Source organism: Acomys russatus, chromosome 28 (genome assembly GCF_903995435.1).
Source record: "Acomys russatus chromosome 28, mAcoRus1.1, whole genome shotgun sequence".
NCBI classification, from domain to species: Eukaryota; Metazoa; Chordata; class Mammalia; order Rodentia; family Muridae; genus Acomys; species Acomys russatus.
Window position 1 is genome coordinate 37,534,870 of NC_067164.1, and position 72,089 is coordinate 37,606,958.

Below are 72,089 nucleotides of genomic sequence, written 5' to 3' on the forward strand. Positions count from 1 at the left end.
GATATAATTTCTCATTACTCAACCTTCCTGAGCATCTATGTACTTAGTTATATTTATAATAAGCACCATGGAAGAATTTCCAGGGAGCAATGAAGATTAAATAAGATCTGGAATAAAACATGCTCAATCAAAAGATGACATAGTGTAAGTGCTTTATAAAAGCGCTTGTATCATACAATAAATTCTCATCAGATTTCTAGGTTATGACTACTCTTTTATAAATTCTAAGACCAAATACAGATGAACACAGACAACATAGAACATTGGCTAGAACATATACTTTCAGAATAACTAGAAAATAGAGACTATTATGAACTTCAAATTATTTTTAATTAGAAAAATAAAAACATTATATAAGTAGAAATATCAGTTATTTCTTTAAAATATTTCATGAAACCTTATTATGGTTTTATGCTAGTATCAAAGAAAATTCACTGTAAAGTTATCGAGATAGTTTTTAGTCTTATAAATCAAAAGAGTGTAAAATATTTTTATTATTTAGAACCAAGACCTTAATATGTATTCTTCAACAAATGGCTTTCTACTCTGAACTGTAGAATATTTAGAAATCGCAGCGCAGGCTTGTGAATTCCAGGTGCTCTGAAGAATCCAGGAAAATTGTGGTATTTCGTGCCACTCTGGGCTATGCAGCAGACTGTTGCCTCAAAATGAACTTAACAGCCAAGAAAACCAAAAAACAAACAAACAAACAAACAAACAAAAAACCCAAATACTAGAACTGTAAATCATTGGCTGCATACACATTTTTAAAAGAAGCCATGCTACAGTATCATTCAGATTAATAGTAAGCCAACACCAATGTGCTCATCTGCATAGGAAGCTGAGAGACGCAAACAGGGTAGAGAGTACAATAAACTTCATTTTGTCTTTATGTCACTACTATATTTTTTCATGTTAACATGTACCCTCATTTGCTTCTATAAAGCACTACTTTATTAATCAAATCCTTGAAGGCTTGTTTAACTTGCTGATTTCTCAGTGTGTAAATAAAAGGGTTCAACATGGGAGCAATTGAAGTATTGAGAACAGCCACCCCTTTGGTCAGTGATGCCCTTTCATTTGCAGAAGGTTTGACATACATGAAAATGCAGCTTCCGTAAGAGATGGAGATGACAATCATGTGGGAGGAGCAGGTGGAGAAGGCCTTTTTCCTCTGACTGGCAGATGGAGACCTCAGAATGGTGCTGATGATGCAGGTGTAAGAGACGATCACTAGTGCCAGTGTGAACAGCAGAGTGAAGGAGGCAAAGTAAAGGCCAAATGCCTCTAAGAGCCATGTGTCTGAGCAGGACAGCTGTAAAATGGGGAAGTAGTCACAGCAGAAGTGATCAATGACATTCGAAGCACAGAAATCTAACTTGAGGACGAACATGAGTGGTGGGAAAATGGTCAGAAATCCTGCCAGCCATGAGATGAAGACGAGAAGGGTGCAAACTCTCTGGTTCATGATGATGGTGTAGTGCAGTGGCTTGCAGATGGCAACATAGCGATCATAAGACATAGCGGTTAGAAGAAAGAACTCAGACACACCCAAGGAGATGAAGAAAAACAGCTGAGCCAAACAGTTGTTATAGGAAATGGTCTTGACTTTAGTAATTATTGACTCCAAGAATCTGGGGATGGAAACACTGGTGAACATAATTTCTAGGAAGGAGAAATTCTGGAGGAAAAAGTACATAGGAGTCTTTAACTGAGAGTCTAACGAGGTGAGGACGATGATGCTTAGGTTTCCACACACACTTAGTATGTAAGCAACGAACAAAAAGATGAAAATGACAACCTGAAGTTCTGGATCGTCTGATATGCCCAAGAGCACAAACTCAGTAATCACAGAGTGGTTTCTCATGCTGATTTGCTGTTAACAGAATGTATTGATTAAAAAGAATATCAATGTATAAACTTAATTCAGAAGAGTGGAAAGGCCAAGTATTAGTATTACTATGTGCAATGAGCTGATAAGAATCTTTCTATAAGATTTTTTACCAAGTCTCTTCATTCCTTCTAAAAATATATATAACTATATGTATTTATATAATTATATAAAATTGTATATAATGTAAATGTATAATGATATGTTTTATATCTTAAATTAAAAACATACATTTTTGATTTTTGCTTAAAATAACTTTAAACAATTTTACATGAAATGGCTATATTTAATCAGAACTTCTCTGTACCTTCAAGCCACAGCCTTTTGCAATATGTCTTAACTGTATGAGTAATTTTTATATTAAGACAGTGTTTTTTGATTTCCTATATTTTGTAAAATTGTGCTGAATATATAATGCCCATTTAAAATCTAATGCCATTTCAAGCTTCTATAATTTAATGGTAGAAAATAATCACATGGCTGAGTCTACCGAGCACCTTTCCTGTTCTAATTACTTTTATCTTTAATGTGTATCAGTTTAAAATGACCATGGGGAAACGTGTTTGGCACAGTGTAAATGTAGGACAGGATGAACATTGCTTGGAAGAAAAGTTTTGGCTAAATAAAGTACAGCGTCTGTTCTTATCAGTATGAATTAAAACGTAAGCCAGAGATAGTAATTACAATATACAGATCAGTGACACATCTATGACAGTGGGATGCCTTAATGTTTTTAAATATTTTTTTGTACTATGAATACTTTGACCTTTCCCCTTAAAACTTTTCTGAGTGCAGAGGGAACTTTTAAGGCACTTTCTAAATCTCATAGTATATAGCATTGCTTTCATCCCAAGGATCTGAATGTATGAAATGTCTCTAGGATTTACCTTCCCTAAGCCACAAAGCGCCACACTGTCCTCCCTGACTTCAGTCCTTTCTGCTCCTACACTTAGCAAACAACATAGTGCCTGTGATTTATGCTCTCAACAGTATTCAGTTTACTATTTTCTTTATAGGGCAACACATCTGGTGGTTGGTACTAAAGCTAATGATTGGCATTATTTATCTCTTACTATTTTATATTTCTGGCTCTCAGCATTGACATTAATAGACCATAAAACATACAGACTAAAAGGCAGAGACTATTGACTATTGTTGCAGTTTGAACAATGATTGAAATATGCTGAAATGTAAAAATCAGTAAGTAATAAAGTGATATTTGAAAATTCTTGTACTCTTTCCAATGAAATAAGCCTTTAGATGTCAGAAAATATACATTTATTCACAAGTATGGAGCATATGTTTGGTATGTATGATGACACTATCAAACATAAAAATTTCTCAGTTAGTCTTTATTTACTTAAAAACAAGTTGAAATATAAGCATAATATTGTTTAGAACAAATGTTTGTCATCCAGCTCACCATTGTCTCCACTACACACAATGTGACCTGTAGAAAAAGTGCAGGTTGGATTGCTTGTGAGATTGCTGGCAGTCTCATAAATAAAGCAGATTTCTCTTCAATACCTTTTATTGCTGCACGGAGACAGAAACATACCTATGTCTCAAATTCCAAAGCTATGGTTGTCATAAGAATCCTTCAGGCAAATTTATCAGGGAAAGTGCTTTTGGAAGCTGGGAAGTGAAACATTTCAAAGTGTTCTGGTTAAGTTAGCATCTGTATTGAAGAAAGATAACATAATGTGACCTTTTTTTCTGGCCAGCGCAAGAATCCTGAGAGACTGGGTTGATGAAAAGAAGGATGTAAGCAGGCAGTGTGATGTCATTACACATCGTTCTAGAAAGCTGTACAATATAAGGAGTCAACAGGAAAACTGTACCAATCAGCTCATAATTTCTGACCTGGCTTCCCTTTGGTCAAACTTAATTTTCCTAATAAGGAGATAGTCTGAGTCTACACAATGAAGGTAATTTATTCTCAATGCCTCTGGGATTAGATAAATCTGATCCCACAATGATTCTTTTTTGAATGTAGGAAACTTTTTTTATTCATCAGTTAACCTCTGCAGCAAGGGAATGAGTGACCAAAAAATTACAATATCTTTTACAATTGTACTTCAGCTGTATTTTATTTTGAACTTTATAATTAATATATGAGACTTTAGTATTATGGTAATATATAGAAACCTATCAATGTATTTTACCAGGTTTTTATTACCCTCAAAGCTTAAATTTACCAGCATAAAAGCAGAATAATGACCAAATATTTTATGTATTAAGGTAATTTTTAATTAATCCATGTTACAAAGTTGCCAAAGACAGTAGTTATATAATTATGTCACATTAAAATTCTGTGGCTTCCTTGCTCTGCCTTTTTTTATGTATACAGTTGGTACTGAATATTATTCTTGTCACCTTATCTAGGAAAACTCCATCCTTGTTGTAACTGTCATGTGTGATGCTCAAAGGAATGTATATGCAATTTGTCAATCTAATTTTTAATTAAGACCTGGAAATTTTGCCATTGTTAGTTAACCTCACTGGTTACGATGCTGCTTTGCACTGTCCCTTTGTATACATGACACAATATTGGCACAATGTACGTACAAACTAACTTTAAATTTTATTTTAAATTATGAGTTATTTTGTTGTGAGGACATCATTTCCCCCTTGCTTTCCTTCCTCCAAACTCTCTCATATATCCAACCTTCCTTGCTCTCTTTCAAATTAATTAATCAGTAATTAATTAATTGATCAGTAGACATCCAGGTCATAGCCCCATCCCTTCTCACCTCCCAGTACCACTCTACCTCCCTCTTCCCCTCCCATGCCCTATTCCTCAGAAAAGGGGAGCCCCTCTCCCCATCTATCCCAGCTCATCAAGTACTATCAGGACTAGTGTGTCCTCTTCCGCTGTGGCTTGGCAAGGCAGTCCCACTAGGGGGAAGTAATTGAAAAGCTGGCAAGAGAGTCCATGTCAGAGAGGCCTGAGCTGCCCATCAGCTACATCTTTGTAGGGAGCCTAGGTCCAGGCCTATGCAAGGTCCTTGGTTGGTGCTTCAGTCTCAGCAGGTCCCTATGGGTCATGGATAATTGGTTCTTGTGCTCTTCTTGTGAAGTTCCTGTCGTCTCCAGGTCCCTTCCTCCTCCCACCCCCTTTTCCACAAGGCTCCCGATGCATTGCCCTTTGTTTGGCTGTGAGTCCCAGCATCTGTTTAGAGGCACTTCTGGGTGGAACTTTCCAGAGGACAACTCTGCCTGAGTCCTCTCTGAAAGCATAGCATAGTATCAATAATAGTGTCAGGGGTTGGTTCTCTCCCATGGGGTGGGTCTTGGGTTGGACCACGCATTGGTTTAACCTTCCCTCAATCTCTTCTATACCTGTTCTATATTTATCCCCACATGCCTTGTGGACAGGGTGAAATGTGAGTCAAAGTTTTTGTTGGTGAGTTGGCGTTCTTTCCTCTCCTAGGAAACACGTCTAGTTAGAGGGTGTCCTCCTCAGTCTCTATGGACACTGCTACTAGAAGTTTCTGCTAGAGTTCCCTCTCATACTTCTATGGGAGACTACCCTGACCTAGGTCTCCAGATTGTCACAGAGATTCCCCTACCCACAATTTCTCTTTTCTCTACAGGCTTTTTGTCCTCTCATCCCTGCTCTCCCCAGGTCTGATCTCCACCTTCATATCTCTTTGTGGTTCCTCTCTTTCTTTGCTCCCTGTCTTCAACTACTAGCTCTGTCTCTTCTATTTCCCATTTAAGCATCCTCCTTTGGTTCTTCCTTGTTAATTATCTTCTCTGGGTCTGTGCATAGTAGTATGTTTATCCTGTACTATATGGATAAAATCAACTTACAAGTGAGTACATATCATGTGTGTCTTTCTGGGTCTGTTATCTCACGTAGGATAATCTTTTCTAGTTCAGTTGAGGGACTTCTAGGATGTTTCCAGATTCTGGCTATTATGAATAATGACACTATGAACATAGTTGAGCAAGTGTCATTGCTGTATGGTGGAGAGTCTTTGGGTATATACCAAGGAGTGTAATATATGGGTCTTGAAGTAGAGATATTCCCAATATTCTGTGAGAGTGCTAATTGATTTTCTTAATGGTCATACAAGTATACACTCCCAGCAGCAATGGGGCAGTGTTTCCCTTTCTTCATATCCTCACCAGCATGTGCGGTCACTTGAGATTTTGATCTTAGCCATTCTGATGGTGTAAGATAGAATCTCAGAGTTGTTTTGATTTGCATGTCCTGAATGACTAAGGACACTAAGCATTTCTTTAAGTGCTTGGCCATTCTAGATCCTTCTGTTGAGAATTCTCTATTTAGTTACATGCTCCATGTTTTAAACTTGGGTTATTCTGTTCGTTGTTTTTTAATGTTTTGAGTTCTTTATATATTTTGGATATTAGCCCCTTTTTGGATGTAGGATTGGTGAAGATCTTTTCCCAATATGTAGACTGTCATTTCATTATATTGACAGTGTCCTTGGCCTTACAGAAGATTTTCAGTTTGAAGAAGTCTCATGTATTAATTGTTGGTCTTAGAGCTTGAGCTGTTGGTTTTCAGCAAGTTGTCTCGTGAGCCAATGTCCCCACTTTCTCTTCTAATAGGCTTAGTGTCTTTGGTGTTATTATGAGGTCTTTGACCTACTTGGACTTGGGTTTTGTGCAGGGTGATAGATATAGATCTATTTTCATTTTTTTCTGCATGTAGCCATCCAGTTAGACCAGCATCATTTGTTGAAGATGCTCCTTTTCCCATTGTATGGTTTTACCTCTTTTGTCATAAATCAAGTGTCCAGAGGTGTGTGGGTTTATTTTTGGATCTTTGATTTGATTCCATTGATCAACCAGTCTATTTCTATGCCTCTAACATGTGTTTTTTTTTTATTACTATTGCTCTGTAGTATAGCTTGAAGTCAGGGATGGAGATAGCTCCAGAAATTCTTTTATTGTATAGGATTGTTTTAGCTATTCTGTTCTTTCCATATGAAGTTTAGAATTGTCCTTTCAAGGTCTGTAAAGAATTGTGTTGGTATTTTGATGGCGATTGCATTGAATCTTTACATTGCTTTTGGTAAGATGGCCATTTCTACTCTGCTAATCCTACCTATCTACGAGCGTGGGACATCTTTTCATCTTCTGATACCTTCAATTTATTTCTTTAGAGACTTGAAGTTGTTGTTATACAGGTCTTTGACTTGCTTGGTTAGAGTTACATCAGGATACTTTGTATTATTTGTGGCTATTGTCAAGGATATAGTTTTCTTAATTTCTGTCTTATCCTGTTTTTCACTTGTATACAGGAAGGCTATTGATTTTTAAAAAAACTTACTTGTATTCAGTCACCTTGCTGAAGGTGCTTATCAGCTGTAGAAGTTCTGTGGTGGAATTTTGGGGGTCACTTATGTATGCTATCATATCATCTGCAAATAGCAATACTTTGACTTCTACCTTTATGATTTGTATCCCTTTGAGCCCCTTTAGTTGTCTTATTGCTCTAGCTAGAACTTCAAATACTATATTGAAGAGATGGGGAGAGTAGGAAAGCTTGTTCCTGATTTTAGTGGAATTGCTTTGAGTTTCTCCCAGTTTAATTTGTTGTTAGATATTGGCTTGCTGTATATTAACTTTATTATGTTTAGGTATGGACCTTGTATCCCTGATTTCTCCAAGAGTTTTTATCACAAAGGGGTTTGTTTTTTATCAAAAGCTTTTTCTACATCTAATGAGACAGTCATGTGATTTTTTATTTCAGCTTGTTTATATGGTAGATTAAATTGATGGATTTTTGTATGCTGAAATATCCTTGTATCCCTGGGATGCAGCACACTTGATCATGGTGGATGATACATTTGATGTGTTTTTGATTCATTTTGAGAGTATTTTTGCATTAATGTTCCTGAGTGAAACTGCTCTGAAATTCTTTTTCTTTGTTGAGTTTTTGTGTGGTTTGAGTATCAGAGTGACAATGGGTTCATAGAGTGAGTTTGGTACTGTCCTTCTGTTTCTATGTTATGGAATTGTTTGAGGAGTATTGGTATTTGCTCTTCTTTGAAGGTCTGAAAGAATTCTGTGCTAAAACCATCTGGCCCTGGACTTTTTTTGCTTGGGAGACTTTTGATGACTGCTTCAATTTCCTTAGTGGTTATAGGACTGTTTAAACTGTTTACCTGATTTTAATTTAAGTTTGGTAAGTGAAATCTATTGAAAAAATTGTCCATTTCTTTTAGATTTTCCAATTTTGTGAAATACAGCCTTTTCAAGCAAGACCTACTGATTTTTGTATTTTCTCAGTATCCGTTGTTATAGCCTCCTTTTCATTTCTGACTTTCTTAATTTGGATGCTCTTCCTCTACCTTTTAGTTAATTTAACTGAGGGTTTGTCTATCCTGTAGATTTTCTCAAAGATGCAGATCTTGATGAATTGATTCTCTCTGCTACCCTGTGTCTGGGGTGCCCTCTCCTCCCCCATCTCTCTCTCCCACTGTCCCACTGTCCCTCTCTCCCACTGTCCCTCTCTCCCACTGTCCCTCTCTCCCTCTCTCCCACTGTCCCTCTCTCCCACTGTCCCTCTCTCCCACTGTTCCTCTCTCCCACTGTCCCTCTCTCCCACTGTCCCTCTCTCCTACTGTCCCTCTCTCCCACTGTCCCTCTCTCCCTCTCTCGCACTGTCCCTCTTCCACTGTCCCTCTCTCCCTCTCTCCCACTCTCCCACTGTCCCTCTTTACCCTCACAGCCAGTCAGACCCTAACTCCTCTCCCCTCTCCTTCCCCAAACAAACTTCTCTACATCAGATCTATCGTGTCCTCTCTATGTTTTTAAATAATAACATTGGTACATGGTCTGGGAAGGGCTCTTCCTGTACTGTCTAGGCATGCCAAACCCTTTCTATTTACTATTGCCTCTTGCCTCTTTTAGGTCATGTGGAAGTCATTTGTCTGTTAAATTTGACTCTAAACCCTACTTAGGGATTTCCTCATGTGTCTCTGGCTTTCTGTGTCTACACTTGGACCTGCTCTCCCGCTGACCACTGCTCACCTAGGATTTCAAAAGCACACACTCTTCCTGACCCTTCTTTAATTGGCTCTCTGTTACAAAAACCTGGCCTCATTAAAACCCTAAAATAACCACAGTCAAATGAATCTCAGACATCTAAAGTTATACTCTTATCTCTAAAACTCTACTTTCCAACTCTCAAAAAAAAAAAAAAAAAAAAAAAAAAAAAAAAAAGCTTAGGATAGCCACATGATATGAAACAACATTTATAAAACTTCTTAGTCTTAATTAACTCTCTTTATTATTATATTTTATCTTTTAAACTAAGAAAGAAACAAGTATCATTTTAAATTGGTATAGATTTTCATATAAATTCAAAGTTATATTTTTACAACATGTTCTGTATGTGATTCAACCTGTTTCAAAATGTTTTTATGTAGTGATAACATTTCAAGGTTATAGGGCCTATTCAGATAAACAAAACGATTTAAATGCATGTGTAGCTACTTATGTCTTTACTAGTTTCCAGATGTGTGCATGAATGAATGCTGTGCCTCTCGTCGTCAGTGGGCTGTGCCCGTGAGGGCTCACACACAGGCCTCCTGGCTGATGTGTTCACACACAGGCCTCCTGGCTGATGTGCTCACACACAGGCCTCCTGGCTGATGTGCTCACACACAGGCCTCCTGGCTGATGTGCTCACACACAGGCCTCCTGGCTGATGTGCTCACACACAGGCCTCCTGGCTGATGTGCTCACACACAGGCCTCCTGGCTGATGTGCTCACACACAGGCCTCCTGGCTGATGTGCTCACACACAGGCCTCCTGGCTGATGTGTTCACACACAGGCCTCCTGGCTGATGTGTTCACACACAGGCCTCCTGGCTGATGTCACACACAGGCCTCCTGGCTGATGTGTTCACACACAGGCCTCCTGGCTGATGTGTTCACACACAGGCCTCCTGGCTAATGTGTTGGATATAATAAATTCAAATGCAGTTTTAAAATTGTTCTACTGTGTTTCTGACTCTGAAAATGGGTAATTCAAAAGATACTTTTTAAGTTGGGGCATATTAATTCTAGAGACATTCATTTGTCTACAGTGTTAGAACTTGGTTATTATGCCCTGCATTCCGGTCTGGGAAATACCCATGTGGGTGTTTTGGGGTCAGCTATTAGGTTACTTACCATAACCACAGTAAGTCTCTGGTCTTCTGCCACTCAGATACAGTACACTCTGCCTGCTGCCATCATAGAAGTCTCTGTTCAAACTAAGTTTTGTTAGATATTTCATCTATCTGGACTATAAATTAAGTTCTAGGCCTTACATCCTAGTCAACATTGGAGATATCTAAAATTTTTGTAAGTAAATGAACAAAGGTAGCACCCTAATTCATTTAACTAGAAATATGATCACATTAGATAAGAGCACACTTCTTGTGTTTGATATACAGAAATCCAACTTTGCTCAAAATGTATTTGACATTTATAAAAAAAAGCCCTTTTAGTTATAGGATTTCAAAAATATTAAAAAATGTGCAGAAGGTTCATCACAATGTAGTTCCTGTGCATTAATCCCTAGCTATGAGTTGTAGAACTCCAAAACTTTCTATATGAATGCATAACATGAGTAACTGAAGAAACAGAAAAGTAAAATGAGATCACTTGAGGGGTTACTATGTGGATACACATGATATGAAGGGGAAATGGGAAATACCGGGTCTAATTATGGATGGAAGAGAGAGATAAGGAAAGGGGAGGGTAAGATAAAGTAAAGTTGGAAAATGTACAAAAATCATATGATTAATTATCTACTTAATGATATCTAAAATATATGTAAGTCTGTGAAAGCACAGATACGTGATTTAAATGAAATGTTCTCATCTGGGCTCTCTCTGGTGTTAGCAGTGCTGGTGGCCTTTCAATCACTTTCAAGATGTATAAAAACAGCTTTACCAAGAAATGAGGATATTGTGACAGTTAATGTATGGTGCTCAGATATTATCTATTTCTTAGGATATCTGTGAGCACATATATAAAACAAACATTTAAGTTGGCACACTGTCTGAAGACAATAGCTTTCCCCATGGTATACGAGCACAGTCCTATGTGCTGCTTCTGATTTTTACAGAAAACAATGAGAGAAAAGTATACGTTCTTTTCTATTCTGCTGTTTTGAGTTTTCTTCATTATTAATGACCTAAAATTTGATAGTTGTTTACAACTTTATGAAAAAACATAACCTTTATAAGGTTTTTGATAATATTCATTGTTTTTATAAGCACCATGGCTACTGTTTGTTTAGAAAAGCAAGACACCCATCTCCTCCTACCCTTGGACAGTCCTCATGCCTTAAGTCCCAGTCAGGCATGAAACTACTAGACCCTCTTTCTCAGATCACTGTGTTTGTATTGGGGTTAACACCAATAGTTTTCCCAAGTTTAGCACTTGCAGAAATCAGTTCCCTTTGATAAACTCCTTCGATGTATATGACAGTTGTGTTTATATTGTTTTCTCCATCTCTGTGGAGAACCCTGATGAATATACACTATTTCCTATGCACTTGTGGAAATGACTTTTAGTGGGATAAAGTAAAATGAAGTAACAGTTGCCCTACAATTTCCTCTAAAGACCGATGTCAGAAATATGCTATTGTCAAAATTAATTTTGAACAATGATTTTCCATGCCTGTAATTAGTTGGAAGTTTTAAAAAAATTTAATTTTTAATTTTTATTAATCTGAATAGTAAGTGTCATATCTTTCATTCAGATATCATTGCATCACATGGACAACATGCTAGTAAACTCTCTTTGGTAAAAATAAATAAATAAATAAATATCTCATTTACTTATTTTTTTGCCTGTGTGTATAGTCTATGTGGTCATATATGTGCCATGACTTGTGTGTGAAGATAACAGGACAGTTTTTAGAACGCAGTTCTTCTTCTACCATGTGGGTGTGGAGATTGAAGTAAAGCAAGTGTCTTTATTTGTTGAGCCATCTCCTGAGCCACCACCACAACAACTTTAACTATGGGTGTAGTTGCTAATATTTTAATGTTATATGTCATTGTTCTATATAGTCTACCAATCTGATTGTGCCTCCAAGCAATTTATTGATATTTAACTTACCAGATAGTTTCCTTTATTTGCTAAGGGGCCAATATATGCTTTGAAGTGCTAGAACCCTCAGTTCTGTCAGTTATGTGCTTTTAAAATATAGCATTTGTCATTCATTTTGGGAGGTAGACATTTCAGGAAAAATCAATGATTTCCATCTATAATTTTGGGTCCCCTCAAATTCTGTTACTTTCTTTTTTCATCAAATTTTATCACATTGCTTTTCTCATTTTGTGGCAATTATTAGCAATAAGGCAACACGGAGCACAGTGGTTATATTTTTATTGTGAAGACATTGGTTCATGTAATTGGGAAAATGTTTATTGCCCAAACTGTAGTTTTTATCTGTATAAAATTTAAAGATTAAGAAGCTGTTATGAAAGATCAGATAAATGCTATATCAAAAGACCTAAAAAGGTAATAATTATATAAGGCATTCAATGACTAGATAGGTTGGTAAATTGTTAACAAAAATGAAATAGAGGGTGGGAAGTACCAATGTTCATATGACTGGGTCATTGGAATTTATGTTTAATTTATGAGTTATCTTCAATGTGTCCATCATTCACAGCCCACATCATTTCATGAACTTTGTGAAAGCTACCATCTTCCTTGCCATGTTCACAAAGGCTTGCTTGACTTGCTGATTCCTCAGGCTATAAATGAAGGGGTTTAGCATGGGGGCTACTGAGGTATTTAGCACAGCAACTCCCTTGGTCAAAGATGCTCTATCTGCTGCTGAGGGTTTAATGTACATAAAAATGCAGCTGCCATAAGAGATGGAGATGACAATCATGTGGGAAGAGCACGTGGAAAAGGCCTTTGTCCTCTGGCTAGCAGAAGGAATCTTCACAACTGTTCTGATGATACACATGTAGGACAGAAATATTAACGCCAAAGTGAACATCAGAGTAAAGACAGCACAGGAAAACCCCATGCTCTCCAGGAACTTTGTATCTGAACAGGAAAGCTGAAGCAGGGGAAAGTAATCACAGGTAAAGTGATCGATGATATTGGACCCACAATAATCAAGCCGTAGGAGCAACATGAGTGCAGGGAAGATGATTAGGAAAGAAACCAGCCAGCAAGCAAAGACAACCATTGTGCAGACCCTCTGGCTCATGATGGTCAGGTAATGCAGGGGCTTGCAGATGGCAATGTAACGATCATAGGACATGGCAGCTAGGAGGTAAAATTCAGTGACTCCCAAAAGGATGAAAAAAAATAACTGAGCTATGCAGTTGTTGAAGGAAATGGTTTTATCCCCTGAGATTATGGTGCCCAAGAACTTGGGTATACAGACAGTTGTGAAGGATACTTCTAAGACAGAGAAATTCCTGAGGAAGAAATACATGGGGGTCTGGAGGTGAGAATCCATCAAGGTGAGAGTGATGATGGTCAGGTTGCCTGTGATGCTGAGAGTGTAGGTGATGAAGAGAAAGACGAAGATCACAACCTGGAGCTTAGGGTCGTCTGACAGTCCCAGAAGAACAAACTCTGTGGTTTCTGTGTGGTTTCTCATTCAGAACCCACTTAAAAAAACTTTAGCCAGACATATCAACAAAAATTTCCTCAGATTACCAACTTGAACTGTAGAATAATAAATCTTTCAGCGTGGAGCTAGAATTTTACAAAAGTATGCTTTCTCTGCATCCAGGTGTGTTAGAAACCACACAAAAATGGCAATGGCCCATTAATTGCTTCCATTTTGTAGGAAAAACACCTTTGTTGAAATCGTATTTTTTAAACCAACTTAATTGGTAAAAATAATATGAGATGGCAATCATTTCAGCTCATGTATAGTGAATATTGTGGAAAATTCTGGAGCATCTGTAGAGAGAAAAGAACTGGTTTAGGGATTGTAAATTAGTACAGTCAGTTTGGAGAATAATAATAATAATAACGGAGATAATATGATCCAATGATCTCATCACCCCCAAGAAAAAGAATATATTCAAGTAGAAAGGAGATAGCACCATTTCCATGTTTATTATGGCACTTTTCTAATAACATTAGTATGGAATCAATGTTGTGGCACATCAGCAGATAATATATTATAAAAATATTTTCTCAGCCAGAGAAAAGACTGAAATCCTAGAATTTGCAGCAAAATATATGTAACTGGAGAACATTATGCTGAGCAAAAATAAGACAAACACAGAAAGACAAGTACCATATATTTCTCTCATATTTGAAAAGTTTGAAGTGCTCACCCATAGAAGTAATTACTAGAAAATTTGAAGGGTACAGGTTTGGCGGGAGTGTGAGGGAAGGATGATGTTTGGACATGATGAATGCTTGCTGTAATTATGCAGAAGCTTCTTGTAATTACTCTAACTGTAGAATAAACATGGATTAAAAATAAAAAGTGAACAAAGCAAAATAAGGAAATCAAGTTGATAGGTGTCACACAGCCTGGAGACGCAGGAGAAGGACAAGTAGGTAGGCTCCTCAGATAAACTACCTTTCATCTTTTAAAGATGCCTCCAAAATATTATCACAAACAGCATCACCTTTGTATCACTATTCCAGCATCTTTTCAAATTTTCCTTTATTTAAATATGTAATTGTATTAAGAATTACAAAAGAGAATGAGAAAGCTATTTTAATTATTAGGAGGGATTGTTTTGTCCTTAGCTGCCTATCAATGTTTAAAACATCACTTTAAGATTCCTGTATAGACCTTTCCAGATGCTAGATGTGCCTAAGCTTATTTACCCTTTCATAGAGTACATCTGAACTCTCGTTTTGCCCTCTCCTAACCCCCACCCCCTCCCTTCTCCCCTGAGCCACTCCTCCTTCATTTCTCTTCAGAAAAGAGAATGCCTCTCTGTGATACCAACTTAACAGGACATATCAAAATACAATAAGACTAAGCATATACCCTCATGTTAAAGCTGAACAAAGTAACCCAGTAGGAGGCAAAAAGTCCTACAAGCAGGCGAAAGGATTAGAGACACCCCCCCCCACTTCTGTTGTTAGGAGTCCCAACACAAACCCCAACCTAATGAACCATAGCCTGTATGCAGAGGGCCTGGACCAGATCCATGCAGACTCCATGGATACCACCTCAGCATCTGTGATCCTCTGTGAGCCCTGCTTAGTTGAGTCTACGGGCCATGGTCTCCTGATCTCTCTGACCCCTCTAGCTCCTACACCTCTTCTTATTTAAAAGGGTTCCCTGAGTTCTGCCCAGTGTTTCGCTGTGGGTCTCTGTATCCACTCCCATCAGCTGCTGGAGGAAGTCTTTCTGATAATGATCGGTCTAGGCAGCGGTCATATGAATATCTCAGAATATCATTAGGAATCGTTTTATTGACTTTTTTTGACAGTCTTGTTTGGTTCTACCCTAGGTCTTTGAGCCATGCAGTTTCAGATCCTCAATCTTGGCCATCTAGGCAATGGGTACCCACTCATGGTGCCTCAGGTTAGACCAGTCACTCCCACCATGGCCCAGCATATCTTGAAGGTGAGGCAGGTTGTGGGTTGTATTTCCCAGTCCCACCACTGGGATCCTAGTCTGGTTAGATAAGACGGCCTTTTCAGGTTCTCTATCACCAGAAGTCCTTGCTATGGTCAATCTCATAGGTTCCAAGAAGTTTCCATTGCACTAGAGTTACATATTGCCCTCTAAATGCCCACCCATTTCAATGGTCTCTCCTTATATTCTCTCTTTCTATCCTCCCTTACCCTCTGAGGATGGAGAGTGTGGGACAAAGCTCTCACTGTTTTCTGTGCCTGCCTCAGGATCCCATGATACAGCCTCAAGATTACAGGGGGTCAGTCACATGAGTTTGCCTCCTGTGATTTTTTCCCCATGCAAATACAGCATTGCCAGCACCCGTGTCCCAGCCAATGACATGCATTCATCCTCAAAGCCTCTCCCACTGCCTAAGGTTTGTAAGTCCTTATTTCACATGAAATAAATGGGCCAACAGTATCTATTTCATCAACGGCCATCTGAGACTTGCTTATTCTGGGAAAAAAAAGGGCTTCTCTTCTCCCCAAAGAACTCACTACTGGACCCCTGGGCTTGACAGCCTCTGCTGCCACTGAAGTTTACCCTACTACAGTGAGCTCAGTGCTTTTCTTCAGGAATGAACCACTGACCACCACTAAGCAGCCACTAGACCTGCACTCCAGCTGCCCAAGCACAAGGTTTCGCCTGCCCTTTCTGCCATAAGTATGGTGGATTAACTGAAGGGCTGGAACACTGCAGTATCACTGCTGGCTTTGGAACCCCTGGGTTTCCACTGCTGTCTGGCATAGGTACTCTCATTTAAAAAGATAACTGAAGGAGAAATAAACATGTTTTTTTTTTTTGTTTAGATCACAAATGGGGCATGGGAAAATACTTGTGAGAGAGCAGGTGATGTTTATCCCCTTAGAAGTCAAACCACCATGTGGGAGAGATTGGTTATTAACCAGCTGAAAAAATCCTTGAACAAATTCTGAGAGGAGGTATAAAAATGAGCCAAAAATAAGAGGCGGGGCCTTTGGAGACTTGGGATAGTTTTGGCTGTTTATCACTGCACTTTGAGATGCTCTTAGAGAGAACTGCTCAAAGGAAGGCTTTGGGGCTCGGGGCTCTGGCTGAGGTTCTGGGTTCTGGTTGCTCCAGTTTCCAGCATAAGAAATCCTGCTGACTATGCCAGGAGAATTGTTCCTCAAAACTCATATCCTTATGGTTTCATTATTGTATTCTTTAATCTTCTTTTCCTATTGTTTAGGTTAGTTGGGTTATAAGTGATGTACTCTCAGTTAATAAGTTCATAATAAAATATATTTGTTAAGAAAATTGAGCCTATGGATAACTGTAACACAGTGGAAAAACACGTTTACACATCTCCTGTGAGATGAGGAGTCTAGGACACAAACCTCACTTTATGCCCTCTAGCTGATCCTAAGGGAAGTGAAACATGAGACTCGAAGATTCTGCCATTTCTATCTGGAAGCTGGCAATGACTGGACTTTCATGTGAGACAAACATGTACTTCCAGTATGGTGTTTTGTGGCAGCCCAGCACCTTGAAACACAGAACTACAAAAAGATATGGGGTAGCTGGAAATTCAGAACCACAAAAAGAGATGAGGAAGTACACTTTATGCTCATCAAAGGAAAAAAAAAAACCTACCAAAATGATGTCTCAATTCTGAATATCTATGCCCCTAATACAAGGACATCCACATTTTTAATAGAAACATTACTAAAGCTTAAATAATTTGTAAAAATCATTTGTCAAAGAAATATCACATGTTGAACCCAATAATGGTGTGGGGACTTCAATACCCCATTATCACCAGTAGGCAGATCAAGGACAGAAACAAAACAGAGAAATAATGAATATAACAGATGTTGTGAACAAAATGCACTTAACCAATATCTATAGAACATTTCACCAAAGCACAAAAGTATATACCTTCTTCTCAACACTTCAAGCAATTGTTTCCAAAATTCTGCAAAAATTCACTTTGTCACAAAGCAAGCCTCAATAGATACAAGAAAATGGAAATAACCCCCTGTATCTTATCTAGGACAAAAAAGAAGCAAATATACCCAAGAGGAGTAGACAGCAGGAAATAATTCATGGCTGAAATCAGTCAATTAGAAACAAAGGACAATACAAAGAATCAACAAAAACGAGAGTTAGTTCTTTGAGAAAATCAATTATATAGACGAACCCGTAGCCAAACTAAAAGGCAGAAAGATGATATTCAAATTTAAAAAATAAGAAATGAAAAGAGGGGCATAACAACAGACAAAGAATGAATCCTAAGAATCATCAGGTTTTACTTCAAAAACCTGTGTGCCACAAAATTGGAAAATCTAAATGAAATGAACATTTTTCTTGATAGATTCCATTTACCAAAGTTTTACCTCATGACCCAGGTATACCAATCCTAGGCCTACGCCCAAATACGCTCTATGACACTACAAGAATCCTTGCTCAACTATGTTCATAGCAGCTTTATTCATAACAACTAGGAACTGGAAACAACTTAGATGTCTCTCAATCAGGGAGCCAGAAAGCACAAGGACACCAGAACAAACCTTGTAGAGTAAACTAGCCTGGTCCTATACATGCTCTTTGATTGGTATTTCAGTCTCTGTGAATCTCTATGGGACCAGGCTAACAGAAAAGGTTATTTTTAATTCATTGGTATAGAATTTTGTATATTAATACAAAATAAGATTATCTTTTATATATTGATATAGACTTCAAATGTAAGACTATTTTCCACACACATTATATATATATATATATTTCTACTCTAATATGAGGTATTTAACCCATACACCTCGATTATAATACAAAGCTTACTTCCAATACCTGGAAAATGCTATTGCAGGCTAATTATGATAATTAAATACTACAAGTTAATTGTTAGTTGTTAAAATTATGGTCTTTTCAACTACCAGAATATTTTTAATCACAAGACTATACACCCTAGGTTTGACAGACACGATCCTATATATATAAATAAGGTTAAACAGATAAGATCTTCAAAGTGTCAGAGACCTGCAGAATTTGACATTTAAGAAGCTTTTAATATCTCAGAGATTTTTTTTTTTTTACAACAAGACAGGTTAACTGCTGGCAACACAAAGCCTACTTCAAGATGATGAGCATCAAAGATCCTTCTTATAGAGATGGCTTGAAATGTGGCACACCAGCCACTGGGTAAAACATACTCATTTCTGCAACAGACAGAATTCTGCCTAAAAATGGGCAAGCTTGGATATAGGCAGAGTTGACAGCCAAACTCTGTCGAGACAGGGTAAGCAAGTCCTCAATAGTTCCTGTCTCACAAATATGTCTGTCAGCTATGTTGGGCTAGAAGGCTGAAGATGATGCTCCAATGTTATAGAGAGTTTGGGTGACTGTTCAGGCAGCAAAATGCCTCAGTCATTTTTTCCTTCTCAGTTTGGAAGGTGCTAACCTGTACTTCTGGTTCACTCAAGTAATTAAGTTTCATTCCTTCTCGAGTCTCTGATGGGGTTGAAGATCAGCTAGTTTAGTCTTACAAATTACCTTAGCTATTTAGGAGTTAAGATGTTTTTAGGTCTATATAGAGGTTTGAGTTGACAGAGATGAGATATGGTAGATATTGATTCTCATTCAGAATTTAAGACTTACTAAGATAGGAAAGATGTTTTCTACAAGGTTGCCAAATGCAATTAACCAAACACCTTGAATGTAACATTCATATGATCCCTGACTGTTTCACGTTTTTTTTTAGCTGTATGTGATTTTTCTACCTATGTGTAATTATATAAACGTATACGCCAAAAAATAAAATAAAATCTAAAAAAAAAATACTGTGGGCTTTCTATAATACCTTTAACTCACAATTAACTTTTTTATTTTTATTTTTAATTATTTATTTATTTTTTACAATTAACTTTTTATCAGATAGAGAATAATTCACTTCTGGAGATATATCCAAGTATTTAAAATTTTTTTTCAGGTTTAACATGTATTACTTTTAAAACATTTTGTTAATTTTAATATTTTCTAAATAATAATGTTACTGCTTATTTTTCTTTTGTTATTGACTAAAGCTATGAAAAGATGTAGGAAGATGTGTGGAAAAAGGCATGAGTGGGAAACAGAGGAGTTATGACAGAAAAGGATCATTTCTAGAGACAGACTTCAAAACCTAGAACCACAATATTAAAGATTCTAGTGGTAGAAGATTCATTGTCTAGAACCAGAAGTAGAAAAATATGCTCTGATGTAAAATTATTTATGACAAGTCAGTGGATTATACATATGCTATCATACAATAAGCTTAATGAGGGTCATGCGTAATCATAGTCCATTTAAGGATTTAACTTCAATATTAATTAAAGTGCACATGATTCCTGAAGTCTTCAACTGCTGCAGAGGTGTAATTGTACAACGTACGAAGAATATCTTAGTATATTTAAATTTAATCTGAGCTTTTTTAGATATGAATTCAGATCCTTATTTTTCCCTTCAGAAGGCTTGGCTTACATAATTAATCTCTATGAATCTAATCGACATTTCTGCTGTACTTTATCCAAATCATTTGAAACAGATTTTTTTCCCTATGGTGATATAAAACAATAGTGATCATCAAAATTTTTAAACATAATGGTTATAAAGAATTTTGGCCCCGTTATTCTTGGAACAGCCTCATATCATGACAACTTTAAGTCCCTGACACTAAGTACTTACAGGGACCCTCTAGGTGAACCAGGGTGATGCTGAAGGAAACAGAACTCACCATTGAAGGATGCAGTGTGCTCAGGAGCGAGAGGATGCTCTTTAGGAAACTGATGAAGAGACTTTGAAGAGTTACATTTTATTTTGTATGCACAGTCTTTATATTACATTATGTCATATAGTCTTCTGGGTTAATATTTTCCTTAGCAATATTGCTGTACTTTCCAACTTCTTCTATTTTCAATTATACCATAGAACACATATCCAAAAGGTGCACGTTAGTGATCATGTCACAAGTTTTCTTTCTAGCTCATGAATTTAAATATGCTCAGGTTAACACACACCAAAGAATAATATTCTAAATAAAGATGTGAACAATATCTGGTTCAGTCTCTAATCATTAAAAAAAATCAGCTTTGTACAGTATTTTGGGGGATAATTCACAATGTAGGATTCCTGGAGACTTTCTGTTAACCTCAGTGCAGCAGTGACTTCTCAGGAGAAGCTATCGAGTTTTTAGTAGACTTATAACATTGTAAGTTCTTTGTCCTTAAAAAATAAAAACAAGTTATTTAGAGCACAGCACAGTGCAATGGGTGGGAAGTTCCAAGAGTGGCACTCACAGTTCCTTTTTATTATTTTGTGATGAATTTGGGTATTTTTTTCTAGAGAGATGTAAACAAGTGATATTAATTAACTTCAAGAACGATGGACACATGCAGTTGTCAGCATCAGCACCACTTGCTACAGAAATAATTAGAGGAAAGAGAGTCCATCAAATCTCATTTTTTAAGTTAATAAATAGTGACCCATCACATTTCTAAGTGTTCATGGCAAATGTCTACTCTGAATCTAAGAGTTTCAGGTCAGTAACTATCTAGGTATAATCAAGCAAGAGAGTAAAAGAAATGTCAGTAACAACTGTCACATAAAACAAGATCAAACCACTGTTTTGGAAACTGTATGGTCACTTCAGCATCATGGAAAACATATGTTTTTTTTTTTGTGGTAGCTGAGATGGTGACTGAAAACACAAAGGGAATATTTATGTATTCATGACATTGGATTAGTTAATTTGCTCAAATTTAATTTTCTTTGCTTAAAGTGGACTTGAACTGTCAGCAGAACTTCTGAAAATCAAATGAAGTTATGCAAATAATTATAATTTTAAAATTATGTGGCATTCAGGCTATAAAAATAGCTGCACTAATATTTTATTTTTCTTTGCGTTGGAATCAAGTTTAAAGTTTGGAAAGGATAGTCAAAGTATCTGTGAATTATTACAGGCACTACTTAAGCAGTGGATAAAGACTTCTATGCTGTCTCCCGTTTAACTTAATGCAGTGCAGAGATTCAGAAAAATTGTACAACCCACGTTAATTCCTATAGTCAGCACATATTAATACAATCTTTGAGAACCTCTAATGAATACACATTCTCTGAAACAGATGTTGATTAAGCCAGACACATGTAAAATTTCCTTGCTTTTAACAAATGAGTAAATTCATATAGTAAGAAACATTTTGTTAAAGATTGGTCACTTAAGTAACAGATCAGTTGGGAACTGAGAGTTCCTGTACTGTCTTTATGTTTCCCTTACCTCTGGCTCTTACAGAGTTTCACAGACACAGGGAATGGCTGTAACGCTGAAGATGTCAGTGAATGTTACTGCTTTCGTCTAGGAAAACCAGAATTTAGAACATATTTCCTTGTCCCTTTGATGAACTAATTTCTTCTATATTGCAAAAGTTTCTGTCTTAATCATCACATTTTACTGAGTGGTTATATTTTATTGGCTACGAAGAGGAAGGATCAAGAAACAAAGTAAAAAAATTATTATGCATTTGAAAATCATTAAAATGATAGCATCTGTTAATAAATGATTTATCTATCATCTCCGCAACAAGCTCAAGGGACTAATTCAGAGAATCATAATTGCTGGAAGTGGAATGTAAAAATTCACAAAGGAATATAAACTGTAACAGACATTGTGGCTGAAATTGGATAAGGAGCCTTTAGGGACAATGCCCAGTGACACAAAAGATAAAACAAGGAAATAACAGCATTGAAAAATATAAGTTTACCCCTTGGTATTATGGCTTTTTGAAACAACTGTATCAAGTGGATACAGAATATTATTTTTTATTAGTTTTTTGAGACTATCATACAGTCATATTAGCCCTTCCTCCCAACTCTTCCTGGAGCCACCCTCTCTTCCTTATTGTGTCCTCCTTTTTTTTTTTTACATCAGGTCTAATTTGTGCCACCTGTATATTCTTAGATTGTTATAGTAATTTGTATCCATTCGGCCTACAAAGCAAATAACAGACACAGGTAGACTGAAACTTACTTTAAAGCTGCCATCACTTCACCAGGCAGAGTCTAAACTGATTCTAATCTACCCATAAACTAAACAAACTACTCTAAACCTTATAACACACATATATTCCAATCACTTGCCACTATGGCCCATGGGCCAGTCCTCGGTCCTCGTCAAGTCACCTTCTCCCTTCTTCAACAAACTCCTTTCCCCCTCCAGGAAGTCCCGCCTTCCACTTCCTGTCCTTCTGCCCAGCTGATTGGCTAAATAGCGCTTTATTGATGGTTGATACATCCAGTCAGCATTCCTCCACATTGGATGTGTAGCCCATCTGTTGGAACATAGTTGTCTTACCAACAGTAACTATATTAGAGAAAATCTTACCCTCTCAGAAGCTTTCAGTTGCCATAGGTTCTGCTAGGGATGGGACTTCCTGTCTACCTCCCTCTCTCTGCTAGTCTTTGGTCTGACTTGATTTTGCCCTGGGCTTGTGCATGCTGTCACAATTACTGTGAGTTCATGCTTTCAGCTGGCTCTTGCAGTCTCTCTGCTCCTTATTGATTCTCTGTGGGACTATCTTCTAATGTGTTATGTTTTCCAAAGGAATAGGTGCATTCCTAACTCCATTATCTTCAGTATGCGTGCCAGGATCCTATTTATTACGACGGTACTGCTTATGTTTTGTCCTTTTCTCCCTGCTCACCTTATTATTAAATATTAATGCCATTGAAAAGTTTCTTATTTTTACTGACTCACATTATAATATATGTCAAAATATAACATGGGCCTTATTCTCTTCCTTAATTAACACTATATTTATACAGCAATAAACAAGATATTGTTACATTAAAAAGTCAATAAAATTGATTGTACATAATATGATTAAGTGCATAACAGAAATAAAGCAAATATGATGACTTCTTGTTTGCTTTTAAAATTAAGTTATATCTTTGCTATTGCCCAATTTACCTGATCAAAACACTTAAGTTCTCTCAACATCAATAAAAAGAGCTATGACGATTAGATCAGATGTGGTATAGAACACACTGGGTCTAAGGCATGACATAGAATAAATGTGTTTTATGGAGGATATAGCACTGTTCAGAAAATCAACATAGATTTCAGATTGGACCCTAAATTTATCTTTTATATTGCTGTATAACTTCAAAGTAGAAAACGTATAAAACTATAGAAAACTTGTTATTCAATTTAACTAAGGAACAAAACATTATGAACTTCAAATTGTCAGTAGGAAATCATGACAGAGGGCCTGACCCTTAAAAAAAAGGAGTTCTGCAAGGTGAAAAAAAGAATTATCTCTTGGGACAGCCCATCTCATCTTTGTCACGTAATGGAGTGCTTACAGGAGAAATCATGGGCTAGGTGCTGCAACAGTTTCTGGCCCTCACTCCTTTCATATGAAATGAAACATTCATCTCGCTTCTCTGGCAAACTCTTCAACTTTGCATGAGTGAGAGAGTCTGCCTCTTGCTGTTGAGAGGTCAAGACTCCTCTCTCTTTTGGTCTTCTGTCTTGTTAAGCTGTCTCAGAAATCTGATATAAGGTGTTGAAAACTGAAAAGAGAATCCAAGGCCAACTGTGACCTGAGTCCTTCATATAAAGGGACCTCCTTGCTTTCATCCACTCCTCCGGGGCCTGAGTAGTCCTGGAAGGGTGACCCATCTCTTGGGGAGCCATTTATTTTCACTCTCTGCCTCTACCCATCTCTCCTCTCACAATCCCCCTGTCTTGCTCTGACAGTCTGACTTTCATCTAGGAGGCCAATTCTCTATTTGACAAACCAAAAATCCCACACAGCCAAACAGCAGGACGATGTAACCCATGGAACCAAAATCAGAGATACCCAAGTTAAGGTTCAGGGCCTCTGAGAGGTTCCATCTATCTCTTCATGAGACTCACTTGGATGGAGGTTCCATGATCTTTCCACTGACTATGAGAATCATGTGGCCTAGAATTTCAGAAAGCTCTGGGAATTTTCCACATGATCAATGATCTCTTTACCCTGGCAACTGTAGGAGTTTTGAAACACACACCCTATTTTCCAGGCCTGTTTGGTCAATTTAATATCTGAGGGATGCCTCTAGGTGATGGCATTTGATCCACATTTTTAGCTTTTTTTTTTGGGCACCTGTCATGGCTTTAAATTGTCCTTTCCAAAGGACATACCCATTATGTGCCTCCAGGACAACCTAAAAATAGCTCCATTTGGGACACCTCAGACTAGCTTCAGGTATAAGATTCATGGTCCAAATCTGGCTTCAATATGCTGTGGACAAATGGCCACTGATGACCTAAATTTGGGACTTTAGATTTTAGTATCTAAATTGACATTGATCTTCTAAGTTACCAAGGAAAAGCCCAGATAAATCAGCAGGAACTACATATCCTGGATATATTTTAACTCTGGAACCACAATAATTATTCCCATCTCACATTAAAGCTATAATTGAGATACTTCCACCAATGACAAAGAAAGTACATTTTGGAACATGGGTGGCTTCTGTCAAAGCTAGATTGCCAATTTTAGATTAGTGGAAAAATCTCTCTATCAGGCATAGACCCTGAGCCCCTTATTTGGGACCACAAATTGGAACAATATTTTAATCAGATAAAGTGGGATTTCAACATGTTCGAGCTCAGCAAAAACTCAAAATCCAAAATCCTTTCTTGTTATTACAGTATTGACTTAGTGCTTAGGAACGGTTACCTGTTATATAGTTAAAAAAAATTTACATGGGGCATCAGGGTAATCTCCTTGTGTAAGAGCTGTGGCAGCCACATCACTTTAAGTTGAAGAAGCTACTAATCTACAATTTAGACAACAATCAAAACTGCTCATACTTCATTAAGTAAAGTCTATACTACAATAAAAGTGAAACATATGTTTATCTGGAAATAGACTTATGAAATATCAGGCAATCCTCTTAGGCAACATAGAGGTAACTTATGACAACACAAACCCTGCTTCACTTATGCCCATGGTAACATTGGCAGCATCTCCTCCACTTGTGTCAGCTAGGCTGGTCTAAGTGGTCAACCACTGGGCAATTCAGAAGAGAGATGATTTACTGCAGGAAATGAGGCTTCACCATTATCCTCTTCTACCTCAGATCCAGAGACCGAGGTGATAATCCTAACAAGGGAACTCATCTTGGAAAGTAGGGAGAAAGATGAATACCTCTATTTACTGATGTTTTTTGTATTTGCTGTGGGGAGCTGAGGAAGCCTGTGAGTGGGTGTGTGTCTTGAGTGGATACAATCCTGAGAGAATGCATATTATTGAAAATTAGCAAAGCCTCAGACTCAGGGGAAATGACAAAGGCTGTTTAAGAATGATTGACTAATGTGCATAAAATTAATAACTGCAGTCTCGTCTTTCAGATGACTGCACCTTGAGGCAGCTCCTCTACAGGGACCTCCTACCTTGACTAGCTAATCCACCTTCTCCTGCTGTGTATAATAAATTCACCAATGTTCTGGGCTGTTGCATAGTTAGTGCCATCTTTGAATAAGTGATCAGGCCCACCATATCTCAGCTTTTCTGTCATGGGTGTCTGTGTGTCTGTACTTTATTCACTCCTGCATCACATCAGTCAGATTTTCAGGACAAAGCCATATTGGACACGGTGCTTCATGGTAATCTACGCACATTTGGCCACCTGAAAAGAGTGAAGACTATTGACAACCAACAACTCATCTATAAATAAGAAACTCTGTATCTGTTAGAAGCTATGCAGCTATCCATCAAGTGGCAGTCATCTGTTACAAAGGCCACCAGGGCATCCCTGGTGTGCTCAAGGAAATAGGCATATAAACAGAGAGTCCCAAAAGACAGCTCTAGAGATTTTTCAAGACTTGGCACTTTTCCCTCCAAAGATTGATGATATAAAATCAAAGTATGTTCCTCAAGAGGAAGATCAAGGTAGCAAACAAACAAGATCATGGAAAATAGATACTATCACTTCAAATTTATATCCTAAGGCTTACATGGCTTTGTTTCTTGAGAGATAGACAAAAATTCAAAAGAGCTGTTAGAAATTGTGAGTTCAGTGAACTTCTTTAAGGTGCAGTTTACTAGCCCAAGGGGCATGTCCCACGAAAGCCTTCACTTACCAGGAAACTGGGACAGAGGGGAGGACATCCTATTGGGACTCTAAATAAGAGACGCATGGGAGAATAGCAAAATAAAAGGATTCAGAGGGTCCTAGAAACCTACAAGTAGAACAATATGATAGGCAGATTTGGGCCCAGGGGTCCCGCTCAAACTAAGGCACCAGCCAAGGACAATACAGGAGGTAAACTTTAAACCCCTTCCCAGATCTAGCCAATGGTCAGAATATTCTCCACAGTTGAGTGGAGAGTGTGATATGACTTTCTCACATACTCTGGTGCCTCACATTTGACCATGTCCCCTGGAGGGGGAGACCTGGTGGCACTCAGAGGAAGGACAGCAGGTAGCCAAGAAGAGACTTGATACCCTATGAGAATATACAGGGGGAGGTAATCCCCCTCAGGAACAGTCATAGGGGAGGGGAATAATGGGAAAATGGGGGGGGGAGGGAGGAATGGGAGGATACAAGGGATGGGATAAACATTGAGATGTAACAAGAATAAATTAATAAAAAAATGTTAAAAAAAATGAATAAATAAAATGGAACTTAAAAAAACCAAAATAAAATAGAAATTTTAAGAGTTTTTTTTGAGAAATAAGCGAAATTTTATAAATGCTTATGTTCTAAACGTTGTTGTGCAGCGCCAATGCTCTGAGAAAAGCTGTGCTACTACACTTTCTTTAAGTTGGAATTAATTCTCAACCTTTGTTGGCATATACGCAGTAGTTGTGATTTATTAAAGGAATTATTTATATTTGCAACTAAAGGTTTGCATATTTGATCTCATTTAACCTTATGAAGACTTGTGAAATTTTCATCTTTATTTTTAAATAAAGCATTGAGGCTTAGAGAAATTTTATAATTTTTTATTAGTTCATATGGCTAGCAGTTGTCAAGTATCATCAGATTATGCATGAATAAAGAGTGTTTCTTTCAAAACAGAACTATACATCTTATAATTAATTAAAAAAGAGAGAAATATTTTGCACTTCATCAATATAAATATATAAATTAATACAAAAAATTTTAACCCCATTTAAACATGTCACATTTCACAATATAATTTCAATTATCTTAATTAAGTCAGTTAAAGTAGAACTTTGAATAATGAATTCAGTGGAAAGCAGAGCCTTGCACTGCCTTCTATGTGTTCAACTTAATTGTGATGGAAGATAATAAAAACTACATTTTATCTTTATCAAATCTTTACAGTGGCATTTCTTCACATTAATACATTGTGTGTGTGTGTGTGTGTGTGTGTGTGTGTGTGTGTGTGTGTGTGTGTGTGTGTTTGGTGTTTCAAGACAGAGTTTCTCTATGATAGCCTTGGCTGTCCTGGACTTGCCTTGTAAACCAGGCTGGTCTTGAAGTCACAGAGATCCACTTGCCTCTGCCTCCCAAGTGCTGGGATTAAAGGTGTGTGCCACCATGCCTAGCTACATTAATACATTTGTTAATTTACTTCTATAAAACTTTACTTTCTAACCCAAGTCTTTGAAGGCTTATTTTACTTGCTGATTTCTCAGTGTGTAAATAAAGGGTTTCAACAAGGGGGCAATTGAAGTATTGAGAACAGCCACCCCTTTGGTCAGTGATGCCCTTTCATTTGCAGAAGGTTTGACATACATGAAAATGCAGCTTCCGTAAGAGATGGAGATGACAATCATGTGGGAGGAGCAGGTGGAGAAGGCCTTTTTCCTCTGACTGGCAGATGGAGACCTCAGAATGGTGCTGATGATGCAGGTGTAAGAGACGATCACTAGTGCCAGTGTGAACAGCAGAGTGAAGGAGGCAAAGTAAAGGCCAAATGCCTCTAAGAGCCATGTGTCTGAGCAGGACAGCTGTAAAATGGGGAAGTAGTCACAGCAGAAGTGATCAATGACATTCGAAGCACAGAAATCTAACTTGAGGATAAGCATGAGCAGTGGGAAAATGGTCAGAAATCCTGCCAGCCACGAGGTGAGGACGAGAAGGGTGCAAACTCTCTGGTTCATGATGATGGTGTAGTGCAGTGGCTTGCAGATGGCAACATAGCGATCATAAGACATAGCGGTTAGAAGAAAGAACTCAGACACACCCAAGGAGATGAAGAAAAACAGCTGAGCCAAACAGTTGTTATAGGAAATGGTCTTGACTTTAGTAATTATTGACTCCAAGAATCTGGGGATGGAAACACTGGTGAACATAATTTCTAGGAAGGAGAAATTCTGGAGGAAAAAGTACATAGGAGTCTTTAACTGAGAGTCTAGCAAGGGGAAGATGATGATGGTTACATCTCCATTGACACTTAATAGTAAGTTATTAATACAAAGATGAAAAGTACAAGTTGAAGTTCTGGATCATCTGACATGCCAGGGGGAAAAACTCTGCAATCATAGTGTGGTTCTTATATTGATCCTTTTCTTTAAAAAACAATCCTACTGGTTAAAATGAAACACAGAGTTACTTAGCAGTATGAAAGGTGAAAGGAATAAAGAATTAAAGAAGGATGGAGCATGAGCATAAGGGTTGGGAGGGGAGTCAAATAAAGCTAAATATACACAATAACGTCATTTAGTAACCTAATCTTGTATAAAGCAACTAAAATATTTTTTAAAAGGAGACTAAATGGAAATAAATCTGGTGCTTTCTCAGGAAATTGTGAATAACTCTACATCAGGACCCAGCCATACTACTTCTGGGAATATACCTGAAAGACACTCCACCATACAATAAGGACATTTGCTCAACTATGTTCTTAGCAGCTTTATTCATAATAGCCAGAATCTGGAAACAACTTAAATGTCCCTGAACCAAAGAATGGATAAAGAAACTGTGGTACATTACACAATGGAATATTATTCAGCTAATAAAAACAAGGAAATCTTGAAATTAGTGGGCAAATGGGTGGAATTAGAAAAGATCTTCCTGAGTGTGGTAACCCAGATCCAGGCACACAGGGTACATACTCACGCATAAGTGGACATTAGCCACTTAATACAGGATGACTACACTGCAACACAGGGAGTGATACATCATCCCAGGACCATGTATGATGTGGCCCTAGACCCTCTGCTCAGATGTAGCTGCACAGTCTCCTTGTGTATCCCAAAATGTGGGGAGCAGAGACTACATCGGACATGCACTCTGCCCACTAAGTTATATCACATCCCCCTTGCAGGACAGTCTTGCCAGGCTAAGGAGGAAGAGGCTATAGATCAGATTTCATAGGCTGAGGCCAGATGTTAGGAGAGGAGGGCTCCCTTTTCTGAGGACCAAGCGAGAGAGGGAGAAGGAATGAGGGAGGGAAACGGGTATCTGGATGGAATAAGGGAGGGGGATACAATCATGACGTGAAGAATTTAAACTGCAGAACAAGCAGGCAACTTATATTGCTAACCCCACTATATGGGAATAGCTCTGAGACTGGCTGAGACATGAATGTCTAGGCATAGACAATGCTTCTTGTTGACTGCAGAGCCCCTATGAATTACTATTAGATGCCATTCTTCATATGGCATGAATGAAGATTTACAGATGTCTTTTTTTTCCTGCTCGTACAAAGAGCAGAAATCCAGCCTTAATTGTTCTGTTCATCATGCACACCTTGGACACTTAGAATTTTAGGACTGCATAATGCTTGTGAGAAATTACATGCTTTCAGAGCAAAAGAACCAGACACTGACATTGGATCAGACCTGACAGGATGCATTCCTCTCAGCATGCTGGACACTGATATCCTGTATCCTTCATGTTCCACCATCAAGTGCTTCAGTTGCTGATCCTCATCAGAACAGGACAGCTCCCAGGACACTTTCAAAGAAAGTTTCCCATCCCAATTGGTCTACCACTTCAGACTGTCTGACACAGGATGCTAATTAAGCCTTTAATTTGTTAACATTTAGAAACTGGGCCACAAATGCTATTCCTAGCTTATTTAGCCATTTCTCCAATTTTGTTTGGGCCCCTAAAAAGGTATTATTCATCACAAATCAGCCAGAAGATACCTTAAGAGAATGAGGCCCCACCTCCTTTAAGGGGGGTCAGGTAGGTTTTTGGTCGCTTTCTTAGGCTATAGAGGGTTATTATCATTGGGAGTTGGTTACAAATTATTATTTGTCTTATTTAGAGAGAAAACAAGGTTAGACTCAGTGATGTCTCTCTTTTCCTTTATTTTATATTCTTAGGTTTGGAGATAGGGTTGAAAAGAAAGAAGGGGGAATATAGAAATATATAGGGAAGATAGAACAAAAAAATGTTATGTTGAGCAAGAAAATCCAGAAATGAAGGACAAAGTGGAGGATTCCTTTTATATGAAATTCCAGAATAGACAATACTCTCAACAGTGACTGATTTATCACATGTAAACATCTGCCTTGTTTCCAAACGGATGTAGGAAGTATCTGGGATTGGAGGGAGGAGGCATGGACTTTAAAAAAGCAGGGAAAGAAAGCGTAATACAGAATACAAGCCTTGAAGAATAGGTCTTATCTGACATTCTCTTATTTCATTCCTGTTCCAGGAGCATGCTATGTTTGCCTAAATCTTAACTCACCATTTCTAGAAGTGCACAGTCTGTGAAGCACATGTTTGAAAGCGTCCTTCACCTGCTGGTTCCTCAGGGTGTAAATGAAAGGGTTCAGCAAAGGGGCCACAGAGGTGTTGAGCACAGCCACACCTTTGTTTAAAGCCACCCTCTCTCTGGCTGATGTTTTCATGTACATGAAGATACAACTCCCATAAGTGATGGACACAACAACCATGTGTGAGGAGCAGGTGGAAAAGGCCTTTCTCCGTTGTTGGGCTGAAGGGAACTTTAGGATGGTTTTGATGATAAGTGTGTAGGAGAGGATCACTAAGATCAAGGTGATGACAAGAGTTATTACGGCTAAGACAAAAGCCATCCATTCTATGAAACGTGTGTCTGTGCAAGACAGCTGGAGGACAGGAGAAGTGTCACATAGAAAGTGATCTATTGTTTTTGAAGCACAGAAATCCAGTTTGAGTCCCAAGAGCAAAGGGGGAAAGATGACTAAGAACCCAGTCACCCAGGAGCTGAGGACCAGCAGGTGACACACTCTGCTGTTCATGATGATGGGGTAGTGCAGTGGTCTGCAGATGGCCACATAGCGATCATAGGACATGGCAGCCAGGAGGTAGAACTCAGTAATTAGTGATAGAAAAAAGAAGAATAATTGAGCTGCACAAGCATTGTAGGAAATTGTTTTGTCTCCAGTGAGAATGCTTGTCAGGAACCGTGGAATGCAGGCAGTTGTAAATGCAATTTCTAAGAAGGAGAAGTTGCGGAGGAAGAAGTACATTGGCGTCTTGAGATGTGGATCCAGCAGCGTGAGGAGGATGATTGTTAAGTTCCCCATCAGGCTCAAGATGTAGTTGAAAAACAGAAACAGGAAAATCAGGATTTGTAGCTGAGGGTCATCTGTCAGTCCCAGCAAAATGAACACTATCTCCACAGACTGGTTCTTCATTTCTCTTTTTTTTCTAACTAGTCTACAGAAAATAAGATAAACAAAATAAAATGAAAAGTAAACAAAAATAAAAGGTGAAAACCCAAAACAACCAATATTACATACCACACATAAGAAAAAATATTTGTTCCTTTATAACATAGCAAGGCCCATTTTCAACATAAGCCATGCATGACATATTTTATTGAGTCTAGAGGTCATCTCATGAGCACCTTACACTTTATTAGTATGTGTCTTAGATAAAATTTCTATTGTTGTGATAAAATGCCATGTCCAAAAGCTACACGGGGATGAAATTGTTTAAAGGGATTTCTTCACCGTAGAGCTTGTAAGTCTGTCAGTGAGGGACTCCAGGGACAGAACTCAAGGAGGCAGTGACTGATGAAGAGGCCATGGTGGAGTACCGTTTACTAACCAACTTGTTCTTAGGCTTTCTCAGACAGCTTCCAGGAACACCCTTCCACATCAACCATCACTCCAGAAAATGCATCAGGCTTATCCAAAGGTCGTTCTTCTGGGGACATTTTCTCAATTGAAATTACCTTTTCCCAAATGGCTATGGCTTATGCCATTATGACATAATGCAAGTCTGAAATAAATGCTTATAAGACTTAGAAACTTACATAACTCAAAACTGAGTGAGTCCTTTTGGCTTATTTACAGGAGACATGTCAGGTATGTGAAACTGTGCCTAAACTTCATTGTTGTTCATCTGTGCCTATATTTCTAGTAATTTGTTTTAATAAATTATTTAATTGAGAAAACTTCTCAATTATATTTATTAGGTAAGTTGCCCCTTCAGTTATACAATGGTTATAGTAAATGATAGTGTTTCTAGAAGCCATAGTAATTACCAATTTAGGTATACACATATAGGACATTTCTATGAAAAATACCTAAAAAAGAAAATACACGAAATTATAGAATAATATTCAACCAGGTGGGTGTGGTAATGAAAGTTTAGTTCTCTAGAAAAATAAGTGGGAAACATGGACATGACATAGATTTCAAATTGAGTCATCAGTTGAATCTGCCATTATAAACTGTCTTACTGGTAGAATTTCCCATCACTATCCTCTATCTCATGACAGTTTTGAATTGAGAAAAATATCTCTATAGAAAAAAGAATAACAAATGTTTAACCTATAAACATAAAGCCAATTTTTCAAGTAAAAATATAAGGCTCATTTTTCATTTTCAAATAATTGTGTAAGACAGATAACTTATATTTGTAGAATGCTTTGACTGGACATTAAAACTTTATATACTCTACCAGTTTTATAGTCATGCAAACATAGAGAATTTTAAAATAATTGGAATATTTACTTTGAATCATTAGAATACACTTAAAGCTAAGAAAATGCACATGTCCTGTGTAATGTGGAGAGTACACAGAATAGAGTGGCTCATGAGAAGTAATCTATATCTGACAATGAATATACACAACTATAGAAAGAAAACTAGCCCATGTTGTAATTAGAATTAGTGTGTTGGTAATATTTTATTCGATCAAAAATTAGCATACCTGCTTATTGAGTGATTTTGTTTTATGACCACTGACACTGGTGTTCAGGTATTTTGACTTAACAAAGGATGCTGGATCCATCGGCATTTCATTTAAAAGCTTTGGGGATGTCTCTGGTTCCACATCCCAGTTACAACTTTCTTTCATCATAAGCAGTTCGGTAGTGCTGTTATAGAGAGTAACATATCATCTTTTTCTCCTCTCTGTGCTATTGATACAATGCAGGGTCTAGTGATATGAAATGCTTGCTAAACTATTGGAGAAGTAGAGAAACATGATTATTTCAGGACATATCAAGAAGAGACAGAGCGATGTGACACCAGTAATAGCAAAGGCAGCATTGCAGCTTGCGTTCACTAACTTAGGCTGTTTTTAGAAGTCAGGATTTTAAAAATGTTCTATTTTATAATTTTTTTCCTGGAAGATTTTATTCAAATTTGAATCAAATGCCAACTTATAGAACATTTATTCAATAAAAAATTAGTGACATCTCTAGAGAAAACTAGAATTTTAAATAGCCATAAATTAAACATTTAAGCTATTTAAAATAGTTAATACCTAAGATCATGGGTTCTACATTGTGAATGCTAATAGAATTATTTTCAACCTCTGAGGTACAAATTATTCTTTAAAAACAGTAAAAGTGCAAAAAATAAAAACCTCATAAAAAACAAAGAATAATTTAAAATCAATCTTCTTCACTTTGTTATTTACAGAACTATGCAGGAGATACATGAGCATTTGGGTATTTAAATGGTCCATAAAGGAACTGAAGATTTGAGATAGGATTTTCTAGGCAGAGAAGCAACCTGAGGTATAGAATATCTAACATGTCACATAATCTGTGCTTCGAACAATACTCACTACTGTCATATGTATTCATCTCTCACAGATCCAAAAACCAATGTAAAGAATAATACTATGGTCATCAAAGGTCTTTAAAACATCAGATGTTATAAAACAATATATCAGAAAATATTATAATTTATAAAAACTTCCCATTGATAACATTGATATAATGTTTAATTATATTGTACTTAGAATTTCCTCATATGAAATTATTGATTTGTTCTGCCTTAATAATTACACGCACCATACATCTTTATAACATGTACATAGTATATGGGAAAATTACACAAATCTCATTATGAGTTTTTTGACCCTCAAGGCAAGAAGCACAATTGCATTTAGTTTTGTTAGATCTTATGAATATAACATAAAGTAAAAGATTTTCTAATATTAAAACATTTTTATAATACTTTACAATTATCTCTTTGTAAGTCAATATAAAAAGATATTAATATACTAACCCCTTATTAGTTTAACAACTTTCTTCAGTTGAACATGCAAACTCTGCCAACTTTGTGCTTTCATATGTCAGTTATTATCCTGGTGAATAAAGAGTGTGGATGGGCCAGTCCTTCTTTTTCATTCTATCCTAAAATATATGACAGATTTGCTTATTTACATTTTGTCTTAGAGATACTATTTTTGACTAACTCAATGAATGTTAGGAAGGTTCATGAGATTAATATTTCTACAGAACTACAGCTCATTAATCAAAAGTATTCATAATATTTTTAAATGTAACATACACCATATTATGGAAACTCACCATTTCTGAAATAGTGAAGACTTTGTACCCTTCTTTCATATCGGAAGGCATTTAATAAGAACAAACAATTCTCAGGGTAACTAGACATGATGGCATCATTTCCTAAGGGACTGACAAATTGTGTGGTGCAGAAGTGCTGTTTATAAAAATAAACATGCACTTACAAACATATTGTATACCAACTAACTCTAAGATAAGTGGGTTACTCTACAAATACTCTGATTCATCTTGACTTGTATGCTTCAGAGCATTTACTTGTCAGTTACAAGGCCATGTCAACACATAGAGGCATTTTTAAACATGACTACAGTTTCGTAGTTCTTTGTAAGGCTGAACCTTAATATATTTTATCATTCTCTCTTAGAGGTCAATCATCAGTTTCCAATTACAATAATTAGAACAGTGATAACATCTAAAAATGTGTATGGATATTTTATGATATGGTTTCAAAACTCAAAATTTCTGTGTGTAAAATTATGTTCTTGCCACTGGGATGAATTACTTATGATGGAATTGCTGAATCGAAAGTAAACAGTAGTTTAAACAAAACTAAATAAATTCCCTATCTGGGTTCAGTCAATTATTCACATTATTGTAAAAGTGCTCCTGTTTCTTTTATTCTTCACATCTGAGTGGGTTTTATTTAAATATTCAGTCATTTGTAGCTTATAGATATAATTTAGAACTATGTCACATCCATCTTCTCTACGTTTCCTCTTCATTTCTTTTTCATATAAGAGAAATCCTATTCACTTGCCTTCAGATTTTTGTTCAATTTATTTTGCATGCTCAACTCCAGTACATCTATTTTATGAAAATGATCTGATTTTGCTCTTTTTTAATGAATTTATGGCATAATATATATGCATGCATACATACATACATGCATACAGTACATTTTCCCATTTGCTGATTGTCACTTAGGCTCACTCCATGACCTAGATAGTGCTGAAATAAACATTCACACACACATAATGGGAGGATAACTAACACTGAAAACCTTTTAAAAATATTAGATAGTGACCTTTTATTTATGTTAGTTGTGTTCTTCTTAAAAAGTGGTCAACATCACTTATTTTACATACTTCAGAGTTCTGTATATTACTTTCTTTTTTAATTTTTATTTATTTATTTATTTTTAATTTTTTTATTAAAAATTTTTTTTATTAATTTATTCCTGTTACATCTCAATGTTTATCCCATCCCTTGTATCCTCCCATTCTTCCCTCCCTCCCATTTTCCCATTATTCCCCTCCCCTGTGACTGTATATTTCTTAAAGGAAATAATCAAGGCTTAATGTACAAGTAAAACTAGAAAATATGAACAAAAACCAACAACCAACAAAAACAAAAAAAAATTTTTTTATTTTTGCAGTCCTGATATTGCACTTCAGATATTTTAAGGATATTTCCAAGGCCAGTGGTTACCCCCCACCATCTGACAGTAAGGCCCTATTGTTGAAGACATCACTTACTTCATTAAGCATGGAGAAATTGAGCTAGTGTTCAATTAGAAACTTCACCCCATCGACTAAATTTCATAGCACTGAGAAGTATTATAAATACTGCTGGAGGAGAAAAGTAACCATCAATACCTCCCAGATACAAACCTTGTGACACAATAGCAACCCCTCTGCAACATATACTGGTGCAATAGTGGCATAAATATTATGGAAGTAACAAACCACCTTAGTGGAAATTAAGGCCTACCCTATGAGATGGCATGAACACCTAGCATTGCTCATGAGGCCACCTTGAAACTAAATAGGTCATGGCCCCCAAGGAAAAACCCACTACAATTATTCTGCTAGCTGAACTTAGAACAAATGACCCCTAATGACACATTATTATACCCACAGATAAGTTAATTGCTCAACTTTCATTAGAGAAGCTTCTTCTTTCAGTAGGTAGTAATTAACATAAAGATATACCACTGGACAGTGTGAAGAGAATGAGAGAGCTTGGAACACTTGTTCCTTTATCACACATCTCTAATGCATAGGTATTTATTCCCTTCAGTGTATTCTCAGAAGTGATGCATCTGCTAAATATGCTAATTTTATTTGTCCTTATTTTGAAGAGCTTCTATGCTGGTTTCCATAGTGAAAGTACTAATTTACATGCCTGATAAGAAAAAATATATATATTTAAGTAACGAGTAAGCCTGGCCCTGTCTGGTGTGTACTAAAATAGAAAAACAAACAAACAAAAACAACGGCACCAGCAAACACTCTCTAGTACTTACACTGAAATGTCTACCTAACGCAGCCCTTGAACAATTCTCACACCTTTGAATTCTTACTAGTCCTTTGACCACTCGGTTCCCATGGTCAGATCTTTGGGTGTGGACACGGATTAGAGGCACACTACTGATTTCCTTAGATCTGTAGCTTGCATAGGCCAAGTTCTTTTGATGAAAATGAATCTGTCCATGCATCTCATTGTTTTAACCCCTGAAGAATGCTGACTGATAGGCTCTGCCTCCTTTGGATTACAGAGGACACCATTTAAGTGGTACAAGGAAACAACTGCTATTTGTTACAATAAAATGAAACTGTTCAGCCTAGAAAGCCAATAACTGACACAAAGAGACTGAAATGTAATTCAAAGATGCAAGCACTGCTCTGGGAAGAATCTAAACTGCTACTAAACTACTAAAATAAACTACTCTAATCATCATAACCTACATATCTCACAAGCACTGGCCAATCTGATCCTTCTTGGGCCATTTCTCTCCTACCTTCTCCATCAACTATCCACTAGTATCCACCTTGGCTCCACCCCCTCTCCAGGAAGTCCTGCCTTCCACTTCCTGTCCTTCTGCCCAGCTGATTGGATTAAACAGTGCTTTATTGACAGTTGTTACATCCACTCATGACATTCCACCACAGGTCATTCTGGAGCTTTCCTTAAGTCTAGCAATGGAAAATTTGTGCTCTAACTATTAATTCTGGACATTTGGACATAATTATCTATGATAGACTAGGTTTGAATTAATTTTTAAGATGTTTTCAGTTTCATTTTTAGCTTCTTTTCCTATTCTTTCAACTTTTGCAGTTTATGTTGTGGCTTTCTGCAGTGTTTCCTTTGGTACATTTTTTCTGTCTTTCTTTTTAATAAACATTCTTGTATTTCTAACATAATAAAATATAATAAGATAAAATAAAACCACTGGAGTTGAACAAGCCAATTAACAGAAGGAAAAGAACCACAAGAGAAGTCACAATAACCAGAAACCCACTTATATACACATTCAGGAATTATAATATATAAGCTATATATTATATGTGAAAACTATAATATATACACAAAGGATCTGGTGCAGACCTCTGTAGGCCTTGTGCTTGCTGCTTCAGTCTCTGTGAGTTCATATGAGCCTTGCTCAGTTGATTTAAAGAGACTTGTCTCCTGGCGTCTTCCATCCCATCTGGATCTTACACTTTAGAAATCTCTCTGTTTGTGAAGGGCAGTCTATTGTTTTGACAACATTCTGGGTTGTTTGGGGCTTTCTCCTGGACTCCTTCGGCCATCAGATCAGCTGGCTGTAACCCAGTCCTGGTACTTGAAGCTTTGGTTGGTGAGAAGAGATGGCAGTTGGAGTTCTATCTCTCTCATTATTTGGAGACTTCATTCGGTTCCCTTTCATATATTTTAGGAAGTTTCCGCTGCACTGTTTCCATACTGCACTTCAAATGCTCTTCCCTATGCTGTCTCTCCCTATGTTTCTTCTTTCAGTTCAATGTCTCCTTCTCCTTCCTACCTGAGCATCCTGTTCCTGTTCACTTTGCCACAGTCAATCCATAAAATATATTCTGAATTTCCTTCTCCGAGAGTCCATGTGTGCCCTCCCCAAATCCCTTCCTATGTACCTAGTTGTTCAAGGTCTACAGATTGTAGCTTGGCTATCATTTATTTAATGGCTAATATCTGCATATAAGTCATTACTTATCTTTCTAGATCTGGGTTCCCTCACTCTGGATGATTTGTTTTCAAGTTCCATCTATTTGCCAGCAAAGTTTATGATGTTATTTTTTAAAATATATTTTATTAATTTATTCATATTACATCTAAATTGTTATCCTATCCCTTGTATCCTCCCATTCCTCCCTCCCTCTCATTTTTCCCTTACTTCCCTCCCCTATGCCTGTGACTGAGGAGGACCTCCTCCCCTTGTATATGCTCATAGGGTATCAAGTCTCTTCTTGGTAGCCTGCTATGACTTTTTTTTTTATAACAGCTGAATAATTATTCCATTGTGTAAATGTATCACTTTTTAATCCATTCTTCAGTTGAAGGAAATCTAGATTGTTTCCAGTTTCTGGCTATTATAAGTAGATCAGCAGTGAAAATGGCTGAACCAGTGTCATTGTGGGGGATTGAAGCAACCTTTAGGTATATGCCCAAGAGTGATATGATTGTATTTTAGGTAGATTGAGTCTCAGCTTTCTGAGTATCCATCATATTGAGTTAAAGGCATGTGCCACCATACCTGACTGTTTCTAAGACAAGATTTCATTTAGCTCAGGGTTACTTTGAGCTTGCTGTGCAACTGCAGTTACAGGTATATACCATTATGCCCAACAATGTATTTAGAGAATTCAATAGTAGTTTGATAAATATGAAAAATCCTTTTTAACAGTATTTTTTCAAAAATTTTAATTGTAAGAATTCTGACTGTGCCTTTATAACTATTGAGGAAGAGAATATATTCTTCATATTTTCACATTTTTACTATTTTCTATAAAATCTTTATTATTCATCATGTACTATGGCTATTATAGGCTGCATTAAACATACAAATTAATATATACAATGCTGAAGAAAGTTTGCTAAGCTAGTGGAATTTATAGAATGGGTCAGGAGCCTCTACGAATGCCAGATTTTCACTGAGAATCCCATTAGTTTTACACTGTTGCATAGGAATTTAAAACCCATATCTTCCAGAACTACTAACTGGCTTAGCAAGACCCCAGTTAAAAGACATAAGGACAGAAAAGTATGTTACAAAGGAAGTCAAAGATTTCCTTAAGGCAGCAATAAAACTTAGAAACTCACTAAAGAACATATGGTCAAAACACAGTGTATTATAGTCTCAAATAACAAATAAAGACATTTTTTATAAAGAGAACACTCATCCATTGCTGATGGTATTGCAAACTTGTACAGCCAATATGTAATCTCAAGTGTGCAAATGTTTGCTGCACACCAACAATGAAATAACCTAAAATTGAGTGTCTGTTATTCCTTACTAATAGAAAACCTATGTAGAAGATTTATCCAGAAGTAAATTTGTATTTATAATTGTAAAAATCTCCCCCCTTGCTCTGATGTAAAGTCTAATTCTGTAACTCAGAGTTGCCAATGTAATCTAACCTAGAACAATTTCAAACTTGTAAGAAGGTGATAAAGATGGATTTCCTTATCACTTCCTCTTCAATGTTAGGATTAAAGGTATGAGCGGTCATGCCTAGCATAGGATAATGTTTTTATAAAAAAAAAGAATTTTCATAGAGTGTATTAAACAGTGAGATTGAGAATGCATAAAAGTAGATAAAGAGTTGATAGAAAGTTACATCTATTACACAGACTTGAAAGGGAAATTTGAATGAACTTGCCTGCCTTGTGTATGATTTTGGCAGTTGGCCAGGACTAGACTATCTGGAAAACGTGTCTGCAAGAACTCTGGCCTTCACATGTATGTTGGAAAATAAGCAGACACGTGTCACGTAGAAGAAGAATGGAAGATGTTGAGTTCCAAAGGCTTCTTCTGCTAGCCCTCATGCTGATAGGAGCAAAGCAAGCTCGGGGTGTGGACAAGGATGCGTTAATCTCGACAGGCCCTCCTCATGGAGGTCAGATGCAGTGGGAACAAGAGAGGTGATGGTTTTGAGTATAGGAGGGAAGATAAGAGCCACCCAGCCAACGTGCCAATGTAGACTTTGAGGCAAATGCTGTGTAGAGTATAACCCCCTGCCATCCATTGTCTTGCCTGGTTAGATCAATGTTTTTTTCTCCCACACCAAAAAAAGTAGCAGGTGTCCTCTTAATAAGATTGTTTACATACCTAAGAATCTCCTCCTGAAGCACTTGATCACAGATTCTCAAGGCTTAGTTTGCTCACTTTTCTGAGTTCTAACTTGGAAAGTATAAATTTTTCTTTTCATGTATTTATCATTTTTTTCCTGGACCTGCTCAATTCCTTCTTTCTCTAATCTTTACTCTGGGCATCTTCACTCTTTCTGAAGACCTATCACCCCCAGTACAATAACCTGGAGATTTTCATTGCAGAGCTTGTCTGTTCCTTCATTTCTAGAAGGCATGGCTTTCTCTTTTCCTTTAATCCATCTAACAGCTGACATATTTACAGCCTGTTCTGCTATTCTTTATAAAATCCTTATATTTCTGAGTTCTTTCAAAAATTCTCTGTATAGAAGATAGAGTACCTGCAAAAGGGACTCCATGACCCTTGGTAACATAGTAGACCTTGGAGAATTACTCACATGATCTTGAAACTTTCACTAGATCAATCCATTTCCAGGACACTTCTTCAAGTTCAGTCAGACCTTGATAGCATTCCATTTAGAAACCAACCCTTTGACACATGAAGCTTTTAGTTAGGTCAGAAGTGTAACAATCACTTCATATATGTGGAAGTTTTGCACATATATTTTTATTATTTCTAATTATGTGTGTTGTGTGGGTTTCTGTGTGGGTATATGTACATGAGTTCAGAGGACCATAGAGGAAGGAGTGGTTGGATAGCTTTGGAACCAGGGTTGCAGCTGATTGTGAGCTGGCAGACATAGGTGGCAGGAACTGAACTCAGGTGTTCTGGAACACTGTGCTCTTAACCACATTGGCATTTGTACATTTATTCATACAAATCATGGCTTTAAATGGTATTGCTTATGAATGTTATAAGTTAAATACATACCAAAATTCAAACTTTTTGAGATATGAGATGAAGTGTATATTGCGTCTATATACCCATATATGTGTTTATGAGCATACGTATGTATAATATATGTGAATGTTTAATATTTTGTAAAATTCTAAAACAGTTTGACCAAGGTATAGAAACACATGTAAGTATAAACTTTAAATGTTTGTCTGCTAATATTCAGAATATTGCTTTCTCTTGCTAGGATATGTGAAAGAAAATTTGACTCCTGGAAGAAATGGCTATTTCTTCACTATTGTCTACAATTTTATCTATTTATTCATATAGTCACATATACCAGTTATATTTAGGGAAAAAGATGCTAATTTACTTGTATGTTGAGTGCTTAGAAAATTTAAGTGTAAATGTTAATACTTATACCTAAATTTTAAATGCATGCTGGTGTCTTTTGTCTCATCAATAAGAAAATTATGTGAGCATGACTTATGAGTGAGCATTAGGTAACATGTCTTGGTTAATAAAAAGTTTACATTTAATTCATTGATATGGTATGTAAATATTTTTTCAAAGGCAAGGTGAATATGGAATTTCTATAAAATGTTTTAGCACATACCAATTAGTGACCCATATACAATTGTAATCTGTGAGAACTTAAATACAAGTGACATTATACAGTAAACATGTTGTTCTTATGTGTTTAGGAATATGTATGTATATTATGAAAAAGAAACCATGAATTTGAGAGACAGCAAGAAGGAGTTGAGTTTGAAAGGAAGAAAATGAAGGAGGAATGATTTAATTACTTTGAAATATCAAAATATAAAGTTTTAGAAACCACAAAGTGGAATTTTTAATGTGTAGTAACATATGTTTATAAATATCTCACTCTGGGATCATACTTATCTGAATATAACTGATGCTGCCTTAAGACCTTTGAAAATTAATAATGATTAAAAATTACATCATCCTATATTAGAAAAATAATGTTAAAATTTTAATTGGATGAGTGAGAATTACATGAATAGTTTAATAAACTCTTAGAAAGATGAGTGAAAATATTGATATAATGTGGGCCATTGAAAACTTCTATTTTATTATTTGAATTGGCCTTCAATGTGTCCATCATTCACAGGCCACATCATTTCATGAACTTTGTGAAAGCTACCATCTTCCTTGCCATGTTCACAAAGGCTTGCTTGACTTGCTGATTCCTCAGGCTATAAATGAAGGGGTTTAGCATGGGGGCTACTGAGGTATTTAGCACAGCAACTCCCTTGGTCAAAGATGCTCTATCTGCTGCTGAGGGTTTAATGTACATAAAAATGCAGCTGCCATAAGAGATGGAGATGACAATCATGTGGGAAGAACACGTGGAAAAGGCCTTTGTCCTCTGGCTAGCAGAAGGAATCTTCACAACTGTTCTGATGATACACGTGTAGGACAGAAATATTAACGCCAAAGTGAACATCAGAGTAAAGACAGCACAGAAAAACCCCATGCTCTCCAGGAACTTTGTATCTGAACAGGAAAGCTGAAGCAAGGGAAAGTAATCACAGGTAAAGTGATCGATGATTTTGGACCCACAATAATCAAGCCGTAGGAGCAACATGAGTGCAGGGAAGATGATTAGGAAAGAAACCAGCCAGCAAGCAAAGACAAGCATTGTGCAGACCCTCTGGCTCATGATGGTCAGGTAATGCAGGGGCTTGCAGATGGCAATGTAACGATCATAGGACATGGCAGCTAGGAGGTAAAATTCAGTGACTCCAAATAGAATAAGAAAAAATAACTGAGCTATGCAGTTGTTGAAGGAAATGGTTTTATCCCCTGAGATTATGGTGCCCAAGAACTTGGGTATACAGACAGTTGTGAAGGATACTTCTAAGACAGAGAAATTCCTGAGGAAGAAATACATGGGGGTCTGGAGGTGAGAATCCATCAAGGTGAGAGTGATGATGGTCAGGTTGCCTGTGATGCTGAGAGTGTAGGTGACGAAGAGAAAGACGAAGATCACAACCTGGAGCTTAGGGTCGTCTGACAGTCCCAGAAGAACAAACTCTGTGGTTTCTGTGTGGTTTCTCATTACATAGTTATTTTTTTTTCCTTCTACCAAATTGAAATGCAAAACCAGAAAGAATCAAGTAGAGCTGAGGATTGTTGAAAACCAAAACCAGCAGCTGTCATGTTGTTGGAGTAGTATGCTGTTTCCAACCCTAAGAGAAATGTAGAGCTATTCTCTACTTACCTAACAATTCTTTACTTACCTTTCTTTGTACAGAGAACAACTCCACATTCAAGGCAGCTTGAAAACAAGTTTAATATTAAAACTATAATGCAATAGTCTCTCATCTCAGTGAGCAGTGGTGGGGATATGGAGAGAAAAATACTCTAAGACATTTCGGTAGTGATGCTGTCTTACTGCAACTAGGATAATGTCAGAATGGAGGCTCCCCAAATAAGAACTATGGACTCATCATATAGCCCAGTGGCCTTGTTCCAAGGTATAGATCCAATTTATGATATCAGGAAGACGTTTTTACTTTTCATGTACTTGAGAACAAAGATTGTGTGCAAGTATTTACCTCATCTCTTTAGGTTCAGAATGTTAAATGGTTTCAGTTATTTATTTCCTTTATTTATTTATTATTTTTACATATATGAATGCTCTCTCTGCATGTATACCTGCATGCCAGAGAGGGCATCAGATCTCATTATAGAAGGTTGTGAGGTGCCATGTAGCAGCTGGGAATTGAAGAGCACCCAGTGCTCTTAAATACAGAGCCATCTATCCAGCCCGTGGGTTGAGTTATTAACGTCTCATTTTCTTCCACCCATATCATCAAAATTACTTCTTACTTACCTTCTAATTAATGTGGAGTGAATTTCTTGAACAATTCAAAATAAAAATTAGCAACGATGATATTTGTCTAGTATTATGATTAATCTTCTGGGTTTTCATTATGGAAATATCCTCAAATCTTGCCCTATCCATGTCTCTACAATAAAATAAATAACAACAATGTCTCTTGAAATTAACTAAATAAAGTATGGGCAATTTATATAATATTCATGGGGAGAAATTATGTTGTGGAATTTATTCGACTGAAAGGTTAGCAGCTACTTTTTTGACAGATGCGTTAGTGAGTTTGATTAACTGCATTTTATTTTTGGTATGTATGTTTGAAATTGTTAGTAATATTGCATAATTTCGATGCAGATCAATTTCCCCCATGATACTTTGAAAGATCAGGTTTTTTCCTCAACTTTTTCTACAGTTATCCATATTTTCTTCAGTCAAAGCTCATTAGATCGAAGCTATTAGAAAAATTACACAGCTTCAAATGTCAGATAGTAAGGACACACTGTGTGTCCATGAGGTTGAACAGGTAGGAAGTGGAGGGCACGTGGGATAAGCATGTAATCAAAATACATGATTAAGAAAAGAGTTAAACACCCAAGTAAATAAACAATAAGCAATAAAATATTTTTGTATCAGTATACTCACACTGGCGCGCCTAGATCATGCCACAAGGATTCTTTTGAGAGCTTTTTGTTCATTTTCGCTTAGCAGACTTCTCAGGGCTCACTGACTTATTTTTACTAAATGCTTTTTTTTTTTTTTTACTGTTTTCACGGGCTATTTGTGTGATTCTTTCCAGGGAAATATGAATAGAGTACTAATCAAGAGTATTAATTAGTTTCAATAATAGTAGATCAGATCAATTTTCAACCTTAATAGTCAAATATATGTACATAGATACATACATACATAGATACATACATACATACATACATGTACATACATACATAGATACATACATACATAGATACATACATACATACATACATGTACATACATACATACATGTACATACATACATACATGTACATACATACATAGATACATACATGCATGTACATACATACATACATGCACATACATACATACATACACACACATGTACATACATACATGTACATACATACATACATACATACACATGTACATACATACATGTACATACATACATACATGTACATACATACATACATGTACATACATACATACATACATGTACATACATACATACATACATGTACATACATACATACACACATACATGTACATACATACATACATACGGGTAAGAGAGACTATGAAGTCATGAATCTCTAACATCCACATCCAGGAGTGTTTCTGAAAGTGAAAAAAAGAACCCCAATCCTAGTGCTAGGAGAGAAGCAAAAAGTTAAATAAGAGGATAATTTTCACAAAAAATGTTAGAAAAGGAATAACTAATACTTCATGAATATTTGTATAAGGTACATACCAATAAACTGTAGATTCCTTTATATTTATTTCATTTAAAATAAACAAATTCTCAATTTCGATATTATATTCATAGTAGTAGTGATTTATTAAACACATTATTTATTTCAGTGATCAAAAGCTTGTATATTTTATCTCTTTTAGTTATTCTAATGGATTTGTAAAGCTTTTATCCTTACGCTCAAATGAAGCATTGGGGTTTCAGATTTGGTAATTTTCATCAATTTATACAAATGTCAAATGTCAATACATTATCTACAATTGAGGAACATTTCTTCAAAATAACACTAAATAGCTTGTGGAGATAATGAGTTTTTTCTTTTAATCAGCAGAAAATATATAAATTGACATAAACAGTAATGCCACATTTTAAAATATAGTTAAAGTAAATCTTTGATAAAGTTGAGCTCTTGTTTGCTGTTTAGCGTTGAGAGACTTAACACTGCCCTTTTTATGTTCAACTTACCTGTGATTTGTCATACAGCTTCTCAGAACTGCTAGAAGAGGGGATTTATCATCCATTGCTGTTTCTTTAAAACTTCTGTCCCTTAGGTAACTAGTTTGGGATTCATTGTAAATGTTTTCATCTGTCCTCTCCTTTGTCCAAAGTGGGTTTATTCCTTTGATTACCAAGTGATAAGAAAGAGTGAAGGTGGAAATAGAAACAGTTTCAGGCGATGTTTTAAAATAATCATGGTTTGTTAATATATTTCATGTTGCATGGATTACTTAGTTTTATTCATTCACTACACAATTGGCTCAAGGGACCAATTCAGTGAATCAAAATTGCCAGCAGAGGAATGTACACAAAACACAAGGGAATATCAAGCATAGTGCATTAGTATCAAAACTGCAAGAAGCAGCTTGGGGCACAGTGTCCAGTGAGGCAGAGTAAGGTTACACATGAGGAAGAAAATCATGCTGATTTTACATGTGGTTTAAAATATGACTACCTTTATGAATTTTGACTATGTTAATATTCCCTATACTTTATGCTCCTCTTCTGTGTTCACTCATTGCTCAACAACAATGAATTAATGTGATAATTTCTATGCCAAACATACTAGGACCACCTAACTCAAGGAGGCCATAAGTATGTTGGTTATGCCAATGTTGAATTGTTTTTTAAGGTCCAATAATATTGTGTAAGAATTTAGCAAATGCTGTCCAAAATGCTTAAAAAGAGCATGAATAGGGGTTTGGGGTTGTTTATTTTGTTTGCTTTTTATGTACTTCCAAATTACTCCTTTCAGTTTTTCAGATTGATATGATTACATGATTTGCTGCCTCCCTTTCCTTCCTCCAGACCAAACCATATGCCCTTGTTGGGTCTTTTTAAAATTCATGGCTTCTTTATTCATTCATTTGTTATATGTATGTATGTATAGGGATATACATTTACACATTCCTAAATACATAAATACAACCTTTCAAATCTGTACAGTGTTACTTGTATGTCCGTTTTCAGAGATGATCATTTGGTATTGGATGAGTAATTGGTGTTCTTTTCCCTGGGGAAGACTATTTCTCATGCTAATTTGCTTGGTTTTATTTTTCACTTTTTAATTTCAAAATAATTTCTATACAATATAATCTAATCATGATTTCCATTTCCTTGACTTTTCTCAGATCCTCTCTACTGCCTCACCCACCTACCTCCAAGCCACCTTGCTTGTTTGCTGGCTTTTAAAAATCATGTTATCATATTAGCTACCATTGGTCAGTGACTATAATCAAGTTTCTTATCTTTACTGAGCATTGGTTACTTATAAAGAGGAGATAGTAATGGCATTTTCCCCCATGTAGTTATGAAAATTAAATATGACACAAGATAGGACATATATATTCCAAAGTGACATTTTAAGAGCTTTATAGAATAGTTAGTATTATTTGATATTTTATTTGTTTTTTTAACCTTTTTAAAGATTTATTTTATGTTATGTCTCTGAATGCTCTGCCTGCATGTGTATGTGTGTACCACGTGTCCATTGAAATCAGAAAAAGGTGTAGTCTCTCTCTAGAACTGGAGTTACAGATGGCTGTGAACCATCATGCGGGTGCTGGAGACAGAACTCAGGACCTCTGCAAAAGCAACCAGTGCTCTTGAGCACTATGGCATCGTCCCACATGCACTTCAACACTGTAGCATGCTTTACCATTTTAATTTTTTAGTTTAGTATATTTAAAACATATTTCCGGATTAATAGAAATGGTGGGTGCCTAAATGTTGATATTTGAGAATAATAGGAATTTGAGAGTAAAGTTTAATCGAAAAGGGGGTGAAGCAGTGGGGGAAGGTAAGAGGCATCAGTGGAGTTAACAAAACAGAAGAGACATACAGAAACATGTTACTGTATAACCATTTCAAAAGTATAAATTATATAAAAGAAACATTTTGGGAGTAATATTTCATATTGCTGTGAAGAAATGATCCCAAAAGCTACATGAGAACATCAATGCCAGAAGTGTGTTATTTATTTATGAAGTTTCGGTAATGAGAGGCCCAGAGACTCCCCACCAAAGAAACATACTTTTGCCACTTCTTGTGGTTACACACTAGAATTAGAATATACCATATCAACTAGCTTTCAGTGTCCTGCATGATGCTGTACAGGTCAGAGAAAGGAAAGGTATTCATAGTATTCCCCAGGTTTGCATCTGGTGACCTATAAGACCAATTTTCTAGGCAAGGCATGGACACTTCACTACTGTTAGGGATAATTGTTTGTGTCTTAGATTTGAGGCTCAGTCTATAGGCGGGAACCCATGCTGCAAACTTTGTGAAAATACTACGGCAGGGAAATCCTAGACACTAGTGGGGAATTGAACGCGGTTGCTTAACTAAATCAACACAGTGTTGAGGTAGTTTAAAAAAATTTATATGCATTAATTCCCATAGACAAAGGATACCAGCAAGCTTTAATCAGAAATTTTCAGTGATTCATGGTGGTATAGAGAATAACGGTCCCATAAAGTAGTGAGAATGAGGGATGGGTGAGGTGAGTGCTTTACAAAGACAGTAGCGCCATTCCCACTAATGCTCAGGACACACATGGGTGAGGTGAGTGCTTTACAAAGACAGTAGCGCCATTCCCACTAATCCTCAGGACGCACACGGAAGACGTCTAAAGACTGTAAGATGGAAGGTCAGGAGAAAGGCTTACAGTGTTACCTTCTGGGAAAAACCAACGGCATCGTCGTCATAAAACTGTAGGTGTGTATGCAGAAGACTGAGCTCCTCAATCGTCAGACACGGATGGAGAAGGGGTTCAGGAGGCCCCATCACTCAGTAATGACTGTTTCTTATTGGTAAAGTCAGGGAACGGGGAAGTGGTTGTCTTCAATTATTACTCTTATTAGTGATAGTCCTAATCTACTGGTCACACATGTGATTCCGGTTAAACTATTTGGTCACAAATCAAAGCTGAGCACCATAACTCTTGAAAATGGATTGGAAGTGGTGATGAGGGTTGATAGATAGGACGGACACAAAAGAAAGAAGTATAGAGCGTGGTCAGATTGTACTATATACATGCATAAGATTATGAAACTACAAAATTAATAAAAAATAAAAGAGAGATTAATCGGTCAGGGAGCTGACCCAGTAGGTAGAAGCATTATCGATGCAGCACTGGTAATGCCCTCACACAAGGTAACCCGGTATGCACGTCAAAAGCTGCATCTGGTGATACATAACGTGCCTACTGCCGATTGGAGGCAAAGATAGAATGCACAGAACAAGAGAGACTTTGCCTCAGTTGTGGGAGGCAAAAACTGATTCCTGAAAATCTTTCTCTAAACTTCATGTGTGGACCATGGCTGGACAACAATAGAAATAATACATACACATGCATGTAAGCATGGAAGATATATAAAAGCAGATCTCACACAAGATTTCAGCAAATATAGGAAATAAAATATCATGAAATTCAAATTATTTGTAAGTAGACAATACTTGTACATCCAGTAAGTGAAGAATTAGCCAGATAATGCACAGAGCTTGAAAGATGTTTGTTGTAGATATTTAATATATTCCATGTAATTACTGTTGCATTAGTAACATAGAAGTGAAAATTTACACTTATTATAGCGGTAATAAGAATATAAAATCAAAATATAAAATATTTTATTATTAAGAATAGCCATCAAAGTAATTTATATCCTATAGAAACTAGCTTTATATTCAGAATTTCATTCATACTTTTAAATTTTATTTTAAAAAATGAGATTATAATATAATCACACTTCTCTTTCCTTTCCTGTCTCCAAAACCTTCTATATACATTTTCCAATTCAATTCATGGTCTCTTTTTTCACTAACTGGTAGTGGCATGTGTGTGTGTGTGTGTGTGTGTGTGTGTGTGTGTGTGTGTGTGTGTGTGTGTAAGGTGTGGTCAGGCCTGTGATCTAAGCTTTGCTGGAAAATGAGGTGTAAGAAATAATGACACAGGCAAGGCTGACCTACAGAAAGCAAACACAAGAGTGACCCCACTTCTGTTACAGACCTAGGGGACAGCAATAAGGTGAAACAGGGAGGAGAGGAGGGAACAGGAAGATACAAGTGAAGGGATAACAATTGAGATATAATCTGAACAAATTACCTAAATAAAAAAGAGTGAGTTAGTGAGAGAGTACACAATATTCACAAGGACTCTATGGGATCAGTGGAGAGTAATAAACGATTGAAAAATTTTCATTAAGTTTTATTGACTATTTGCAATGACAACACATTTTGTTTTTCATTTGTTTCTGTCAAAAACTACTTTCTGAACCAAGTCTTTGAAAGCTTTCTTTACTTGCTGGTTCCTCAAGGTATAAATAAAAGGGTTCAACATGGGGGCGACTGAGGTGCTGAGAATAGCTACTGTTTTGGTTAGTGATGCCCTTTCTTTTGCTGATGGCTTCACATAGATAAAAATGCAGCTTCCATAGGACATGGAGATGACAATCATGTGAGAGGAGCAGGTGGAGAAGGCCTTTTTCCTCTGGCTGGCAGATGGGATTCTTAGTATAGTCCTGATGATGAACATGTAAGATAAAATCACCAAAGCCAAAGTGAACAGGAGAGTAACCAGAGCAACATAGAAACCAGTAACTTCTAGGAGCCAGGTGTCTGAGCAAGACAGTTGTAAGAGGGGGAAGTAGTCACAGCAGAAGTGATCAATGACATTCGAAGCACAGAAATCTAACTTGAGGACCAGCATAAGTGGTGGGAAGATGGTCAGAAATCCTGCCAGCCACGAGGTGAGGACGAGAAGGGTGCAAACTCTCTGGTTCATGATGATGGTGTAGTGCAGTGGCTTGCAGATGGCAACATAGCGATCATAAGACATAGCGGTTAGAAGAAAAAATTCCGTCACACCCATGAAGATGAAGAAAAATAGCTGAGCCAAGCAGTTGTTATAGGAAATGGTCTTGACTTGAGTAATTATTGACCCCAAAAATCTGGGGATGGAAACACTGGTGAACATAATTTCTAAGAAGGAGAAATTCCAGAGGAAGAAATACATAGGAGTCTTTAACTGAGTGCTTAGCAAGGTGAGGATGATGATGCTTAGGTTTCCACAGACACTTAATATGTAAGTTATTAATAAGAAGATGAAAATTACTACCTGAAGCTCTCTGTTGTCTGATATTCCCAAGAGCACAAACTCTGTAATTATAGTGTAGTTTTTCATGCTGATTTTCTCTTTTAATAAAATGTATTGATGAAAAAGAGATCAAAAATTCATTTAATGGGCTGAAATTGAAATTTTTATATATTGATATTACCATCTCCAACAAAATTATGCAATGATTTCCTTCCCTTGTAATGGTTACTATGTTGGCCTTTTCTATCTTTCATATAACATTTTGATAATCAGTATTATCTTCTATCGTAAAGGCACATAGATACCTCATCAAATACATATATTCAAAACATGCAGACCAAAACCAGGACTTGCTCATTACTACTGAAATAGAGACCATGCACACTTACTATATTATAAGGAAATTATATTTATGGTTTATGTTTTAAACTCCCTTATTAATGTTTTTGTAATAAGCCTTTGCTCACACTCAAAATTTCTCTATGTGTGATCCAACTTTGGAAGACATATTGCCGCCATCAGAATTATTAATTTCATCTGTAACCTGAATGCTATCATGAAATTTATTCTTGGGAAGCACATATATTACTTTCCAATTTTTGAAACTGTACGATTTTAGAACTGAAATATCTAACATTTAAAGTCAATTCTGATACCCTTTGAAACTTACAGAATTTACTGACAGAATTCAATGAACAAATTTACTCTGCATGGTATTGTAAAAATTTTCATTTTTATATATAACCACAAACAGCACAGAGATGCAGGACTGTTGCTATGTTGGTTATAAGAATAGTAAAATTAATTACAGATCTAGAAACATAATAACATAATAAACGGTGCATTTGTATGATTGTCGTATGTAATAATTTGGTTAAAAATCAACCTTTTAATATTTACTTTATGTTTTTCCCTTGCTTTTTTGAAAACTAAATGAAAAACATAAGGAATGTTTTTGTTACAAAAATATAACATTGCTTTTCTCCTTTAAGACTAACTACTCAGGATAAATAAAAACGTTAGATTTACTTTTTTGAAATTATAAGATATAAGCTATGTGTCTTCTATCTGTCCTATTTAATACTAATACATAGCAAACTATGTACTGTCTGTGGCATAAATTCTCAGTTATTATGTGATATTGTTGTCTTTCTATAACAGGAACTGGACTTCCTGGAAAGAGGCAATTATTAAAAATGATAATGGGCATTTCCCCTCTTTTGATAATCAGTCTTTACAGTATACATATATTTGTCACTAGTTTATTGTCAAATATGCAAGTCATAGGCCAACTTATTATCATTTGAGAAACTGTTGAACTATATTAAATGTAAAACTACTGAGAATAAATGTTAAAATGATAATTTGAGGACTTCTCCAATTCTTGTGAATTAATAAGGTTTTAAATAACAGATAACATGAATTTATTTAAAACATAGAACTTTCCTTATATTGTATAACAATACATTAGATATGCATGACACTCATTAGAAATGTAATCTTAAATTTTTCTAAAATTTGAAATATATGATATTCTTCATAGTTTTTTGGCATTAAGTTAAAACTTGTATTTATATATTACACAAAATCCTCTCACTTAACTGAAAGAAAGATTTCTAGTAGTCTCACTTAGAAGTAAAATAAATTAGAAACCTACAAGTAGAACATTATGATAGGCAGATTTGGGCCCCGGGGTCCCGCTCAAACTAAGGCACCAGGCAAGGACAATACAGGAGGTAAACTTTAAGCCCCTACCCAGATCTAGCCAATGGTCAGAATATTCTCCACAGTTGAGTGGAGAGTGGGATATGTCTTTCTCACGTACTCTGGTGCCTCACATTTGACCATGTCCCCTGGAGGGGGAGACCTGGTGGCACTCAGAGGAAGAACAGCAGATTGCCAAGAAGAGACTTGATACCCTATGAGCATATACAGGGGGAGGTAATCCCCCTCAGGAACAGCCATAGGGGAGGGGAATAATGGGAAAATGGGGGGGGGGGAGAATGGGAGGATACAAGGGATGGGATAAACATTGAGATGTAACAAGAATAAATTAATAAAAAAATTTAAAAAAAAAGAAACTGAAAAAAATTGCTTTCTCTCTATGTGCATATATATACATATGTATGTATATATGTATATTGGGAAGGTTTTACTATGTAGCTCTGGCTGACTTGGAACTCACTATGCAGACCAGCCCGGCCTGGGACTCATGGAGATCTCAATATAATATTCTTAATTCTTCCATATGAACAGAAATATGGCTAGGAAATGCACTACAAAAACTCCTGCTTTAAATCACAATACTTCTTCACTTTCCAGGCAATAGTGGGTGGATGAAACACTTGAGAGTTCTCTGCAGAAGGTAAAGAATAAATATTACATAAGGACAAGACGTTTTACCTTCTGTGATGACTGTAAATCCCTGAGAGACTAGCTTGAAGACAGAAAGGAGCAAGCAGAGATTCATTCAGATGTCAACGTGGCCCTGAAATCCCTGTCTGCAAATCACAGCAGTGCAGGAAGATGAAACCGATAAGCTGATGCAACCAGCATGCTTTCCTTTCAGCCAAACTTAATTTCCCTCATAAACACATGGACTCCACACTAGGGAATTTATTTTCAGTTATCTTGGGATTGGTTAAATCTGAGAGAACTATTCTGCCAAAGATGCCTTGTTGAGGATAGTACATTTATTTTATTCGTCTGTACATCTCAAGAGCACAGTGCATATGCACAATTAATGAAGGCATTTCAATATCTTTATACATCAGCAAACTTTATATGCTTCTGGTGAGAGTGAAGCATGGTGCATCCATTATAGAATCAATATGGAGGTTTCTGAAAGAACTAAAACTAATACTAGCACAAGACCCAGCCATATAATTCTGGGCATATACCCAAAGTGCTCTAAATCCTACCACAGAGGCACTTGAACATCCATGTATTTTTGCTTAACTCACAATACCAAGGAATTAAAATCAGCTTAGCTGTCTATCAACAGATGAATGTACTGTACACTTATGTGATGGGATTTTATTTAGCCACAAGTAAAAATTAAATAGTGAAATTTGTAGAAAAATGTATTTATCTGAACATTATCTTGAATAAAGTAACTCAGGATCGGAGAAACAGCAAGAATTTAATGCTCTCAGGCATATTCTATTTTAATTTTTATATATGTGCAGATGTGCAGTGCACATACAGGCATATGTGTATTAATATGTGTATTAATATATGGCTCTGAATGGGAATCTAGGCCATGTAACTAGAAAGGGTACCACAAGGGGCTAGAAAAGAAAATTTAAAGACACAGAAGAAGTTGGGCACCATGGGTTGCACCTGTAATCCCAGCACTCAGGATGCAGAGGCAGGGGGATCTCTGTGAGTTCAAGTCTAGAAAGTAAGTCCAGGACCATCAAGGCTAAAGAAAGAAACCCTGTCTCAAAACATAGAAGATAAAAGTGGAATATATATGACATAAAAGGAAAGAGACCTAATAGGGAAGGAAGGATTCCAGCAGACCCGTTAAACAGCAAACCAGCCATTCAGCAAAGGTGACTGCAGCTGCAGCCACCAGAACCCGGATCAGCAGACAGAACCTTCGAGCATTTGATGGAATAGTTCTCTCTAGGAGAATCTCTAAAGGGAGTGATGAACAGCTAAACAGTTGGAAAATGATGCCAAGACCAAAAAGCCCCCGCCTCTTATTTTGGATATATATATATTTTTCTCAGATGTTTCTCAGCATGTTTATAAGTTGGCAAAGACCATGCCCCCACAATAGGCTGTTCCTCTTCTAGTGGGCAAACATCACCCGTTCTCTCACAAGTCTTGTTTCCAGCTGAAAAACATCACACACACTCACACAAGTCTGATTCACACCCCACACTTGGGGTTAAAACTAAAACGTGTTTACATCCACTACACAGAGTGCTTCTTTATTTATACGTAACTAAATAGGCATGGATCTACGTTATTCCAAAACACAGATAATATCATTTTTTTTTTTTTTTGGGCCTGGACACATGCTTTAAGTTCCTCTTAGACGTAAGTTTAGTTGTCATTTATAAACCATAACCGAATGGAGTTATCCTTTACAATCATTCTCCATCTTGATCTGGAGCATCTACGTATTCAAATGTTAATTGCTTGCCCCGAATACCTCTCATGTATCTAAAATGACATTGTGTGACCCTTGCCTCCAAAATTATTCCTGATGGGCAGATACAGTTACCAGTAGCCTGATATGGGCAGAAGAGAAGTAGGCAGAGCTATGGTTTCCTGGCTTTGGGGTCAAAGAAGGACCATGAGGGGAGAGAGGAAGGAGAAAGAGAGGAGAAGTTTGCCATGGGCTAGTGCAACCAAACATGCATGGCCTAGACTAGCTTGCTCTGGGGACTGGACAGATGGAGCAAATGCATCCCGAAAGGAACATGAGCCAAGTTTTTATGGAGTTTTGGCTGGGAGGTAGACAAGATAGCTTAGAGAGTTAATATCTGCCCAGCTCCAGAGTTATAAGGCTTATAATAATTACAACAGGTCTTTGTGTCCTTTATTTATGAAATAGTGGGTTAAGGAACAACTGCCATTGTATTCATAACCAACATTAGTTAATGTTAATATAACAATTAATGCCATTTATACCACAACCCAATTTGTAAGAAAATAGAGGCAATGACAGCTGGTGCTTAGGCTAGTAGCTAACTCCTGTGGTTTCAAGTGCACTAGGACAGAAAGAAGATCTCCAAGCCAGCCTGGGCAAATTGTCCTGTCTAGAGCAGTGTGAATTGACATTAGGCTCAAAAATATCTTCAGGCCAAAGCTGCTGATGTTATTATTCAATTCTGCTATAATATAATGTTTATAATCTGTGTAGAATTTATTTGTATATCTAATCTTGGTATTCTTTTGTTCCTTGGTCATAGGATATGAACACCACAGTGGCCCTTCATGAGCTAGATTTCCTAGTAAGGGGGGAGGGGTCTTAATACTTCATTCTATTTGTCATGGAATGATGGCCCAGGAGCCTGCTTTCTAACATTGCCTGTCTAGATGACATAATGCTGTCTGAGTATTTCACAGGTTTGTAAACTCATTTGAGAGGCACACAAGTACACATAAAATATCAAGGGTAGGAAAGTTGGTTAGCAAAAAGTGCAAGGGTTGGGAACAACTTCAGAATTCTTGGGAGTTTAATGAATGTGATAGTTAATTATTTGCCACTCAATATAATCTAGAATCAAGTGAAAAGAAATTCTCAATAAGAGATTGTGTAGATTAGGGTGACCAGTGTATAGGTCTTTGGATGATTACTTTGTTTGTTACCAAAGGTGGGCATATTTACCCTAAATATGGGTGGTACCAATTCATGGGCATGAATGAAAAGCATAAAATCAGCACTAGCATGCATTCACTGATTTGTTGCTTTCTGCTCTTAGTAATGGATATAATGTGACTGGCTGCTTCCCTTTTCTGCTGCCTTGACTTTCTTCCAGTGATGGACTATGACCTGGGATTGAGAGCCAAGTAAAACTTTTCTTGCTTAAGTTACTTTCGTTGGGTATTATACTACCAAAAGAGAAAATGAAACTAAGACATCTGTGTGAGGCACAGAGGATGTACACTCAGGTACCTGAGAAAATTCTATGACAGACTGTGTCTGTAGATGCACCAAGATAGGAAAGATATTTTCCTCAAGGCTGTCAAATAAAAATAGCCAAAACACTAAGAATGTAACATTATATAATTCTTGATTATTTTATGGTTCGTCTTGCTATAGGTAGTTTATTGTATATATGTGTAATAATATAAATGTACATGTAAAAAATAAAAACGTTAAAAAAAACAGCATTTAAAGAATGAATGAAGGTATCCTGTGAGGAAGGCACCCCAGGAAGTTATATCCTAGTGAAATGAATATCCCAGTGCTAGGAATAGGTTGTTTCCTACCAGCCATTGGCCACAGGGTCCTTAGAGAGCCCCTGACATGATAAAGACTAGTGCCTTGGCTGTTGGTTGCATGTTAGAACTAAATTGTAAGACTAATTGCTGATGACACAAAATATTTGGTTAAGTGGAGAAATCGAGCCAGATTGGCCTGTCATGACCTATAGAAGTTATGTCTGCCTGAAATGGGCATAGAAAATACTGGGCATTGGTACTGTCAATCAAGGATTATGGAGGAGCTCAGAGAGCACAGTCCTTCTCAATTAAACAACTGGATATGTATAAATTCTGCGGAAGGGACTGTCATTGTTTTTAGTTGTGTATTTATTGAGGATACCCCTTGGCTATAATGAGTAGTTACAAAACTGATGCTGCACAGAAGCCAGTGATTAAAAGAAAATAATGAAGGAGTTGGGTGTTTATCAAGGAGAAGTGTCCTGTTGAACTGGCCTTCCTACCAAGGCTTCCAAGGGGTTTGATGTATCGTATCTGCATCTTATGGATCTGAGTATTCATAACGATCTGAATCTCAAATGCTCCTATCTAATAGAAGCAAACTGTGGACAAAATGAAAATGACTTCAACACTTTTGACCCATGACCAACAGACATCACCCCTTAGGTATGACCGCTTATAGAAGTGTGAATTGTAGCTTCTGATACTATGGCTTTGGGCATTGTCACAGACTCTGCATTTAATTGCATGCTAACACATCAGTGTCACTCATGACCTTCTTAATGGGAGAGGAAGAGGGCTGGGAAGCTGTTTCCTAGCATCTATTTTCCTTAGTGTCTCTATTGTAGACTTTTCAGAAGGATGGTTTTTTTGTGTATAATTTGATATTGGGAGGTAGAGAGGAGACTCCTTTTCCCCACACGGTGATGAGCTAATATGACACCCATAGTGGGCGATCATGGTTTGAGAGCCATCCACATTTGTTCTAGTATTATTAGCAAACAGTCAGACATTACTGAAAATCATGGCCATGTCCCACTAATATCACATGCACTTCCCAGTAAGGTGCTAGCCCACATCCTAACCACTGTCAGCAGTTTTCAGACTTCGCCCCCATCAGCACTTCAGGGGGGGGGGTGAGCATTGTCTTCTCACTCCTCACTGTCTTAATCTCCAGTTCCAGCTGCAAAGGGCTCTTACAGGCAACAACAGACTAAGAAAGTGTCCTCCCATTTTGGGAGCACAGCATGAAAGGCTTTGCTCCCACAGATCTCCAGAGAAACCAGAAACCTTAAGCAATATAGGATTGTCTTTGTGATAGGATAAACGTAAAACCTGCTGTTCTATCCAGAAAGCTTGGAATTGGAGGTGATTGATAAGTAGCCTGTTTTTGTGTGTTATCTGTTGGCTTGGGCTCCCCCAAGCTGCACAGGGTCGGAGACACCTAATAGCCCAAAGGACCTCTCTGCTATCTGAGACCCGGCCAGACCCTTTCTTAGGCTCTTAATCTAGTCCAATCTGTATTGAGTTTTCATTCTCACCTCTTCACAGTTGGCTTCCCTGCCTGCTGTGACCTCCTATACTGTCCCCTGACTCCCATAAGTTCTGTTTCCTTCTAAATGTTTCTTTCAAAAATATTGGAGGAGAATTTGGTGGATCCCTGTTTGGCCTACAGTCAAGCCACACACATACAAAGGTACATTCTGGAAAGAGAAAAAGTTTGAAGAGTTGTCACTGCATTATACCTCTTTTTCACACTGATTGAAGTAATACTTCATTATTGTGTGTTTCTGAAAGAAGAAAAATACAAACACAGTGTCAAAAGAGAATGAGATCCGTCAAAGAAAAATGTGCAACAGACAGGCTGCCACATCACATCAGCACAGGACATCAAGGATAGCATGGGAGGCCTCGGTTTTTTTTTTTATGTGAACTCAGAAAGTCAAGATGTAACCCTCAAATTGAGATTTTCTTTCATTTAAATTTTCCTAAGGGACAAGGCTATCTATAGTGACTGAAAGATCAACTGTGGATACTTAAATTACAAGAGGACATGGGAGTTATCAGGGGAGTGACTAGGCTGTAGAGGATGTAGAGACAGGCTTTAAGGGAGGTGGGGAAAGTGGGTAATGGAGAACATGAGCCTTGAAAGCAAAAGGGGGTTACACTGTCTGGTTTTACATGTCCAGGAAAGAAGTGTGGTGTCTTAATAGTGATGTGTTTGTGTATTAACTTGACAAGGGGTCAGTTGTACTGGCTGGTCTATGTGTCAACTTTATTAACTTAAAGTCACCAGAAAGGAAGAAGCCCCAGTTGAGGAATAGCCTCCATGAGACCCAGCTGGAAGGCATTTTCTCAATCAATGGTGGAGGGCCCAGCCCATTGTGGATGTTGCCATGCCTGAGTTGGTGGTCTGGGTTCTATAAGAAATCAGGCTGAGCCAACCATATGAAACAAGCCAGGAGGCAGCAACCCTCCATGGCTTCTGCATCAGCTCCCGCTTCCAGGTTCCTGTCCTTTTTGAGTTCCTGTCCTAATCTCCTTCAATGAAGAATGACACTGTGCAAGTATAAGTGAAAGCCACTCCCACATGTACTTTGTGGTGATGGTGTTTTTGCCAAAGCAGTAGACACCCTAACAGGGTACTGACCATTTGTGGAGATGAGGGAGACTGGGGGAGGGCATGGGTGAGCAGTGGAGAGATTAGTTAGGAAAAGACTATAACTACACATATGTATAAAAATGCCAAAGCGAAAGACACTACTTTTGTGTATGTAATTTAAAAATTATAATGATGAAAGAAAAAGATTAAGGAAAATAATCACTATTGTGTTTCTTGTAGTTCCCTTTTGCATGAATGTTTGCCCGGTGTATTTAGATAAATAATTGGATGCTATTTAATATGTCAGATACATCATTAATTTGGTAAAAATTGCCTGAAGCCTAATGGCTTAGAAAAGCCCAATTTACAAATAAAAACTTCTTCACTGAGAGGTCTGAAAATATTGTGAGTTCTTTTCACAAATAACTTTCATCTCTGAGATTCATAACTATGAAGAGATAAGAGTAATTAGCATCAAAGCCCGAAGTCAAATTATGTTACTGTCAGTGAGGATTCCTGGAATCAAGCTATCTGCCTGAGAATCACAGACTGACTAGAACTTCAGTGACTTAGAAGGTGGAAACACTGCAGAGACAGAGGATAACAACCTTGTCCCTTATAGCTTAGCTCCAGGAACAGCTATTTATTCCTTGACCACCTTTCCGTCAAAAATAAACCCTGAGACCACTAGATAAAATGTTTTTACATAGATATGCCACCCAACTTAGTATTCTTATGGGATTCCTCAGTGTTTGAATAACCAGGTCTCTGCACCTATATCTGTTTCTTGTATTGGTTTTCTTGGGCTCTTTCCCTTCTGTGTTTTTTGTTGTTGTTGTTTTTGTCTATTCTGATGTGTTAGTTTTTGTTTTATCTTATATTTCAATATTATCCTTGGAAGCCTGTTTGTTTTCTAATGAGAGACAGAATGGGGATGGATTAGCATGGGAGTAGAGATGGCTAGAAACTGGGAGGCATAGAGGATGGGAGACTGTAATAAAAACTTATTTTGTGAGAAAAATATCTATTTTTAATAAAAGGATAGAATAGCTAAAAATTAAAGAACAACAACAACAAGACCCATTTGGAATCAATTAACTTATTAGATCAGTAGCTACCGTAACCAAAAGCTCAGACTCTTGTCAGGTGCTAATAGCTGAAGCCCATGGAGAAGATGCCCCACCTTTCATGGATCCACCTTCCTGATGCTTCCACTGAGGCATTTAATAAGTCCATTTGATTTATATATTCCTTTGTTCTGTTACTAAAAGAACAAAACGTTATAGGACTGTTTCCAATAGGAATAGGGAACTGAAGGTAAATCTGTTTCTAGGCCATGATCACAAAAATTTCGGCTCTAGAATAAAGATCCCTAATTGCCAGCAAAACTATATTCTTTTTACATTTATACTATTGGCAAAATGGTCTTATTATGCTGAGAACTAATTCCTAATGATTATGAATCTAGAGGAACATCTTATTCCTTTCCATGCTTCACATGTCTCACGGCAGCGCCCGCCTGTCTTTATTTTCTTTACTCATCTCACAAGGGTCCTCATGGGTATGCGTCCTTCTACAAGACAAAGTTAATGCTTAGATCAACTCAGATTTACCAGTTATTTTCCACAACAATGTCCATTACGTTATAGATTAAATCCATGCTCTGTGCTTATCTCTATTTTCAGCAGTGCAAAATATTAAAATTAAAACGCTTAGTGATTAATACACATATAGATTTAATTCACTACATCTAGCAGAATTTACTTGTATAATACACATAGTAAATTAACCTTTCATTTAAGAGGAGAGGCATTTCTGAGCAAAGATAGAATTGCAGTTTGCGGAGTGAAGGCACAGTTTCCTCCCAGTAATTCAGAAGATCTATTCTGGAAGATGAACATGGAGCAAGTAGAAAACTTACTATGATTTTAGTAATAAAGGAGAGAAATGTCATAGGCCACCATGGATTATTTAATGATAATTTTCATTGTTTTCAGTCATGTCACGATAGTGTGCTATGTTTGCCTAAATCTTACTTCCCTGTTTCTAGAAGCGTACAGTCTGTGAAGCATGTGTTTGAAAGCGTCCTTCACCTGCTGGTTCCTTAGGGTATAAATGAAAGGGTTCAGCAAAGGGGCCACAGAGGTGTTGAGCACAGCCACACCTTTGTTTAAAGCCACCCTCTCCTTGGCTGATGTTTTAACATACATGAAGATACAACTCCCATAAGTGATGGACACAACAACCATGTGTGAGGAGCAGGTGGAAAAGGCTTTTCTCCGTTGTTGGGCTGAGGGGAACTTTAGGATGGTTTTGATGATAAGTGTGTAGGAGAGGATCACTAAGATCAAGGTGATGATGAGTGTCATCACAGCTAAGACAAAAGCCATCCATTCTATGAAATGTGTGTCTGTGCAAGACAGCTGGAGGACTGGAGAAGTGTCACATAGGAAGTGATCAACAATTTTGGAAGCACAGAAATCCAGTTTGAGTCCCAACATCAAAGGAGGAAAGATGGATAAGAACCCAGTCACCCAGGAGCTGAGGACCAGCAGGTGACACACTCTGCTGTTCATGATGATGGGGTAGTGCAGTGGTCTGCAGATGGCCACATAGCGATCATAGGACATGGCAGCCAGGAGGTAGAACTCTGTAATTAGTAATAGAAAGAAGAAGAATAACTGAGCTACACAAGCATTATAGGAAATTGCTTTGTCTCCAGTGACAATGCTCATCAAGAACCGTGGAATGCAGGCAGATGTGAATGCAATTTCCAAGAAGGAGAAGTTCCGGAGGAAGAAGTACATTGGAGTCTTGAGACGAAGATCCAGCAGCGTGAGGAGGATGATTGTTAAGTTCCCCATCAGGCTCAAGATGTAGTTGAAAAACAGAAACAGGAAAATCAGAATCTGTAGCTGAGGGTCATCTGTCAGTCCCAGCAAAATGAACACTATCTCCACAGACTGGTTCTTCATTTTTTTTTTTTTCTATGAAGTCTACAGAAAATAAAATAAATCAACACAAAATAGAACACCAAATTTAAAAGTTGTTCCTTTTCCAACCTAGAAAAGTTTATTTTCAGAAGTTTAAAGAATGTACACATTTTACAAAATATCGTTTGAGAGTTTTTCCCATGTGATATTCCTTTGCCTTTTCAGCATGTTTCTTTGCCTGTGCAAACTTCAGGAAGGCATGTCTGTCATTTGAAGTACAGCTTCTCAGTATTGTTAAAGTCCATCTGTGCCCATCTTTCTAATACTTTATCCCAATGGATTGTTCAAGTGTCTAATATTTCAGAATAACAAAAATTTGACATTGCATTAAGGCTGTGGATACCTTGGCCTGACCAAAATTTTAAAATAAAATGCGATAAAAATGACACAATGGTAAGTGAAGGCTTTCGTGGGACATGCCCCTTGGGCTAGTATGAGCATATACAGGGGGAGGAAATCCCCCTCAGGAACAGTCATAGGGGAGGGGAATAATGGGAAAATGGGGGGAGGGAAGAATGGGAGGATACAAGGGATGGGATAAACATTGAGATGTAACAAGAATAAATTAATTTAAAAAAAAAGAGAGAGAGTAGGGAACCAAAAAGAAGAAAGAAAAAAAAAAGAAAGAAACAAAGAAAAAAAATGACAATGTCTACAGATTTTTGTATTCCCAGTGACTACAAAATGAATGACGTAAGGATTAACACATTGGAAATTTCTAACAAGTAAAAACTTAAAAAAACAAAATAAGTTAATACTGTGAAATGTATTCTAACATGGTCAAGCAAAAGCTTTACACTGACTTATCACATGCTACCATAAAACCCTCTTTTTAGTATGATTTCCCACTACTGTTCCTATTCTCAGGACAAGTGCAAGAGGGGAAAATAGATCTTTATAAAAAACATAATAACATAAGTTGATAAATAATGTTTCAAGTACACATATAAAGTTAATTGAGTCACATAAGACAAATCTCTTATATTCCTAGAATGTCTGATTCAGTATTAATCCTTCACACATTCCATGGTGTTTATAGTCTCATAAGTATCAAAAAAGAAATTTGTATGTAAGTCATTAGAACATTCATAAAGATTCTAAGATATGTTGTGAATACTATAATGTATGTTCTGTATACTATTAAGATATCATATAATTCCACAATTAAACTTTTAAATTGTTAAGTAGAATAAAAATGACACATGAGCAACTATATCTGGCTTTAATAAACACATCTACATGTTTTAAACTAGAATTTATGCATTGAGTTTATTTCACTCAATCCAACAAATCTTAGACTGTTCCTTAGTGATTTTATTTTATGGCTAATGATACCATTTTTTTTTTTTAGATTTTTTCCATATAACAAATACAGATGAGGTCAGTTGTTTTCTTATGAGGATTCCTAATTTTGTACCTCTGGTGAAAGCCAGATACCACCTCCTTTCCAATATAATTTCTTATGGAAAAGTTTGAGGATGCTCTCATAGAGAGGAAAATACCTATTTTCATATTTTTGTGGTTTAAAAGTATACAGGATATACTGGTGTGGCCATTATTGTAGGACTAGAGAAATATATACCTATTTTCACACATATTAAATAAAATCACGGAGTAAACAGAATTTTAGATAGTTATGAAATTCTAAAATGTTTATTTTTAATTCATGTGAACTAAGTAAAAAATAAGTTCAGTATGGTGGAAGATAATTTCTTAACATAAGTGTACAATATGGATGACCCTTTAAAAACAGATTATAGTTATGTTACTAATGCACATTCTGCATATTTCCTAGTGTACAAACAAAGGCATCAGCATGCTTCAAGAGAGCATGATTAGAAGGAGAAAACACATAGTAAGTCTATAGTAAATTGTAAGCACAGCACATGATAGGAATGAGATGAACACACATTTTTGATAGTATACATAGTATCATTAGAATATTGAAACATACCAATAACAAATATGCGCTTCCATATTCCGCCATTATCCTCGTAAATAAAGTGTATGGATGGAACCTGTCTACTCACTCATTCTAATATAAAATAATGGCTGAATTTCATGCTATCTTAGAGATAACATTTTCAATTAATTTGTTGCTTGGTAGGAAAGTGAATGAAATTACCATTTCTATCACTCAGTACACACAACTCACTCGTCTGAAGTACTGTAAACCTGGCTAAGTGTGACATTCAGCACAATATGAAAATTCACTGTCTCTGACGTAATGGAGGATCTGTGCCTCTGTGTCCTATAGGAAAGAGGCAATGGCCAACAAATTCTCAGGGTAACTGCAAACCAAGACCATCATTTATTTCCTGAGGGACTGCCGCATTAAGATACAGAAGTACTTTCTACAGAAATAAAAATGTATGCACAACTTTTACTTTTTAAAGCTTTGTTTCTAGATAGTTACAGAAACTATGTATGCCACATGTCCGTCTTTTGAAATTACGGTTATACAGTTCTAGGTTTAAAATCAGAGAAAATAGACTACTTCAAGTGGCCATAAAATTTGATAATTTAAGATGGAAAAGATAAGCCATTGTAGACCAATTAATTCTAACGTAAATGTGTTGTTCTTCAAATATACTGTTTAATCTGTCTTATTTCTTTAACCATATATTCTGTCGAACACTGTGCCACATGAGTACATAGAGAGGTTTTAAATCTTGGCTATTAGCTGCATAGTCAGTCTTTCTTTGTAAGGATGTACCATTCCTCCCTTAGAGACCAGCTAATAGATTTTTCCAATTTCAACAATTAGAACTAATATCTAAAATTGTGCACATGAATTTCAGAAAGTATGCTTTTACATTCTCATTCGAGCAGCAACTCATAGGATTATAAAAGTGAAAACGATGAGGACATGAGGTTAGGAGATGTTTGGATAGGGGGATTTCAGGAGGATCACAGCTATGCTCACAACACAGGTGACATGTGAAGCATTTATGTAGAATACAGAAAATACATTTTAAACTCCCAGACTGTTTAACAACAGTCTATACTAAAGTTCTCAGGATGGAAGTAAACCACGAGATAATCTAGACTAAATTTCTCTGTGAGGGTCAAGCGATTCCCAAGAGCAATATATTCAGGTTCCTGTTTCTTGCATCCTCAACCACTGAGTGGGCCTTTTCTCACTTTATTTTTCTATTCAAAATTAACTTATAGGAGTTGAAGGAATGGTTTAGTAGTTAAGAACAGTTAAGGCCAGACACAAGTAGGCTCTTCCCTTGCAGAGGTTCTGAATTGTCTCCCAGGGATCCACTTGGCCAGGCTCAGAACCATCGGTAGCTATAGATGCTCTGGTCTGAGGCCTTCTTCTGGCCTCTACGGGTACCACACTTACATGCACAACTGCACACGGAGACTCACGTACACTTGTATTCGAAGTGCATGGATAGGTTATACATATATTTCAGAATAATTGTGTGACTCTATCTCTTTACTTTCATATAAACTTTTTTCCAATATATGACAAAATTCATGTGGCCTCTCTCTCTCTCTCTCTCTCTCTCTCTCTCTCTCTCTCTCTCTCTCTCTCCCTCCCTCCCTCCCTCTCTCTTTCTTTCTTTTGAGGCAGAGTTGCTCTGTGTAGCCTTGGCTCTCTTGGACTCACTTTGTAGACCACACTGGCTTCGAAATCAACCTGCCTCTGCTTCCCGAGTGCTGGGATTAAAGGGTTGTGCCACTACCCTTGGCACATGCAACACTTTCTTTGGAATCTGACTTATAGTTTTCTATGCCAAATTCCAGTTCTATATTTTTTTTTCTGAAACTAACATGACTTTATTCTTTGTGGGTGTATGTGAAAATTACTTGTGCTTATCTACTATACTTTATGAGTGTATCTCCCTTTAAGTCACATAGGCTGTCTCCATGACATACATAGATACTGGGAAAAGTGCTGCAATAAGCATGGCTATTCACTTATATGTTGTATAGTAACTGATACCTATGGGTGTACACTTTGGAGTGGCTTATTTGGTAAACACAATAATTTTCTATAGTTATTGTGTGATGCCTGTATACTTATTCCCATAGTGATTGTACTAATTTACACTCATATCAGAAAAATGTATCCAGGTTTTTCACCATCATACTTACCAACATTCATTATTTCTAGACATGAGACTTTATTTCACATTTATATAACAATTTTATGATAGGCCAAGTGAGAAAAAGAAAAGAAAGACAAAGTCATCACACTGAACATCTGAAACAGCAAGAGGGAAAAGTAGGGGAAACCTTACAAAATGCTGGCATAGGCAAGGAATTTCTGAATATTATGCTTAGAAATAAGGCAAAAAAGTTGACAGATGGAATCTTAAGAAATTTAAAGGCATGGCCATAGCAACAGAAATGGTATATGAATAAAGAGGAAGTCTATAGAATGTGACAATCTTTGTCAACCACACATTTAACAGAAGTCTAATTTGTGCAATATAAATCAACCCCTCAGAATAGTAAATATCAAGAAAGAAGAATTCAATAAAAATTGGCCACAGAACTAAAAGAAGTCTAAAATAAGAACTAAAATAAGAAATACAGATCCACTAACATTTTAAAAGTGTTAAATGTTATTAGCCAACAAAAGCACGAAAAGTAAATTACTTTGAGATTCTGTACAGAATACCCCAACTAGAGTGGCTATTACCAAGAAAAAAATGGAAAAGATTTAAAGAGTGCCAGAGAGGCTGTAACTGCTATAGCCATACTGTAATTCATATTAAATATGAAAGACAAAGTGTGTTAGTTCCTTAAGCAGCTAAATGGAAAATTATGGTATAAGTCATCTACCCTACTCCTTATATACCCAAACTGCAACCATAACGAGACTATATTACTGAGGATATCTCATGCTGTAGCTGTAATACACATGGAGATAAAGATAGAACTAAGGTAGAAGCCTTAGCCCAGATGGCTAGATTTCTGGGGGAAACTGCTATTGGGTTGTCGAGGGAGAAAAGGCATGAGTTGTTTTACCCTGCTGTGGACCCTGCTGGCCAAATAATTAAACTGTCTGGCAAGTTGTTCCATCCTTGGTGCAATAGTGGCATGACTCTTATGAGGCTGACGAATCACTTTCTGATTTAATATAAGGCTGCGCCAAAGAAGGAAGTCCATGCCTATTGCAAGCCTGGTGAAAAGCCCATGGCTAGCGAGGTCTTGGAGATAAGCTACTACTGGGGCATGCTATGTGTATCATTATGCCTTCCAAATGTTTCTGTTCCCTGGCCACAGATTAGCACTTATCAGCACGAGTCACAGAAGTCTCCTTTGAGAGTAGAATTCTGTTATTGTCAATACTTGTAGTTATAGTTTCAAACTAATGTCAACAGGTTAAAAGTATGTGAATGTTAAGTGCTCATGTCAATACATATTTGTGTGTGTGTGTGTGTGTGTGTGTGTGTGTGTGTGTGTGAGAGAGAGAGAGAGAGAGAGAGAGAGAGAGAGAGAGAGAGAGAGAGAGAGAGAGAGAGAGAGAGAGAGAGATGTGTATCTTCCCCTCTTAGGCCCGAGAGCAGCACAAGGCCTAAGAGTTGATTAAAAGAGGTAGAGGAAGTATGATATGAATATCTTTTATAAATAACATAGTTGTTGCACTTTTGAACTCAGAAGATCTGTATTTGCACATGACTGAGGCCTCAATATTCCAGTATGGGTGGGAAAGACCTCTCATGAGAAGTCCTTTCATAAGAAGAGTCAATGGTTGCCGAGAAAGAGGAAGATAGCTTCTTCAGTGTCACAGCCACTGCTATGTTGCTTATGATGTGGTAAAAGACTCACCCATTATGCATCTTTAATTAAATTAGATGGGTCACCTTCAAACACAAAACATATGAGATCAAAGATTAATTGTTGAGATCTTTAAAGGGTTCCCTTAGAGGAACTGGGACGATAGGAGAAGGTGACAGAGGTGAAAATGACCAAAGTACATTATAAGATTGTGTGAAACTATCAAATAATTAATTTTTGGAAAGATTAATAGAAACTGATTTATGAAGGAGAAAAGACATTACAAAAAGGTCTTGAATTTCTCTCAATTTTTATAATGATTAGAGACATAAGTCTAGTTTTTATCTTTTATAATTAAATGTACCACTATCATTTGTTTAGGAGTCTATTTTCCTCTACTATCCATTTCTGACACACTTTATATATATCATACTAGTCATTTGCTTGTTTTTATGTCAATACCATTTATTATGATTTGTCATTAAGGATTTCAAATATAAATTTTAATTGACTATTGAGAAATCTGAACTCTGTTCTCTATTCTGTCAAGATTTACTTGTGTGTGTTGAAACTGTGGTGATTTTATGTGAACTTTGGTTTTGTTCTTCTGCTCTTATGAAGAATTCCATGGGTGTTTTGATTGAAATTGTACCAAATCTATAGGGTTGTTTCAGGTAATATGGCCACTATCACAGTAAAACTTTTTCAAGTTTACAAACATGGGATTTTTTGCATGCTTTAGTATCTCATGTCACTTTTCTCCAGTGTCTATTTTTACTATACATGTCTCATCTTGTTAGTTTTTGTAGGTACTAGGTTTAAAAAAAAAAAAAACTATTGAAAACGTAATTGTTTACCTGATTTCTTATTGAACAAATTATTTTATCTGAAAAGCTTCTTGCTTTTATAGATTAACATCTTCTGCTACTTTTCTAGATATGATCATCATCTAAAATATTAGTATGGAGTAGTTAGAGTTTTCTAAGTACAGAATGCAATCATGTGCAGCTAGGGAGATTTCTATGCTTTTTCTATTTGTACCCCACTTAGTTTCTCTCTCTTGACTCAGTGCTGTAAGCATCCAACCCCAATGTTGATCAAGAATGAGGATGGTGAATGGAAACGTCTTGGTCCTGATATCAGAGGAACATTTTCAGCATTATTTAGCATATTTTTTTACAATGGGTTTGTAATATATATATTGCTTATATACACATATATCCTTCTATTTTTAAATTATTTATTATTTTAGCATTTTTATTCATAGAAGATGTAAAAATTTTCAAAGCAGTTTTTCTTCATCTATTGAGACAACCATGTAATTTTTAGTCTTGTTTAGAATCTTGTGATACGTAAAACCCCTTTCTTTTCTCTGTTCAAGGAAATCAGTGCAAAAAAGCATTTCGTCTTTTCAACGTTTTAATAAATGAAATAGTCCAGAAATTTAGTAAGGATTTTTACTTTTATCTTCATCAGAAGAATTGATCTATGGTTCATTGTGTCCTTATCCAGTTTTGGAATTAGCATATCTGTGGCTCTGTAGATCAGTTCAATCCTACAAAATAGAAATCAGGTGGGAAGGAGCGTGAGACAAGAGGATAACTGCACATCTGAGGACTGCCTGAAGGTAAACTAGGAATCCAAGGCCAGCCTGGACTACACAGCACTTTCTAGAAAGAGCTTATAGGGAGATTCTACAGGATGCTGATTTGAACACTTAAGAAATATCCTCTGTTTTTTTTTTTTTTTTTTCTGGTTCCCTGCCTTGGGATTTATAATGTCTTTATTTATCTTTCACATATCTTTCTGGACACCAGTCAAAGACATTCCTCTCCTCTTCCTTTTTAAAGTAATCTGAGTAAAACCATTGATGTAGTTTGGGGGTGTCTTTTAGATGAGTCTAGTGAAGAATTACCCTTAACTGTTGCATCAGACACCCCCACTGAAATCCACGAAGTTAGATTTGTCATTGTCCAAATCCCATAATGACAGTTAGTGTTACCTCTTTGGAGTGATGTGGTTCTGGTGCCAAAACCAGGAGCTAAGCACTGGCGTGGGAATTTAGGGTAAAGATGCAATAGGAAAGTTATCAGTTTCTTTTGTGAATAAAACCGCTGCTATGCTTGTGCTTCTTGGCACCAGAAACCAGAGATGCCAGAAGTGTTTGGGGATTCTGATCCCTGATCTAGTTCTAAATAATTTTAGGGTTGCCTTTTGATACGGGGGGGGGGGGGCGGGTATTAGAGTAGCAATAAAGTTCCATTAAGAGAAAATTCCTGGTCAAAATAACAGAATTTCTGGCTGTGGGGGAGACTTAATATTCTAGTACAGCAAGTCACTTAGCAATGAACCGCTCATAGAAAGTTGGGCTCAACATAAGTTATGCTATAGAGATAAGTGGAACAATGATTTATTTAATGAGATGCATCATCATCATCATTATTTTCATTTTCATAATTTCAACCCGTAGTTCATTTGCTACTAGTAGAGAGGCCATAAGGTTTGGCAGGGTCAGCCCATCTTCCTGAAAACTGATTCAGAAAGCTTCTCTCTCTGTCTCTGTCTGTCTGTCTGTCTCTGTCTGTCTGTCTGTCTGTCTGTCTGTCTGTCTCTGTCTATCTCTCTGTCTGTCTGTCTGTCTCTCTCTCTCTCTCTCTCTCTCTCTCTCTCTCTCTCTCTCTCTCTCTGTCTTCCCTTCTTTCTCCCTCTCCTCCTCTTTCTTTCCTGTCTCTTTCTGATACTGGCCAAAACCTAAGAATGCTTTTCTGATACTTTGGGCTTCCTTACCCTTTC

The 72,089-nt window shown here is 36.9% G+C and overlaps 6 protein-coding genes and 1 pseudogene across 6 annotated transcripts; all 7 read right to left on the bottom strand.

Annotated features, from left to right (window-relative positions):
• Positions 1-928: 928 nt before the first annotated feature.
• Positions 929-1,867, bottom strand: LOC127210436 (olfactory receptor 6C3-like). Its single transcript, XM_051170114.1, has one exon. It carries the CDS (start codon positions 1,865-1,867, stop codon positions 929-931), a length of 939 nt encoding a protein of 312 aa, XP_051026071.1.
• Positions 1,868-12,558: 10,691 nt separating this feature from the next.
• LOC127210431 (olfactory receptor 6C1) lies at positions 12,559-13,503 on the bottom strand. Its single transcript, XM_051170110.1, has one exon. The coding sequence runs from the start codon at positions 13,501-13,503 to the stop codon at positions 12,559-12,561; it is 945 nt and encodes a 314-aa protein (XP_051026067.1).
• Positions 13,504-28,106: 14,603 nt separating this feature from the next.
• On the bottom strand, positions 28,107-28,975 carry LOC127210796 (olfactory receptor 6C3-like; annotated as a pseudogene).
• A 2,158-nt stretch (positions 28,976-31,133) lies between these two features.
• On the bottom strand, positions 31,134-32,105 carry LOC127210798 (olfactory receptor 6C6-like). The gene has a single exon (XM_051170548.1). It carries the CDS (start codon positions 32,091-32,093, stop codon positions 31,134-31,136), a length of 960 nt encoding a protein of 319 aa, XP_051026505.1. The 5' UTR covers positions 32,094-32,105.
• Positions 32,106-43,272: 11,167 nt separating this feature from the next.
• On the bottom strand, positions 43,273-44,217 carry LOC127210430 (olfactory receptor 6C1-like). Its single transcript, XM_051170109.1, has one exon. The coding sequence runs from the start codon at positions 44,215-44,217 to the stop codon at positions 43,273-43,275; it is 945 nt and encodes a 314-aa protein (XP_051026066.1).
• Positions 44,218-51,203: 6,986 nt separating this feature from the next.
• Positions 51,204-52,160, bottom strand: LOC127210449 (olfactory receptor 6C3-like). Its single transcript, XM_051170128.1, has one exon. The coding sequence runs from the start codon at positions 52,140-52,142 to the stop codon at positions 51,204-51,206; it is 939 nt and encodes a 312-aa protein (XP_051026085.1). The 5' UTR covers positions 52,143-52,160.
• Positions 52,161-62,576: 10,416 nt separating this feature from the next.
• LOC127210799 (olfactory receptor 6C6-like) lies at positions 62,577-63,539 on the bottom strand. Its single transcript, XM_051170549.1, has one exon. The coding sequence runs from the start codon at positions 63,534-63,536 to the stop codon at positions 62,577-62,579; it is 960 nt and encodes a 319-aa protein (XP_051026506.1). The 5' UTR covers positions 63,537-63,539.
• Between the last annotated feature and the right edge of the window lie 8,550 nt (positions 63,540-72,089).

Excerpts from the sequence above, each read along its gene's own strand:
- LOC127210430 (XM_051170109.1), bottom strand. The coding sequence starts at position 44,217 with ATGAGAAACCACACAGAAACCACAGAGTTTGTTCTTCTGGGACTGTCA.
- LOC127210431 (XM_051170110.1), bottom strand. The coding sequence starts at position 13,503 with ATGAGAAACCACACAGAAACCACAGAGTTTGTTCTTCTGGGACTGTCA.
- LOC127210436 (XM_051170114.1), bottom strand. The coding sequence starts at position 1,867 with ATGAGAAACCACTCTGTGATTACTGAGTTTGTGCTCTTGGGCATATCA.
- LOC127210798 (XM_051170548.1), bottom strand. The coding sequence starts at position 32,093 with ATGAAGAACCAGTCTGTGGAGATAGTGTTCATTTTGCTGGGACTGACA.
- LOC127210449 (XM_051170128.1), bottom strand. The coding sequence starts at position 52,142 with ATGAAAAACTACACTATAATTACAGAGTTTGTGCTCTTGGGAATATCA.
- LOC127210799 (XM_051170549.1), bottom strand. The coding sequence starts at position 63,536 with ATGAAGAACCAGTCTGTGGAGATAGTGTTCATTTTGCTGGGACTGACA.